Source organism: Coffea eugenioides, chromosome 11 (genome assembly GCF_003713205.1).
Source record: "Coffea eugenioides isolate CCC68of chromosome 11, Ceug_1.0, whole genome shotgun sequence".
NCBI lineage: Eukaryota > Viridiplantae > Streptophyta > Magnoliopsida > Gentianales > Rubiaceae > Coffea > Coffea eugenioides.
In genome coordinates this window covers 35,424,613-35,496,701 of record NC_040045.1, presented here as the reverse complement: position 1 = coordinate 35,496,701, position 72,089 = coordinate 35,424,613, and the positions used below count along the sequence as shown (strand labels likewise).

The window sequence follows — 72,089 nt, the reverse complement described above, 5'->3', positions numbered from 1 at the left end:
ATATTTATCAGAATTGGATCTATCCAACAATCTTCTGTCCGAAAGAGTTCCTCTGTGTCTAGGAAACTTGCGAGACCTGGAGTTCCTAAACTTGGCAAATAACAGTTTATCCGGTCAAATTCCGAGTTCACTGGGTAACTTGTGGGGACTTTCTAAGCTACTTTTGAATGGAAACAAATTGGTTGGGAAGCTCCCTGCCTCAATGCAGCATCTGAGAAATTTGAAAATTCTTGATCTCGGAGACAATGAACTGAAGGATATTATACCAGCTTGGATTGGGGAAAGGTTATCAAATTTAATGTGTCTAAGATTTCAGTCAAATAACTTCCATGGACCTATTTCTGATACACTCTGCCAACTCTCACAACTTCAACTGCTAAACTTAGCACATAATAACTTGAGTGGATTTATTCCTCACTGCTTTAACAACATTAGTGCCATGGTACTAGGGATAGATGGAGGTTACAAAATTTTTTCAGACGAAATCTTTCAAGACATTAAGGGAGGAAGAGAAGTTGAGTATTCACCAGAAAGGCTTCGGTTTGTTAAATCCGTAAGCCTCTCAGCAAATAATTTAGTTGGTGAGATCCCTGATGAGATAATGGAGCTGGTTCAATTGCAAGTTTTGAATCTTTCACAAAATCATTTGACTGGAAGGATCCCCGAGAAGATTGGCAACTTGAAGCAACTTGAAACACTTGATCTATCAATGAATGCACTCTTCGGTGCAATCCCCGAAAGCTTATCTGATTTGTACTCATTGAACTCTCTGAATTTGTCACACAATAAACTTTCAGGGCCAATACCATCAGGAAATCAACTTCAGACCTTGACCGATCCATCCATCTATGAAGGAAACAGTGGACTTTGTGGCAAACCGCTCCCAAACAACTGCTGGGAACACAAATCGCCTACCAAAAATGGGCCCATTCATGATGATAAAGGCCACAGCGAGTTTGATTGGTCTTGGTTTTATGCTGGAATAGGACCGGGTTTTGCTGCCGGGCTGTCGGGAGTTTTGGGAATCCTTCTCTTCAAGAAGTCATGGCGCTATGCATACTTCAAGTTTATAGAAAGTGCCTGTGACAAAATATGGGTAAAGACTACTCGCCTGAGGAGGAATTTCCGTTGAGTAAGTTCCTATAAAAGCACTTATACTCTGTTTCTCACATCTAACACTTAACTCGCACACTTAACTTTTTTCACTTTTATACACCGATTGTGATTTGTGACTTGTTTTTCCAAAGATTTCTAAAGATTTTTTTTCCCAAACAAAGAAGCTTAATAAATTATATTAATAAAAGAATAACGTAGCAATTGTAACGTAAAGTAGTAGATGCCTGTTACCAATTAACTAAAACAAGGCGATTCTAACATCAAATCAATATCTTTCGAAGGAATTTTTTCCCAATAAACTATCTTGTGATTGGAAACCAAATATTTCCTTTCCTTACCTTTTGAAAATTTTGATCCCAAAACCTCTCTCTTTCTACTAGCAATTGTTTCAACTCTCTAAAAAGTTTGAAATCTAATAATTCTGTTATATTATTCATACTTACATTACATTTTCTTATGTTTCATTAAAATCGATATTACAAGAATCTCATTGATTTTTTTATTTATGACTTTACTGTTAGCATTTGAACGGATAAATATTCGATGTCGAACAATTTAGATTGTTTATCTTGTTCACTAATCTAATTTTCTGTCAACGGTTTTATGCTTTAGAAGAATTCTATAGTAATTTATGCTAATAGTTGATGTGGTTATTTAATTTCTAATTGGTTTACAATCTAGCTTTTCTCCCAGAAACTCTTACAAACTACTAATTAATGTTTTTTAGCTACTTTTGAATCAGTGATTATTCTAGATGAATAAATTTTTATATTCATGCAATGCTGATATATATTTTGCCCTTCCTAGATTAGTTTTCTACCTCCTCCACCACTGCAAGGAATAAAGATTTGGCAATTTTTATATTTTAGACCAGACAATGTTGACTTTTCATAGATATATATCTCTTTTTTTTGGTTGGTTATGAATGAAATTGGCACAGAGAAAATTTACTAATATTAGTACTTTGTTATCTTCCAATCTGATAGGCCCACAATCATTCAAGTGCTTGCTGCAGCTGTTGTTTGGCTCTCAGAATGACCAATTTCTTCTATGTGATTTGAGAAGCAGTTGTAGTTTCACTGTATTTTGTATGATTATATTTTGAGTGCTTGCTGTTTTTCAGTTTTGATTGGCATCCGCTGATATAATATGAAAATTAGACCTCCTTTTATTTGCTATGGATTGTATGCCTAAAAAATTTTAGTATTTTGTTTTGCCTGACAAGAGACTTCCATAAACAAAAAAACTTATGCAGAATAATTGCTTGACTCCATTTATGCTTATGATAAGGTACTTGCTATGATATCGCTGTTGGCTTTGCAATTACTGCTTCTGTAGCGAAGTTGTTCGGTGGGTAAATTCCTTAGAAATGCTGAATTCTTGATGGTTTGGTTAATAATGGAAAATAGTAAGGTAAGAAAAGTGATTTCCAGAAAGATAGTTCTTATATTTTGGATTATCGATTTGTCTAGGTAAATAAGTAGCAATACAGAATTCACTTTATTTGTTTTCATTTCTCAAATTTCACAATTCAGTAGAACATAATTTGACTCCCAATCTTTAACCAAATTTGTCTTCACAATTTCACTGCCATCTTCAACCCACTTGTTCAGCTCATAAACGCATTTAAAAGAAAAAAGGGGTTGGCCAATATATTGTATAAATTGCAGAGTTTACCTCAAAATTTACTATTAACAATTCTCAACTTCAACATCGCCGGTGTTTGTGGCGTTGAGTAAGAATAGCTTTGATCAAGGCTAAGGAAAGAATTGGACAGAACCCTGATAGATGACATCAACAATTTAAACTCTTTGTTTCAAAATTGTTCATTTTGTTTAGATATAGCAAATGACAATATAAATAAATTTGTTAGTACTTATGCAATTGGCATTTGTGGTGATGAGGAATGGAACAATCCTCAAAGTGTCTAACACTTTTGAATGGTCTCTTGGAGCCGTTGCTCTACAAGTATAAAGTTATGAATTTATCAATACAATTCCTATCGCTTCAAAAAAAAAAGGGTAAATTATATTTTACCTCCCGTGGTTTACCCTTTTTATATAACCCCCTATAGTTTCAAAAACTATACATAACCCCCTTATGGTTCGACATTTTTAGAAGTTCCATTACGAGTGACTATTTCCGTCACTTTGACACTTTAATCCAAAATATAAGAGAGTTATGTATAGCTTTTGAAACCATAGAGGGGTTATGTAAAAAAAAAATTTTTGGCGCCGTTGCCGGGGACTGGCGTTATTATTTGTTTCTTTTTAAATTCAATTTTGTCCTAATTTTCTGGTCTTCTTCTAGTGTATGCCTCGATCTTCTCGTACAGGTGATTTGATTTTTGACCACGAGATAGAGAAGACCGCGCGTAGAACGAGAAAGGAAACCAGACAACTCAGAGAAGAGCACTCCAGGGCTACATCTCAAAGACCCGAGTCAGAAGTTGAACCAACAGATTCGTTTGATGACACTTCAAGTGACTCTGACCAGGAGGAAGGAACCATGGCTAATGCACAAACATTAAGGGAGTTGGCTGCTCCTGATTTAACTCAGCAGCCTTTGTGCATTACTTTCCCCGCTTTAAATGACAACATTCCATTTGAACTAAAATCTGGTCTGATTCAGCTTTTACCCTCTTTTCATGGTTTACCAGGTGAAGAGCCGTATAAGCATCTGCAGGAGTTTGATGTTGTTTGCAACAGTATGAAACCCCCGGGAATCACAGAAGAGCAGATAAAAATGAGGGCATTCCCCTTCTCCTTGAAAGATTCTGCGAAGGACTGGCTGTACTACCTGTCACCAGGTAGCATCACCACGTGGGGCCAATTGATGAAAAAAATTTTGGATAAATATTTTCCTGCATCCAGGGCTGCAAGTCTAAGGAAAGAAATTTGTGGGATCAAACAGCATCCAGGGGAGTCACTTTACGAGTATTGGGAACGGTATAAGAACTTGTTGCGCAGGTGCCCCCAACACCAAATAAGTGAGCAGTTGATCATACAATATTTTTATGAGGGACTCATTTTTAGAGACAGGAGCATCATTGATGCTGCAAGTGGAGGGGCACTGGTGAACAAAACCCCTCAGGAAGCACGGGAGTTAATAGAGGGGATGGCAGAGAACTCACAGCAATTCAGTACAAGAGAGGATGTTCCAATACGTAGGGTGAATGAGATAGAGACACCCTCTGTGCAGCAGCAGCTAAATGAGTTGACTGCTTTTGTTAGGCAACAGGCTGTGAGAAATGCATCACAAGCCAGGGTATGCGGGATTTGCACCGGTATAGGCCACTCTGCAGACATGTGCCCAATGATTCAGGAAGAAACTGCAGAACAGGTGAACATGGCTGACCACGCGCCCGCGCCAAGGAAGCAGTACGACCCTTACTCAAGCACCTACAACCCCGGGTGGAGAGATCATCCCAACCTCAGTTATGGAGGGAATAGGCAACCCAACTTTACACCGAACAGGCAGTCTAGCTTTGTGCCAAATAAGCCACCAGGGTACCAGCAGCAATACCAACCCCGACCACCTCCGCCCCCTCAATCCGGTTCATCTATGGAGGAGATGATGAAACAAATGATGACAACCATGGCACAAAATCAGCAAAGGACAGAGGCAACTATTATGCAAAATCAGCAAAGGACGGAGGCAACCATTATGCAACATCAGCAAAGGACGGATTCCGAAATGCAGGACATAAGGAATCAGATAAGTCAACTGGCCACAACAATCAACCGCTTGGATGCCCAAAATCAAGGTAAATTGCCATCTCAACCTGAGTTGAACCCGAAGAATGTGAGCGCCATGACCTTGAGGAGTGGCAAGGAAGTTCAAGGGCCTGAGCCTGTGATCCCCAAGGACAAGGATGAAGAGAAGATCGAAAGTGAGCTCGAAAGGGAGGACAGCAATGGTGCAGATCCACAGGTACTTCCTGACCCAACAATTACAGTTAGGACTAACCCGCCTCCTTTTCCTAGCAGGTTGGAAAAATCAAAGAAGCAGGATAAGGAGAGGGAAATCTTGGAGGTTTTTCGCAAGGTTGAGATAAATATCCCCCTCTTAGACGCCATCAAACAAGTACCAAAATATGCCAAGTTCCTAAGGGACTTGTGTGTCAACCAAAGGCGATTGAGAGGGGATGAACGGGTTATTGTTGGGGAGAATGTGTCAGCGGTCCTGCAGAGAAAGCTCCCACCGAAGTGCGGGGACCCAGGTATGTTTACTATTCCCTGTAGGATAGGTAATACTGTGATCAGAAGGGCCATGTTGGATCTGGGAGCATCAATTAATGTCATGCCTAAGTCTATCTATGCTTCTCTAAAATTAGGTCCATTAAAAGAAACTGGAATTATCATTCAATTAGCTGACCGAACTAATGCATATCCTGATGGGTTGGTTGAAGATGTATTGGTAAAAGTTAATGATTTGGTGTTTCCAGCTGATTTTTATGTACTGGATATGGATGATGATCACTCCCCTGATCCCTCACCTTTGTTATTGGGTAGACCTTTTATGAGCACTGCACAGACGAAAATTGATGTTAATAAGGGTACCTTGTCCATGGAGTTTGATGGGGAAATTGTGCATTTTAATATTTTTGATACTATGAAATACCCCTCGAACTCCAACTTTAGCTCAGTTTTCTCTGTGAGTGCTATTGATCCTGTAGTGCAGGAAGTGTTTGAAACTGATGGCAGGGATGAGCTGGAGGTGGCTTTAACCAAGCACCTCGAGTTGGAGACAACTCCTCAGGTGGAGTGGAGTGAGGATTTAAAATGCACAATAGGTGCATTACACTCATTGCAGACCACCACGAAAAGGTATGAAGTCTTACCTATTTTTACTCCCGAGCCTCATCAGAGGGTATTGCCATCTGTGGTGCAGGCGCCTGTACTGGAGTTGAAACCTCTACCAGAGCACCTGAGATATGCATATTTGGGTGATAATGAGACACTCCCGGTGATTATCTCGTCGGCACTGTCAAAAATCCAGGAAGAGAAATTGATCCGGGTCCTTCGGGAGCATAAAGAGGCGATAGGCTGGACAATCGCAGACATTAAGGGGATAAGCCCGACCATCTGTATGCACCGGATTAGGCTAGAAGACGATGCCAAACCTGTTAGGCAGGCTCAAAGAAGGCTCAACCCCCTCATGATGGAAGTTGTAAAGAAAGAGATTCTAAAACTGCTAGATGTGGGGATCATCTTTGCAATATCTGATAGCCCTTGGGTGAGTCCGGTCCAGGTAGTCCCGAAGAAGGCAGGAGTAACGGTAGAAGCCAACCAAACGGGTGAGCTCGTGCCAGTGCGCAAACCCACTGGATGGAGGCAGTGTATAGACTACCGTAGGCTGAACGCCGTCACTAAAAAGGACCACTTCCCTCTCCCTTTCATTGACCAAATGGTTGAACGTTTAGCTGGTAGAGCTTATTATTGCTTTTTGGATGGATTTTCAGGATACTTTCAGATAGCAATTGCCCCGGAGGATCAAGAGAAGACAACTTTCACGTGCCCGTTCGGGACCTTTGCCTACAGACGAATGCCATTTGGGTTGTGCAATGCACCTGCGACTTTCCAAAGGTGTATGGTGAGTATTTTTTCTGAATACGTGGAGAAAATTATTGAAGTTTTCATGGATGATTTCAGTGTGTATGGTGATAGTTTTGATACGTGTTTAGATAACCTGAAATTGATCCTGATAAGGTGTATAGAGACTAATCTTGTGCTAAATTGGGAAAAATGTCATTTTATGGTTGAGCACGGAATAGTCCTAGGTCATATTGTATCGTCTAAGGGCATAGAAGTTGACAAGGCTAAAATAGACATTATTTCTGCATTACCTTACCCCGCGAGTGTGCGGGAGGTGCGTTCTTTTCTTGGACATGCAAGTTTTTATCGAAGGTTCATCAAGGATTTTTCAAAAATTGGAGCCCCGTTGTTCCAACTTCTACAAAAGGATGTGACCTTCGAATTCAATGACAAATGTGAGAAGGCCTTTAACAAGCTGAAGGAATTGCTGACTTCACCCCCAATCATCCAACCCCCCGATTGGAATTTGCCATTTGAGATCATGTGCGATGCCAGTGATCATGCTATTGGGGCTGTATTGGGGCAAAGAGTAGGGAAGGCAGCTCATGTCATCTATTACGCATCCCGGGCCTTGAATGGAGCCCAGTTGAATTATTCCACCACTGAGAAGGAGCTTCTTGCAGTTATTTTTGCTTTGGAAAAATTTAGGTCATATTTGCTAGGTGCTAAAGTAATTGTATTTTCTGACCATGCAGCATTAAGGTACCTAATGACCAAGAAAGATGCAAAGCCGAGACTCATCAGGTGGATATTGCTACTACAGGAATTTGACCTGGAGATAAAGGACAAGAAAGGCTCAGAAAATCTAGTAGCAGACCATTTAAGTCGCATACCAATTGGGGAGGATAAGGAGCCATTGAAAGATGCATTCCCTGAAGAGCATTTATTTTCCTTAAATTCTCAATTGCCTTGGTATGCTGATTTAGTCAATTATCTAGTAACGGGTGATTTTCCTGCAGGTTGGCCAAAATCGAAGAAGGATAAATTGAAGAGTGACGCCAAGTACTTCATCTGGGACGACCCGTACCTATGGAAAAGGTGTGCAGACCAAATAATGAGGAGATGTGTAAGTGAAGTGGAATTTCAATCAATTTTAGCTTTTTGTCATGCTTTTGCCTGTGGAGGTCATTTTGGACCTAAGAGAACTGCTCATAAGGTTTTGGAAAGTGGATTTTATTGGCCTTCATTATTTAAGGATGCCTATGTGTTTTGTAAGTCATGTGATCGCTGTCAAAGGGTAGGTAATATAGCCCGTAGAGATCAAATGCCCCAGGTCCCGTTGATTTTTGTTGAAATTTTTGATGTCTGGGGTATAGATTTCATGGGGCCTTTTCCTACTTCATTTGGTTTTTTATATATTTTGCTGGCGGTTGATTATGTGTCTAAATGGGTGGAGGCTAAGGCCACTCGAACTAATGATTCGAGAGTAGTTGCAGATTTTATCAGGTCTAATATCTTTGTGCGGTTTGGAATGCCTAGAGCTATTGTCAGTGATAGGGGAACGCACTTTTGCAACAGAACCATAGCTGCGTTGTTTCGCAAGTATGGTGTACTCCACAGGGTCTCAACGTCATACCACCCTCAGACCAATGGTCAGGCGGAGGTGACAAATCGGGAGATTAAGTCCATTTTAGAGAAAATGGTGCGCCCTGATAGGAAAGACTGGAGCCAAAGGTTGGAAGATGCACTTTGGGCCTATAGGACGGCGTACAAGACTCCTATAGGGATGTCACCGTACCGGTTGGTATTTGGGAAGCCGTGTCATCTTCCAGTGGAATTCGAGCATAAGGCTTTTTGGGCGATAAAGCAATGCAATATGAATTTAGAGGAGGCCGGTGCTCAACGGAAGTTGGATTTGCAAGAATTGGAGGAGATCCGGAACGAAGCATACGAAAACGCCTTGATTTATAAAGAGAAAAGCCGGGCATTTCATGACCAACAAATTTCAAGAAAAACATTTGAGGTTGGTCAGAAGGTCCTCCTGTACCAATCCAGGCTCAAGCTATTCCCAAGTAAGCTACGTTCCCGTTGGATTGGACCTTTCATTGTTACTCGTGTTTTTCCCTATGGTGCAGTTGAGATCCGGAGTGCTAAGACAGACAACAAATTTGTGGTGAATGGACACCGTCTCAAATATTATTACGAAGGATTTTCAGGTAGAGAGGTGGAGACAATAAGGCTTGACGCACCACCGTGTCCTAATCAGTGACACTTTACCATGTCTAGCCAAAGACATTAAAGAAAGGCGCTCATTGGGAGGCAACCTAATTATTTCTTTTAATTGTTTGTTGGTTTTGTAGCATAGTTTAAATCTGCTTTCCCTGAATTTGACTGATTTTGGGTGTTAGTTTTCGTTTTTGCTGATTTGTAGGTGACCTTCAGTCATGACGCGCCCGCGTGATGACGGGCAGGAATCAGAAACTTCAAACTTCTGGGAGCTCTCCTGTCCTCATGACGTGCCCGCGTGGTGACGTGCAGGGCGCTCACGATCAGGAAATTCTGAAACTTCTGGGAGCTCTCCTGTCCTCATGACGTGCCGCGTGTGACGTGCAGGACGATCAGGAAATTCTGAAACTTCTGGGAGCCCTCTTGACGCCCGCGTCACGTTCGGGGAAAGGTAGGATTTAAAAAAAAAAAATGAAAAATATAGAAAAACTATTATTATCATTTCATTTATTCAAGTAAAAAAAAAACATTTTTTTTTTCTTTCCTCAATTAAATATGATAATAATAATACTAAATTAAAAACTAAAAAAAAAAATAAAAAAGAAGAAAACAAGAAGAAGAAAAATTTGTCCTCTAAACCGTAGCCTAAAGTAAAAAAAAAAAAAGAAAAATTCCTTTTTCTTTTCCTTCTTTTCTTTTCTTTCTTTCCTTTCTTTTTCTTTCTTTCTTTCTTTCTCTTTTCTTTCTTTCTCCCCTGCTGCTCTCCTGCTCTCTTCGCCCGCCGCACGCTCGACCAGCCCAAGCCGCCGCCGCCCTTCGCCGCTGCTCTCCACCGCCAGATCACCAGCCGCGAGCAGCCGCACGCAGCCCCCATCCTCGCACAGCCAGCCGCCGAGCAGCACAGCCACTACAAGATCTCCATCGACGCCGCCGCTGTTGAAATTCCAGCCGCGCGCCGCCAGTCGCCGCCTCCTGCTCGCCCTGCCGCAGCGAAGCCCTAGCGCGCGCCGCGTCTTCAGCCCAAGCCCGCACGCAACCTCCCCACGAAACTCCATCCTCGCGCGCCGTCGCCGCTGCGCACGCCGACGCGAGCGCCGCCCCGCTCGACCACCAGCTTCAACGCCGCTTCTCTGTCTGCCGCCTGGGGTAGTCCCTGTGGAGGTATTTGACACTTGCCCTCAATTTTTCAGTGTTAGCCGGTGATATTTGGTAGCAAATTGTGCATATTTGAAAGATTTTTCGCCAGTGGTACTGGTTTGACTATTTTTGTGTGGAATTGCTATTTCTCCTGAGTTGGGTGACATTGTGAAATTAATTGGCCAACTGGAGCCATTTCTTGGAATTTTGGGGTGCGCTAGAATAATGCACTTGTTTGATTGGGAGGTAGCAATTTTTCTTGGCCAACTGGAGCCGTTTATTGAGATTTTCAATGTGTTGCAATGCTCTGATTATTTGTTCAATTTGGAGATGACATTTTGACCATCACATTGCTTGGGGATATTGCTTGAATTGCTGGATAACTCGCTGGGGTTTCTCTTGAGATTTTAGTTGAGATATTTCTGAATTGCTTGTTGATTACTTGCTGGAACTCTTTTGTTTGCTATTGGCTGGGTTACTACTGGGAGATTTTTGCTTTGTCAATTGCTGGTTTCTATACTTGTCGGATTTTCTGTTGCCTTGAACTTACTTTGGGGGGAATGGTGAGACCGAAATCCTCCTCTAGGTCTAGGACCTCTCAGTCTCAACCCCCTCCACAAGCCTCTATTCCGGTCAACTCCCCTACCAACCTACCCTCCTCTTCTAGTGTTCGAACTCGTTTGGGTAGGGGTAGGGGTGCTCAGGTAGATACACCTGCTCACTTTGGGGGGCACTTAACATTTACCAGACCCGCCGATCGGCAGAGATACGCTAAGGTCTGTGAGAGGCGTATTATACCCTGCAAATCTTGTCACAAAATCACTATGACTGCCCTGCGTATACGTGAGGAGGTCAATCAGATGTTTACCGCCATTGGGTGGTGCCCGTATCTTGATATCTCCTGCCCTGCTTTTGTTGAGCTGATTCGGGAGTTTTACTCCACCTTTGAGTTCGAGTTGCCTACGAGATACACCGTTGAAACACCAAATGTCATTCATTTCCGTCTAATGGGTAGGGAGTTCAACTTTTCCATTACCCAGTTCAATCTGGCATTTGGATTTATCACGAGAGAGTATGCTGAAACTAGGGAGTATGCGGAGAGTGCCTGTGATTACATAGAGCCATTTCTCTCCCAATACCATGATGTGTGGGAGGAAATGTCAGTCGATCGACACCGCTACGACCCTTCTAGGTCTAGGAGCTCCTTTCTTAAGGATCCTAGTGCCCGCTATGTTCAGCGATTCTTAGCCTACAGCTACTCAGGGCGCAAGGACAGCTCCGGTATACTCTCTCGACCTGAGTTTTTCTTCCTCTGGAGTATGAAGAACAATATCAAGGTCAACTTGGGGTGTTGGTTGGCTGCACAGTTCAAGACTGTTTTGACCAAGAAGAACAAACCTCTGATTCTTGGGTCCTACATTACCCACTTGGCGACGCAGTTGGGAGTTCTTAGTCTGGAGGACCACGACTTACATTTGGCTTTCGAGATGGAGCTCCTGGACGTGAACTGCTTAGAGAAAATGGGAGTCGTCGAGCGCCTGCCCAATGGTTTCCACCAGTTTACCCCTCCAGGCCCAGTTCGAGCTCCGGGTGCACGGCCTTCAACGCAGGCGGGGCACTCTTCATTCCCTGGGTCGGCCGAGGACACCGCTGGGCCGTCATCTTCTGCGCCACCTCCACCATATGGGTCAACTGAATGGCAACAACTCCGGAGCGGGTTCAGAATTTGGAGGCTCGAATGCTCAACGTCGACCTCAATGTAGCGGGCATAGCACAGAATTTGGCGCAATTTCTGCATCATACGGGCTTTCCTCCTCCAGCTCCACCTCGCCCACCTCTTTGACCGGATTTCAGGGAAGTGTTGCTGTCCTCTCACCCACTTTTGTTGGTTATTTGTCACATTGAGGACAATGTGTCCTATAGGTGTGGGGGGGTCTAATGGGTGCTAGTGTTTTTAGTTTTCTTTAGTTTTTAGTTTTATTTCTAGTTGCTCATTTTCTTTCTTTCTTCTTGGTGCTTATCTCTCCTGAAAAAAAAAAACAGAAAAAAAAAGAGAAAAAAAAATTGATTGGATGTTGGCTCATTGACTCTAATTCTACTTTTGCCAAGTTTTTAAAATAAGTATGTATCGGGTTGATGTGGTTGGATCCAAGATATCTCCTTGGTGAATATCGGATTGCTTGGCTCTTTTGATTTCTTTGTTAACTTTTCTAGGCGTTGGGAATGACTGTTGGCATTTTAAGGTGAACTGGTCCAATATTGACTCCAGTTCTCCATGTTTGGCAATAATGAGGCGAGCTGCCCCTATGCTTAGTTGCTAGTGTTGGTATTTCGTGTTTTTGGCTTTGTTTGGCTGTGAATAATCTGGACTGTACTCCGCTATTAGTCACTACTGAGTAACCGGGGATCTGCACCTAAAAGTGTCGATTCTCGCGTCAAAAGGTGGTACTTTCTATGAGTACGTGGTCGTATAGCGGTAGGAGCTGAGTAACCGGGCTCCTTCATCTAAAAATGTTGGAGTTCGCGTCAAAAGGCCCCGGCGGCTAGAGACTAAGTCTTTTTGTGTTAATTATTATTGCTTTAAAAAAAACAAAACAAAAAAAGAAAAAAACAAAAAAAACAAAAAGAAAAAAAAAAAAAAAAGAGAGAATAAATAATAGGGAAGGCTTGCTGGTTTATGGACTTAATATGGGGACTTGTGTGAATATTTGGACCATTAGCTGATAAATGTTGCGTGCCATTCCTTTTTCTTAGAATAGTTAACCTGGAAATTGAAGGAATTTGCAGTTTAGGGGCTAACCGGGGGGAGGCTTCTTGGATTTTAATCACCAATGCTCGATATATGTCTTTCTCTTGAATATCTTGGCAATATAGGAGATTGGGCAATGGCCATCATCGAATTTTGGTGATTCGTTTACTTTTCTTATGCTTGAGGACAAGCATGGTTTAGGTGTGGGGGGAATTGATAGGTTGCAATTTATTCATTTATTTTATTATTAATTCCTCCTATTACCTGACTTGATGTGGATTTATTTGCTGGATTCTACTCACTTTTAGTATTTGACGTTTATTTCAGGGAGTAGAATATGAATATGATAACAGGTGCCAAATTGGAAAAAAAGATTTCAGATGATAAAGCTTGTCCCAGGGGCACTTTTGGAAGAGGAGATGTCATGCCCATTTTGGTAAATTTCCGGAAGAAAGGACGGACGGAGGGCTCTCCTCTCCTGGTGAGCCGCCGCAATAAGAAGGGGGAAAAAGGGATCAAAAAGAGAGCTGGCTTTTGTGATGGATTTTCCGTCTTTAGCTTAGGAAGAATTGTTGACTTTTCTTTGAAGCTTTACTTTTTACTTTTGGGATTCCTGCGCATGGCAGGGGAGCTTAGCTCCAATTCTTGACTTTTCCTTGTTAGTTTATTGTAGTCTTGCATTGGCTTGTCTCCACGCATGTCAGGAGCAAGGAATTGAAGCCCACTTTCTTTGACTTTTCCTCACTGTACTTCTGGAGTGAATTTGCTTTACGAATACTAGGAACAATTAGAAAGCTTCAATTGTTACCCGTGCCTTACATTCGCTTTCCAAGTGTTTGACGAATTGCGGCTCTTGAAATGCATACAACGGCCGTGACTTTTGCTGGAATTTCCCGCGGGCTTAGTTCATCCAATATGAGCTAATCCCCTCGTTCTAGTCAAGAAACGACGGATGCTTTGGGACACCTGTAAATTGTGAGATCGATTTAATTTAATCTTTCCCTTTTATTTATTGGTATTCGTGTATTCCCTAATTACTATGCTTATGATTATTTAATTAGTTGATTGTCTTGGATCCGGATAATTAATTGGTTTGGTAATCTATTGTCAATTGGGGTATTAAATCCGTAATTGTTTAATTACCTCAAAATAGTGACAACTGGCACGATTAGATTCGTGTCAGGGGGATACGCGGGCTAATCTAAAATAACCCTGGTAGTGTGTTATTTGGTTAGAATAGGGCTCCTCTAATACGTAAGGCAGTTGGGGAATTAAATTCTACGGGCGTACCTAGGATTATTTCTCAATTAGAGCAGTGATTAACGGGCGTACCTTGATCACCGACACAGTAAGGAGGGGTTGACTGCCATCGCTTGTTTGGTAGTTATAACCTATTTATTATAAAATAATTGGGATTGCTTTGCATCAATGATCGATTAGGTGAACCATTGCTGAAGTTATTTCTTGGCTAGATCTTTAGTTAATATTTCCTTGATTGTAGTGGATTGCCATTTGACTTTTAATTACCTACTTTATTTTATTTTTGATTGTTTCCTTATTTTAATTAATTGAGGCCTTTAACTATTGTTATCCTGAGTTCAGTAAATTGTGGTTTAATTTCTAGTTAATTATTTATTTTTACTTTCTCATTTGAATTTATTTAATTATCGTCGTTCCTACAAAATCACCCCCTGTGTTACTTTGGATTTCTTAAGAAACAAATATACCCAGTCTCTGTGGATACGACCCTACTTGCCCTGTCTACAAATTCCTAATCATTTGTGAAAAGGAATAACCATTCCATTCGGGTATATCGGATCAAGCAAACTCTTCGGGAACAGGGTGAATCAAGTAACCCATTGCACACCTAGAGTCCCTGCTCCAGTACTTGGAATTGGGTTTTGGTCATTTTAACTGGCAATTAGGTTTAATTTTATTATTGCACAGGTTGACGACCTGTCATGACGAAGCTACAAGCATTTGAAGTTGGTTACAATTCATTAACTGGTGTCCTATCTGAAGACCATTTTGCAAAACTCCGAGAGCTAGAGTCACTGGACCTAGCCGGAAACTCACTCGCTCTGAACGTGAGCTCCTCGTGGGTTCCTCCATTTCAACTCCATGAAATTCGGATGCAATCCATCATGGTGGGACCCAGGTTTCCAGCTTGGCTTCGGCTGCAGAAGGAGCTTGAGGTGTTAGACTTGCAGAACGCGAGCATTTCAGATGCCATACCCAGCTGGTTTCGAGTGCTTTGTTATAATATTCCGATTTTAGAACTCTCCAGCAACAGCCTAACTGGAAATCCTTTGGAGTTCAAACAGTTGAAGCATAGTCAAATAGCTTCCGTTGACTATTTATTACGTTATCGATATATATCTCTAAGCTCCAACAAATTGGACGGATCTCTGAAACCGTTTCCGTTGGATATTTCAGTTTTAGATCTTTCACACAATTTTCTTACTGGACATATTCCGCAGCTTGAAGTTGGTCAAACTTCGGTTGTACGGTCTCTCTTCCTAAACGATAACCGTTTCACAGGTACTATCCCTGAAGACTTGTGCAAGATGGAATATTTATCAGAATTGGATCTATCCAACAATCTTCTGTCCGAAAGAGTTCCTCTGTGTCTAGGAAACTTGCGAGACCTGGAGTTCCTAAACTTGGCAAATAACAGTTTATCCGGTCAAATTCCGAGTTCACTGGGTAACTTGTGGGGACTTTCTAAGCTACTTTTGAATGGAAACAAATTGGTTGGGAAGCTCCCTGCCTCAATGCAGCATCTGAGAAATTTGAAAATTCTTGATCTCGGAGACAATGAACTGAAGGATATTATACCAGCTTGGATTGGGGAAAGGTTATCAAATTTAATGTGTCTAAGATTTCAGTCAAATAACTTCCATGGACCTATTTCTGATACACTCTGCCAACTCTCACAACTTCAACTGCTAAACTTAGCACATAATAACTTGAGTGGATTTATTCCTCACTGCTTTAACAACATTAGTGCCATGGTACTAGGGATAGATGGAGGTTACAAAATTTTTTCAGACGAAATCTTTCAAGACATTAAGGGAGGAAGAGAAGTTGAGTATTCACCAGAAAGGCTTCGGTTTGTTAAATCCGTAAGCCTCTCAGCAAATAATTTAGTTGGTGAGATCCCTGATGAGATAATGGAGCTGGTTCAATTGCAAGTTTTGAATCTTTCACAAAATCATTTGACTGGAAGGATCCCCGAGAAGATTGGCAACTTGAAGCAACTTGAAACACTTGATCTATCAATGAATGCACTCTTCGGTGCAATCCCCGAAAGCTTATCTGATTTGTACTCATTGAACTCTCTGAATTTGTCACACAATAAACTTTCAGGGCCAATACCATCAGGAAATCAACTTCAGACCTTGACCGATCCATCCATCTATGAAGGAAACAGTGGACTTTGTGGCAAACCGCTCCCAAACAACTGCTGGGAACACAAATCGCCTACCAAAAATGGGCCCATTCATGATGATAAAGGCCACAGCGAGTTTGATTGGTCTTGGTTTTATGCTGGAATAGGACCGGGTTTTGCTGCCGGGCTGTCGGGAGTTTTGGGAATCCTTCTCTTCAAGAAGTCATGGCGCTATGCATACTTCAAGTTTATAGAAAGTGCCTGTGACAAAATATGGGTAAAGACTACTCGCCTGAGGAGGAATTTCCGTTGAGTAAGTTCCTATAAAAGCACTTATACTCTGTTTCTCACATCTAACACTTAACTCGCACACTTAACTTTTTTCACTTTTATACACCGATTGTGATTTGTGACTTGTTTTTCCAAAGATTTCTAAAGATTTTTTTTCCCAAACAAAGAAGCTTAATAAATTATATTAATAAAAGAATAACGTAGCAATTGTAACGTAAAGTAGTAGATGCCTGTTACCAATTAACTAAAACAAGGCGATTCTAACATCAAATCAATATCTTTCGAAGGAATTTTTTCCCAATAAACTATCTTGTGATTGGAAACCAAATATTTCCTTTCCTTACCTTTTGAAAATTTTGATCCCAAAACCTCTCTCTTTCTACTAGCAATTGTTTCAACTCTCTAAAAAGTTTGAAATCTAATAATTCTGTTATATTATTCATACTTACATTACATTTTCTTATGTTTCATTAAAATCGATATTACAAGAATCTCATTGATTTTTTTATTTATGACTTTACTGTTAGCATTTGAACGGATAAATATTCGATGTCGAACAATTTAGATTGTTTATCTTGTTCACTAATCTAATTTTCTGTCAACGGTTTTATGCTTTAGAAGAATTCTATAGTAATTTATGCTAATAGTTGATGTGGTTATTTAATTTCTAATTGGTTTACAATCTAGCTTTTCTCCCAGAAACTCTTACAAACTACTAATTAATGTTTTTTAGCTACTTTTGAATCAGTGATTATTCTAGATGAATAAATTTTTATATTCATGCAATGCTGATATATATTTTGCCCTTCCTAGATTAGTTTTCTACCTCCTCCACCACTGCAAGGAATAAAGATTTGGCAATTTTTATATTTTAGACCAGACAATGTTGACTTTTCATAGATATATATCTCTTTTTTTTGGTTGGTTATGAATGAAATTGGCACAGAGAAAATTTACTAATATTAGTACTTTGTTATCTTCCAATCTGATAGGCCCACAATCATTCAAGTGCTTGCTGCAGCTGTTGTTTGGCTCTCAGAATGACCAATTTCTTCTATGTGATTTGAGAAGCAGTTGTAGTTTCACTGTATTTTGTATGATTATATTTTGAGTGCTTGCTGTTTTTCAGTTTTGATTGGCATCCGCTGATATAATATGAAAATTAGACCTCCTTTTATTTGCTATGGATTGTATGCCTAAAAAATTTTAGTATTTTGTTTTGCCTGACAAGAGACTTCCATAAACAAAAAAACTTATGCAGAATAATTGCTTGACTCCATTTATGCTTATGATAAGGTACTTGCTATGATATCGCTGTTGGCTTTGCAATTACTGCTTCTGTAGCGAAGTTGTTCGGTGGGTAAATTCCTTAGAAATGCTGAATTCTTGATGGTTTGGTTAATAATGGAAAATAGTAAGGTAAGAAAAGTGATTTCCAGAAAGATAGTTCTTATATTTTGGATTATCGATTTGTCTAGGTAAATAAGTAGCAATACAGAATTCACTTTATTTGTTTTCATTTCTCAAATTTCACAATTCAGTAGAACATAATTTGACTCCCAATCTTTAACCAAATTTGTCTTCACAATTTCACTGCCATCTTCAACCCACTTGTTCAGCTCATAAACGCATTTAAAAGAAAAAAGGGGTTGGCCAATATATTGTATAAATTGCAGAGTTTACCTCAAAATTTACTATTAACAATTCTCAACTTCAACATCGCCGGTGTTTGTGGCGTTGAGTAAGAATAGCTTTGATCAAGGCTAAGGAAAGAATTGGACAGAACCCTGATAGATGACATCAACAATTTAAACTCTTTGTTTCAAAATTGTTCATTTTGTTTAGATATAGCAAATGACAATATAAATAAATTTGTTAGTACTTATGCAATTGGCATTTGTGGTGATGAGGAATGGAACAATCCTCAAAGTGTCTAACACTTTTGAATGGTCTCTTGGAGCCGTTGCTCTACAAGTATAAAGTTATGAATTTATCAATACAATTCCTATCGCTTCAAAAAAAAAAGGGTAAATTATATTTTACCTCCCGTGGTTTACCCTTTTTATATAACCCCCTATAGTTTCAAAAACTATACATAACCCCCTTATGGTTCGACATTTTTAGAAGTTCCATTACGAGTGACTATTTCCGTCACTTTGACACTTTAATCCAAAATATAAGAGAGTTATGTATAGCTTTTGAAACCATAGAGGGGTTATGTAAAAAAAAGAGGTAAACCACAGGAGGTAAAATGTAATTTATCCAAAAAAATGCTCAAGAACTACTTTTGAAGTGACTTTCTCACATTTTTCTGCAAATCAATTAAACTGAATAGGTGCAAAGATCCATCGAATTTTACACGAAAGTATTATTCTGTCAAATTAATTTCACATTATAACCCCTTTGAGGTATAACACAATTGCAAAAGTTAGCAATAGGCATCGAGAATTACTCTTGGCTCTCATATTTTAATGCTTACATAAACAAACCCAAATAAGATTAGCAAAATGTTGCTTTGATTTTCCCAAAATATGCTTTTCTATCTACAAATGCAGAGACGAAAAAAATCAACCGTCATCTTCTTTAAAACTTTCCATCGTAAACAATTGCGCTGTTGCGCCATTGTAACATTGTTTGATCAAACATAGTAACTAGAGATTTTCTCACTTTGTTTTATTTTAGTGTATTTTTTTATTTTAGTGTAAGTAGAAGGTTTTCAATCCAAAATCTCTTACTTGTACTCTCTTCTCCTTACCACCGAATCCATCTGATAGTTGTTAGGTCTGTGCAATAATAAAATCTTGCTCTCAAAGATGTAAACAAGTACAATGGCAAATAGCGTCGTCTTCATAGGGATTAGGAGGAAAATTTGTTTCTTTCCAAATGAGAAGTAATTGGGGGAGTCTGGACAATTGAAAATGAAAATAAACAATCAATGCAAGTTAATAATAATTAAACTAAACTTAATTCAAGGAAAAACGAGCTCCAGCGAAGGAAATAATTTTGGGAGTATTTTCAAGAGTTTTTTGACAAATAGTTGTAATTTGTGTTAAAAAATTCTATCATTATTTGTTATTCCAATTTTCTCCTTGCATAATGAAGTATTACATTGCCATCTCATACTCTGTACCATCCATGTTAACACAACTGCTACTTCTAAGTTCCGTACCATCCATATCCAAGTCTTCCCGCTGACTTCAATTAAAAAAATCCCAATACTCTATAATTAATTCTTTTGCTCTAACTAGTTTGTTATTTTATATCTTTTTCATTATTTACTTTTTCCTAAAATATACGCAGACATAGAGTGTGCGTCTCACCCAGTGATTCTAATAATTACACAAACTAGTATGAACTAGACGAATTTTCTACTTGTGAGGCCCGTTATCCAACATGCGTTAACATTTTATCTATTTATCTACACTAATTAGTAAAAAAGAAGGACAAAATGATTGCTTGAGTAGTATTCGACACGGAGCTTAGGGCCCGTGAAGTTGAGTTTAGTAGAGTAGGATTATGTAGAGCCTTGCTCAGGTTGGGCCAAGTGACAGATTTCGGTGAAATGGAGCCAAAATAATAGGCCTGGGAGTCCAGAATATTTTCCCCATCATTTGTTGGTGGTTTATCTGCAAATCATGTAAGTCCATTGCTGCCATTCTCTAATGAGCAATGACTTCCAACCCAATTGAGGATTTTTTTTTCGATCCATGTTCAATTGGGAGGTAAAAGGTAATTTTAATAGAGTCCACATATAAAAAGCGGGTTTAAATCACAACATTTCTAAGTGATAGACACAAATGTGAGAATTTGTAAAATTAAGGAGATGGGCTATTCATTAATTTATTTTTGTTGTTTAAGTCGTATGTCAACATTATGCAGTTCTTTAATTTGGAACACAACCTGACCTTTTTTTTTTATTTTATGCAACACATATCGTGAACTTAATTATTCTCTCACATTAAATACTCATTCTCCATTTCCTCAAAATTGCCACAAAATTTGTACATTATTGATTCAAAATTTTTTATAGAAATAAAATAAACTAACTTAAAAGAGACATACACGCGCGCGCACACACACACATATATATATATATATATATATATGTAGTAAATTAGCTTATAGTAAGATAGAGATTGATCGCATGTGACAAGAAGCCCTTGCTAGGTACACCATTGAGAAGAGAGGCAGAGGGATGAGATTGAAGAGGATTGCATCTGGCATTGGTGCAACTGTTAGAATCCATTGGCGATGAGTACTAGTCAAAGTATCATACAATTGTTGTTCACTGCAAAATTATTATCCATATTAAAGTTTAAGAAAACAATTTGTTTTGGTCTTTACTTTTAACAGCACAACTTAAGGACATTGATTTCTATTTGTTACTAGCTTACAAGTTCCTCAGGGAAACTGCAATGTTGGCCTCTCAGCTTTTCAAATAGGCTAACATATATATAATGCCAGATTTCTACTCTAGAATGTTGATTTTGCCTTTCAATTGTCACCTTTTGCACTGAATTTCCAGTTATGAGGACAAATACAAACAACATAATTAAAGCAGAGGGAGACTGTTGGAAAAATGAGAAGTTCGAGGGGAAATATTAAAACAATATCACAAGGATAAAGTGAATAAAAAAGGGAAAATTTTTTGAAACCTCTTCTAAGATTTCAACAATTACGCGGACCACTCTTGTATTTATGGTTTTGGTAACAAAATCTTTGAAAAGATACACATTTCACATAAAAATTTTAAATTACCATTCTTTTTTAACAAAAAAAGAGTTGTCATATATTATTCTCTCTGCCACCAAAATTCACGAACACTACCATTTTTCTACCTCCACAACCACCACCAAGGTTGCCTCTATTACCACTGTCACAGGGCAACACCCAGAGCCCAGAGGGAAAATAAAAGTAATAGAAAACTCTCTATTACTCTTTTTCTTTCTACCACTGGGGCCATCGCGAACAATTCCATCCGTATTATTACTATCATCATAATACAAAGGCACAAAAAACATAAAGAGATGCTCCGGGAATCAAAAACCTGTACGCTATCAGCCCAAACATGCACTTCTATATTAATTACCTTCGATAAAATTCATATCCAAATCAAATATTAAAACATGTTTTTCTATTTTGGCAATTGTTTTGAGATATCAAGGAAATTTTTCCAATAAGTTTTTCTAATTTTTTTCTTTTCTTTCCCTCTTTTAAGAATAGTTAGTAAATACTCATATTACACCCCATATAATAGACATTCATATGTATAATTCAAAAACTTTCATATTTTGTACACTTCAAAAATATTTTAAAATATACTCATACTATTCAATTAATTGTATAAAACACGTAATTAAATTTTGACATATTATATTTCACAAATTATAGGGCAAATTACACTTTATCCCCTATGATTTAGTGTTTTTGTACATAACCTCCTATGATTTCGAAATCTATACAAAACTTCCTCATCGTTTGGATTAAAGTGTCAAAGTGATGAAATTTGCAATCCATAATGGAGTTAATTAAAATATCAAAAATATCCCTATATAAATTCGAAAATTATTTATTAGTCACAGGAGGATTATGTATATATATAGTGAAAATCATAAGGGAGTTACATGGTAAAACATTAAACCATAAGAGGGTTTATGGTAAAATATAAAATCATACAGGATTAGAGTATTATGCATATCATGTTTATATATTTTGGTCACTTCATCCATTTGAGTTTATAAACAAGGGTAATTTCAACATTTTCATAGGTTCCATTACGGATGATCATTTCTGTCACTTTTATACTTTAATCAACATTTTCATAGATTCCATTTTCATATTTTTGTGCCAAACTTTTAATTGTATTTTTGACAAAAATTTTTCATAATATGTGCATTTATAATATCTCATATTATATTTGTCCCGTATTTTATAAACTATGCTTTGAACAGCTACCTTAGAAATGCACAATGATTAAACCTTAAGGAACCACCACTGTGGGTGCCATATGGAGTTTTGAAGAATTCAAACACCAGAATATTCACTAAAGATTCGAAGGATTCCCTTATCTCTAGTAAAACTTTGAGTGATCGTTAAGAAAAACAGCTATAGGAGCATTAGCTGCATTTAGAAACTTTATTAGTATTTATTAATAATGTAATTTTTGTTACATTGTTGAATTGAAATCATTTATTTTACTCCCACCATTGCGGGTTACTTGTAATTTTATAAGGAAATCAAAAGCTTAAAATATTTGAAAAATATTCAATTGATTTGCTGATTTCTTGTAGGAAACTCCCATGTTAATTTAACTGCAAAAGAGAGGATCAAAATTTGTTTATCTAGCAAACATAAATCAGCAAATCAATTTTAAAACCATGTGGGGATTAAACCACAATATTCAGAAAAGCGCCAAGTGGGAATCTTTTTCCTTAAAACCAAAATTGTTTAATAAAAATAATTTCCGATGCTGAGTCATGACTCACGACCAGACCCTCCAAGCACGTGAAGAACACAAAGGATAGGCAATTATATTATATTAGGAATTAGCCCCTTGAGGTTGTTTAATCATAATTTACCCCTGTTCTTTTGCATCTCAAGTAGATTGCTTTTACTATGTTGTCATTAGGTAAATACTTAATCGTTTACGTGCACCCAAAAAAAAACGTTTATTTGCATGACTGACCAGGGAAACAAAAAAGCTATAAATTATAATCCACTAAACAAAAATCTTGCATTTATATAAATAAATAAATTTATTGGTGCATACTATTCGCTGTAATTCTTCAATTATCTAAGCTCAAGAATTAATATGAATAAGGAGAAGGAGGGTATGTTGGCACGAAGAATCCTCGTGCACACAGTGGAAGCAATTCTAATACATATAAAAAAATATGTGGGAAGAGGAGGAGAACAAACAATCAATAATTTATTTAACTCAAAACAAATATTAAGTAGTAGAACTCACAAATCTCAACTATAAGATTTTTCTCAAGTCTAATCTTTAGACTCAACTCAACTCTCCACTTCACTTCTCTTCACCTACTAACTTATTAGACTAGCAGTATTTATAGACTCTAAAACTTCCTAAAACAATTATAATTGTAAACCAAAACTTATTTGGAAACTGACTTGAGAATTCCTAATCTTATATGGAAACTAAACAAATAAGATACCAAATAGGATTAGGAAACTAAATACTAAAATAGTTTGATTTAATTTCCTTCAGAGTATAAGGCTAGAGGTAACGAAACCTTTTTGATGATATTTAATTTGGTAATCCAATCCGTAGTGGAAGGAATTGTTGATGAATGTGAAAAGAAAAAGAAAAAAAAAGAAAAAGAAAAAGAAGGAGAGACATATTTAAAAATGAAAACAAATGGGAAGAAAGTAAAGATTGCTTTTTTTTTTTTCCAAGAGACCAGTTGAAATTTTGGTCACGCCCTTTAGCACCGCTGGATTTGATGGTGGAAGAAGCTAAAATTATTAATAAAGACTACTTTGTGTTCCAGAAAAAGGAAAAGGACTAAATGAGAAAAAAATGTGAGATGGGCGATTAAAGATACTTTAGATAAGGTGTAATTTTTAATGTACTGTCAATATATACATCAGTTGCATTGGATATTTGCCACATAATTTAATTTTAAATTTGAAATTCAGTTTTTTCAAAGGTAGTATACATCTACAACTGCTAGTGCAAAAAATATTTACACTGACAGTATACAAAACTTAATTCATTATTCGACAAACTTTTTTTTGGTGCTAAATTATTTTTATTTTCCACTTAGGGAGTGTCCCAACCTTTTTTTGGCTAGACTAATCCCCCTAAGGCCAGTAGAGCCCTACCCAAGAATGCCAGTAATTTTACCACAGCGGGGGTCGAACACGGGATCTTACCGTAAAGACAGACTTATCAATACCGGCCGAGCTAAATTATTTGATTTGTCATCAATATACAGAACTGGTGAAAATTTGGAAATTGCTAGGACTAAATATGCCTTCAGGGAAACTTTAAAGACGAAAATTGTCCAAACCCCAAAACATTTGCTATTCCCACTTGACAAATTTTCAATTGGTTTGGTGATTTTCTATCAAACATTTTATATTAATTTAAATTGAAAAAAAGAGGGTGGAAGTTCTATGGTAGCGTAAATCAGCTAATCAACCAACTGATAGGGAGTGAACATTTCCATTAATTGAATCTAGAATATGTCTCGAAGGATTTTTTGTCCTCATAACATACAGATTTTCCACGGCGTATCGGGACTTTCATTGACGACCTAATTTATTATTCAATATGTTAACAAAAATCGTTCAAGACGGTTAACTTACCAACTATCCCTATCCCAAGTAGTCAATGGACCGGTTCATGCTGATAATTCTAATGAAAAACAAAATATATACATTGCTCGAGAGCAAGCGGACAATTTTCCATGAAGACTTTTAGGTAGTCGTCTTTATCAGCAATTTGTACTAGCACTTAAATGAGCCACTTGTCTGAGCTAGCCTTATCAAATATCCGGTGCCAAAAAACATCCAATTCATCTTTACTACTGCTGTCCTTATTCAGTTCTATTCAAGTCTCCTGCCAATTCCCATTTGGCAGTAGTAATCAATCTTATAATTATTTAGATCTTTCCTGGTATATTGTACATGAAAAAATGTTAAAATTTATTAGCAAAGTCATAAATTTTGTTTGAAAAAGTAGCAAGTTTTGTGAAAAAAAAGGGAAGTTTTGTTCGAAAAATAGAAAGGTTTTTGTTAATGATTTAGGAAATTTTACTAAAAGAGTGGTAAGATTTGTTAATGAACTCATAAGTTTTTCTTGAGAAATCATATGTTTTATATATAAAAAATGCTAAGTTTTGGGAAAAAATGGTAATTTTTTCCTAAAAAATCTAGTAAGATTTAATATTTAAATAGCAAGTTACAATAACTAATAAAAGTTATTTGTTTTGTGCAAAAACTTACTATTAGTTATGCCAAATTTACTATCACAAATTTGTCCCTATTGAAACCTATATGTCGCATCATATTGGCCACTCGTTTATTATTAGGATGACTTCACTCATTTATAATTATGTATCCATCAAAACAACATGTGTCCATTTAGCTTCCATGAATTAGATGAATTGCAGAGAATCTTTACCCAATTGGAGACTCTTCCCATATGATTGGAGACATGAACAGATCATATAATTTGGTTGAGGCCCTTACAATAAGTGAAAGTATTGGACCACCAAACCTACTATTCTAACCCCTTATATGTGGACGTCTTGATCTTGAATGCTATGCATTTAGGAATTTTTGTCTGTTTTTTTCTTGGTTTGATATTTGCATTTTAGGTTGTTGGTCTATTCATTTTCTTTTTGTGTGCTTCATCTTCTTTATAATTTAAAAGCCACTAAAATGTTTTACTTATGAAAAAGTTTATGATGCCACATTAATATCAAAGAATGTCTTCCTTGGAGAAAGAAATAGAGATTAGCTCAAAAAAAAAACTAAAAAAGGAGTTCCAAACTTGCATGTCCTTCAGGAGAAATTAATAGAAGTCATCCAATTAAGCTGTTTGTCGCACTAGATATAATTCACTTTACATATAAATGCTTTTTTGAATGCTCAAACCTCTTATTCAAGTACATAAACTTCTCAAGGATCAAATTTTGATAACGAACAAGTACATAAATATAAACAAAACTTTTTTTATAAATGTGCACCTTTTTTTTTTTTTTTTTGTAACTATCCAACATGCAATGCAGACTACCGTCCTTCATGCTTCTTTAACATAGACCTATTAAATTGAGGATTTGTGACAAATTTTCAATAGGTTTGGAGATTTTAAGTCAAACATTTTAAAATTAATTTAGATTGCAAACAACTGATAGAGAATCAAAATTTCCATTAAGTCGGTACAAAAATATTCTCTAAGGATTTTGTCCACAAGAAAAAAAAATTTCGACGGTGCGTCACGACTTCCATTGACGAGTGGACTTATACCCAGCACATCCGCCAATTTTGTACCCAACTTGGAGCGTTATATGTTGCCCATCAAGATCTTGAACGTTGTTTTTTTTAAGGTTTTCTGTGCTTCTTGTAATTTTAAATATGCATTTGAAATTCTCAAAAACTACTTTTTCTCGTTTTATGTGGAATTTTTAGTTGTATTGCTAATGCTTACAATTAATGATAACTAACAAAAATAACTGCTCATGTATATTGTTTTTCACACAAAAGTTCATAAAACATGAATTTTCAAAATATAAAACTAATTTCCAGAAAACTAATTTTTACAATTAAATATAACTTGAATTATTTATGTATACATATAGTGTAGCTTACTATAGAAATTTTTTAAAAAATTTTTGAAATGTATAGATTTTTGAATATTTTGAAGTGTATAGTTTAAAAACTTTAAAAAAAATTTTGAGATTACTGTAGCTAAAGTTTTTAAAAAATTTGTAGCAGACAAACTTGACAAAAAACTTGGGTTCCAAACAAGGCCACATAGGATTGATTTTTTATGGTAATGCAGGTATCCCAATCAAATTAAAATCCAAATATAAAATGAATTAATATTTCCATTTGTATGTCACCAAGGATTTTCCCCATAAGCACGCAAGGATTTTCCACGCTGTCTTTCCCCTCCACCACATTAACAAATTTTTTTCCATGAGCACTTGAAGTCGTCGTCCATTATCATCTTTGTATGGTTCCATCCTACTTCCCACAAACACAAAATGGTGAAGTGATGCTTTTTGTAAGTGTATAAATGAGGCCACTCATCTGAGCTTACTATATCAAATAAACCAATAACACCAAAGAAATCCAATGGAGCATCATCTTCTTTATACTTTTTCATTTTTACTACTACTCTTCTTATTCAATTCTATTCCTGCCATGATCCAATTCCCATTTAGCAGTAGCAAACAAGCTTATAATTATTCAAATGGCCGCTGTATTGAGAATGAAGGATAAGCTCTTCTTCAATTCAAGCATGAATTGACAGATGAATCAAATCGTTTATTATTTTGGATTGGAGAAAACCGTTTTTCATGGGAAGGCATTATACAAATATTATAAAATATGTTTTTATTCACATGCATCACACACACGGTACTAATATGTATGTATATTATGCACATATGTTTTTATTCCCATGAAATTTGCAAATTCTTGATCTCGGTGGCAATGGACTAAAGGATATTATACCAGCTTGGATTGGGGAAAGGTTATCAAGTTTAATGTGTCTAAGATTTCAGTCAAATAACTTGCATGGAGCTATTTCTGATACGCTCTACCAACTCTCCCATCTTCGAGTGCTGAACTTAGCACATAATAACTCGAGTAGATTTATTCCTCACTGCTTTAATAACATCAGTACCATGGTATCAGGCCGAGGAGGAGATTATAGCGTTGGCGAGATCCCTGATGAGATAATGGAACTCGCTCAATTGAAATTTTTGAATCTTTCACAGAATCATTTCACTGGAAGGATCACCTAGAAGATCGGCAACTTGAAGCGCTTGATCTATCAATGAATGTACTCTTCGGTGCAATCCCCGAAAGCTTATCTGATTTGTACTCATTGAACTCCCTGAATTTGTCACACAATAAACTTTCAGGGCCAATACCTTCAGGAAATCAACTTCAGACCTTGACCGAACCATCTATCTATGAAGGAAATAGTGGACTTTTTGGCAAACCGCTCCAAAACAACTGCTTGGAACACAAATTGTCTACAAAAAATGGGCCTAGTCATGATCATAAAGGCCACAGCAAGTCTGATTGGTCTTGGTTTTATGCTGGTGTAGGACCGGGTTTTGCTGTCGGGCGCTTGGGAGTTTTGGGAATCCTTCTCTTCAAGAAATTATGGTGCTATGGATACTTCAAGTTTATAGAAAGTGGCTATGAGAAAATCTGGGTAATGATTGCATTGAAGACTACTCACCTGAGGAGAAAGAGAAGAAAAGTAAACCAGAAAACAGAAATCAAGAGCCACACCATAGCCTGTGGCGGTTTCATCTTGATCGGTGCTTGGGAATCGTTCGTATCTTCCTTTTAATGTATCCAAAATACGCCACTATCTCCGCCCCTTACCAGCCCTCGCGCCATTTCAGCTATTAACAACAGCAGCACTCAAACGAAAAAGGCCCCTCTTTCTTCATCATCGGTAACATGCTTATCAATCTCCGTCCTGTCTTTCTTCTTCATTCTAAAATCTCATCTCCATCTCCTACGCCCTCAACTCCAAAGACTCTGTCGGTTTTGCCTTCCAGTTAGAGGTAATCGCAATTGCTTTCCTTTTTGTCCTCTACTCAACTCTGGGTCTCTTCGCGCATGTCAAGATATCGTTTCAATTTCCTTCAGCGATCCTCAATATGCTGCTTCTTTTCGCTTTGGGCGAAGAGTTTTTGTTCTTTTACATTAGAAGAAAGGACCCCAGTGCGGTAGAAAACCAATACTACGATCTCTTCCTCGTGCCAATAGGCATTTGTCTGTTTTGTACTATTCTAGAACTGAAAAGTCCTAAATCGAATTATGCAAGATTGGGACGCGGGGTTGGACTGGTTTTACAGGGTATGTGGATAGTCCATATGGGTTTCTCTCATATTTTAGTGCTTACATAAACAAAACCCAAATGAACTTAGCAAAATATTTCTTCGATTTTCCTAAAATACGCTTTTCTATCTACAAAAGTAGAGAAGGGAGAAAATCTACCATCAACTTCTTCAAAACTTTCCATCCTAAACATATTACGCTATTGTGCCATTGTAACGTTGTTTGAGCAAACATAGTAACGAGAGATTTTCTTATTTTGTTTTATTTTTAGTGTTTTTTTAGTATAAATAGGAGATTTTGAATCCAAGATTTCTTATTTACATTCCCTTCTCCCTTACCCATATCTCCCCCCTTCTAGTAACGAGAGATTGTATCACTTTTGATCAATTGTAACTACTCTAAAATTATGTTGCGAATTACGTGCAATTTAATATCAGAGGTTTTGCAAGTATTTTCAAGAGTTTTTTGCCAAATAGTTATAATTTGTGTTTAAAAAATTGTCATTTTTTTTGTTATTCCAATTGTCTCCTTGCATGATGAAGTATTATATTGTCATCTCATACTCCATACGGTCCATGTTGACATAACTGCTACTTCTGAGTTCCGTACTTGTCGAAACTTATCCACTACTACGGTATATATATATATCCAAATCTTCCCGCTAACTTCAATTTAAAAAATCCCAAAACTGTATTATTAATTCTTTTGCTCTAACTAGTTTCTTATTTTATATCTTTTTCATTATTTACTTTTTCCTAAAATATACATGCACATAAAGTGTGTCTCACCCAATGATCCTAATAATTACAGAAACTAGTATGAACTAGACAAATTTTCTATTTGTGAGGCCTGTTATCAAACATTTACATGGTTTCCATTTTATCTATCTTACCTACAGAAACTACCAAAAGAAACGGACAAAATGATTACCTGAGCAGTATTGACGCAGAGCTTAGGGCCCATGAACTTGAATGTAGAGTAGCATTGTGGGGAGCCTTGTTCAGGTTGGGCCAAACAACAGATTCTGGTGAAATGGAGCAGAAATTTTTGGGCCGAGAAGTCCAGGAAATATTCTAAATCACTTGTTGGTGGTTTATCTGCAAATCATCTAAAGTCTGTTGCTGCCATTCCCTAATGAGCAGTGACTTCAAACCGAATTGACGGATTTTTTTTTTTTTTTTGTATTTTGGGGTCCATGTTCAATTGGGTGGTAAAAGGTAATTTTAGTAGAGTTTATATCTATAAAAAGTGACTTTAGGACATTGATGTTTTGGTCTTTACTTTAACACCACAACTTAAGGACATTGATGTTTATGTCCCCAGCGACTTTGTCCACAAGAAAATAAGGATTTCTGTGGTGGGCCGTGACCTTAATTGACGGGTGGACTTCTTGTTGCCAGACTCAGCACGTCGGCGAGATTTCTACCCAAATTGGAATGCTGCACGTCAAGATCATGAAAGCAATTTATTTAGGAATTTTTTGCTTCTCCTAAATTTGAAATTCTTGATGCATCATTTTTCTTCTTTTAGCTTCAAGCTTTTTACAGATTCAAAAGCACCAAAATGTTTTGCTTATAAAAAAGGCAAGTGAAAAAAGAGTTTATCAAGTCTCGTTTAATGTATTAAACGAGGTTTTCACCAATGAAAGAACTATAGATTCCATGAGGACTTTAAGTCACGTGTTATCGTCTTATCAGCAATTTTTAACCAACATTTATAACCATAGTTGTTGGAAATTCCATTGAATTTACTGAAAAAGTAGTATTATATATTGAAGTGTTATTTGTACTGAAAGTGAATGATAAGCTCTTTTTCAATTGAGAGAAAGTTTGATAAATAAATCAAATCACCAATCATGGTGGATTGTTGCTCGTGATACATGAAATGAGTTGGCTGTCACAAAAATTCTAGCCTTGCTATAAAACAAATTAGAAAAATTACCTTATATATTCCTTAGAAAAATAAACTAAATACCTTTTGTTAGCACGCCACAAGAATAGCAATTGAATCTATTTTTCTTGACTGATTCTCGGATTGCTTATTCCAACTAAACTTGCAATTATTTCTTGTTGAATAACGGTATCATATAATACTAAACAACCAACTAATCTATACTACCGCTTAAAGGATTTAGATTCTATGTAATCATACGTAATAGTGATCGCATATTACAGCGAATATATGGTGGGTGATATATTTTAATTGGGTGATAAAATTTATTATGTTTTCTCATGTTATTATCGTACTATCTACATTTTCTGTTTTAATATTTATATCTATCATATATGATTTTACATCGTTCGGTGCTTCAACTACCAATACCAGTTTAGATGGTGATGGATGTATCATTTAGGGTCACTGAAGCCATCGTGCTCCACACAGACTTCCTCCCAAAATGTCAACCGCCTTATCAGGACCGCTCATGTATACATATATGTATATGGATGATAAATTTTATATACATTGATAGTGTATATATTATTATCGTTAAATTTATAATATATATATAAATTAAATTTTAAATTTTAAATTTATATAATTATCAATTATTCAAAACTAATAATTTATATACTGTTAGTATAAAAAGATTAATATATATATATATATATATATTGCTTTTTAAAATTTTTTTATAAATAAAAAATTTTAAATCCAAAACCTATTTACAATCTTTTTGAGTTTACTATCCAATCCAATCCTTCTCCAATAGTTACTGCATCTTATATCACTTACAGTAAGGTATAAACAATTCCAGTAATATTTAATATTATCTCCTTAAAGGAGTTGGTTTCACCCATCCAATATTTTTGAGACAGGTGACAGGCTACCAATGGGATATTTTTTAGTATTACTCCACTAATGTTTCTAGCTAATTACATTTCTTTAGTTTTTTACTCCACTAATATTACATTATTAAAACGGAATAAATGGGGCAACTCCCATACATGTTGTTGTAGACTTCGGAATTCAGATATTACCAAATGCTGTATTTTCTCTTTCTCCATTGGTATATATTCCCCAATCATCTAATTCAAATGGACACAAACTCAGGGAGGTGTGAAAATAATTTAGAAACTAAACCATATAAGCGAAATTATTGACTTTATTTATTAAGGGATAATTGTCATTCGGTCATCCATACAGCTGTGACTAATTCCCAAAAGACTAATTCTGTCCGTCATGTCTGGATGGTTGTAATTGTCATAAAAGAAAATGGTTCAGTTCCTTGTCTTATAGATTTGGATATTGCTTGCCCAAAAAAAAAAAAAAAAAAGAAGAAGAAAGTCGAACACTAAATGTTTTTTGTTTATTAGATGATATTATGGTAACGTATGTATCCAAATCAAATTACAATCCAAATAAAAGTCAATCAATATTTCCATTTGTATGTCACCAATGATTTTTCCCACAATCACGCAAGATTTTCAACGCTGTCTTTCCCCTCACCCGCGTCCGCAAATTTTTTCTTTTCCCACGAAGACTTGAAGTCGTTGTCATTTTATCACCTTTGTATAGTTCCATCCTACTTCCTACAAACACAGAACATTGAAGCGCTGGTTTTTGTAAGTGTATAAATAAGGCCACCCGGCCATCTGAGCTTCCCATATCAAACAAACCAATAATACCAAAGAAATCCAATGGAGCACCATCTTTTTTGTACTTCTTCATCTTTCCTACTACTCTTCTTATTCAGTTCTATTCCTATCACTAGCCAGTTCCCATTTAGTAGCAGCAAGCAAGCTTCCGATCATTCAAATGTCACCTGTATTGAAAGTGAACGACGTGCCCAGGGACGGAGCCAGAAATTTATTTTTGGGGGGGCTGAAGTGTATTAAAAATTTTACAGGCATGTGTTTGAATTAGGGGTGTGCATCGAATTCGAAATCGGTAATTCAGAAGTTTGAATTCGGAATTTTTCGAAATTTTGGTATCTGATAATTCGACCGAATTCGATTTCGAATTCACCAATTCCGAATTCGAATTCGTACCGAATTCAATTTGGAATTCGGTAAATTCCGATTTCACCGAATTCGGAAAGATTTATATATTATTATATAATATAAAATTTATAATATTATATAGTATAAATTTTATATTACATGTATAAAAAATATATTTATATATTAAAAACGAATTTGAAATCGAATTCGGAATTTGAATTCTGATTTCGAAATCGGAAATTCCGATTTGAAAAACTCCATTACCGAATTCGAACCAAATTCGAAATATATGAATTCGGAAAACCCGAATTCGATTCCGATTTTCGATTTACCGATTTCAAAAATTCCGAATTCAATTCGAATTCGGTCGGTAAATCGAAATTTTTCGATTTTGCACGCCCCTAGTTTGAATAAAGCTTGGTTTCTAGCCTTCCAGATTTTTTAAGCTTGTTAGATGCAACAGTTTGGGTCCTAGTTTAGGTTTGGACTTTTGAGGGTTTACAAGCCTCATAACAGTTGCTAAGGCAGTGGATCCACGACTAGAGATGACACACCTAAACAACAAATAAATAAATGAAGGCCTAAAAATCATTTCAAGACTTGAAGGCTGGTAACTGGTAGAGGTGCTCTAAATATAGGTCAATAAGTTACAGAATAAAAGTACAATCTATCAATCCTTTAAATATGTATTATACAGTTCCTTCTAAATTTACTACTGTCATGTAAACATTTCCGTTGAATGCGACTATTAGTTTCTTGTATTCCATAAAAAATGTGGAGTAACTCAGCCAACTGGATGGTTGAATTGTACTGCTAAAATTTTTTGGTTAAAATTAAAAGTTCGACCAAAAATTGGGTTGGACTACACCTCTTTATGATGCCCAATTGAACCATATAATTTTTTGTTAACTGGTTAACACTAAAAACCTACATAAATTTCCAAAAAATCTGAAAACTGGTCATAATCACCGCTAACAAACACAGTATAGATAGTAAAAAGATAATACACAGTAAACAAGCAGCCAAGGGAGCAATCCATGATGAGGAGTTTATAGTTTATTGGCAAGATTTTCAACCTATAGCAATCCAAAACTCAAAACATGCTCGATGCAGATAAAAGAGATCACATGGCATAGTATGCATAGCATTAAGAACCAAATCACCGTGACCAGTTAAAGACTCACAGTGATCAAACCAAGAGGGGAAGCAACTATTATGTCTGAGGAATAAAAATCAGCATATAACTTGATCTTCCTCCTGCCAATAAACAACTATATATAGGGGGTTTTCCGGCGGCTTGGGGGGGGCTTAAGCCCCCACCAGCCCCCCCTTAAATCCGTGGCTGGACGTGCCCTTCTTCAACTCAAACATGGGTTGAAAGATGAATCAAATCGTCTGTCATCTTGGATTGGAGAAGGTTGTTGTTCATGGGAAGGCGTTAGTTGCCACAAAATCACTGGTAGTGTTTTGAAACTTGATCTGCGCAATACGGTGCCACTCTATCCTGATGATGATTATTACTGCACAAATTGCTTAGGAGGCCAATTAAATCCATGTTTGGTCAATTTGACCAATTTGCAATACTTGGACTTGAGCGTGAATAATTTTTCAGGAATCCAAGTTCCAGCATTCTTTGGATTGTTGAAAAACTTGAGATACCTCAATCTCTCAAGTGCAGGATTTGATGGTGAAATTCCCCACCATTTAAGAAACCTCTCACATTTACGGTATTTAGATCTTGGAGATTCAGGTTTCTCCCAAATAGGGAATTCGTTGAGCACTAAGGATCTCAGGTGGATTGCTGGGCTCTCTTCTCTAGAAGACCTAGTCCTATCCAATGTGAACCTTACGGCCGCTCAAGATGGGTTACAATCAGTTAACATGCTTCCTTCACTAACAACACTAGACTTGCATGGCTGTGATCTCTTCATCTATCCTCATCTTTCACATGTCAATTTCACATCTCTTGCTTTCCTTGATCTTGATTTTAATAATTTCAACAACTACATGGCCCCTCCTTGGCTCCGTAATCTTACTGGCCTCCATGATCTTCGTCTTGGTGGTAATAATCTTTTTGATCCAATTCATGGTCTGTTTGACCAAATGACCTCTCTAGTTCATCTCGATCTATCTTCAAACCACTTTGATGCTTTAACGTTGACATCATTTTGTAATGCAAGCAGTCTTACTTATTTGGATTTGAGTTTTAATAATTTGCAAGGGTCAATATCAAGTGAAATAGGCCAACTTATAAATCTTACTTATTTGGATCTGAGTGAGAATAATGTGCAAGGATCAATACCAAGTGAAATAGGGGAGCTTCAAAAACTAACTAATCTATTATTGTCCCATAACAGCTTAAATGGTTCTATACCGACCAATCTTGGGGAGCTAACGAAGCTACAAGCATTTGATGTTGGTGCAAATTCATTAACTGGTGTCCTATCTGAAGACCATTTTGCGAAACTCCGAGAGCTGAAGTCACTGTACCTAACCAGAAACTCACTCGCTCTGAACGTGAGCTCCTCATGGGTTCCTCCTTTTCAACTCCAAGAAATTCGGATGGGATCCATCATTGTGGGACCCAGGTTTCCAGCTTGGCTTCGGACGCAGAATGAAGTTGAGACGTTAGACATGCGGAATGCGAGCATCTCAGATGCCATACCCAGCTGGTTTCGAGTGCTTTGTTATAATATTACGTCATTAGATCTTTCACACAATTTTCTTACTGGACATATTCCGCAGCTGGTTGTACATGCGCTGGGGTCTCTCTCTCTGAATGATAACCGTTTCACAGGTACTATCCCTGAAGACTTGTGCAAGTTGGAAAATTTAACTGATCTAGATCTATCCAACAATCTTCTGTCTGGAAGAGTTCCTCTGTGTCTAGGAAACTTGCGAGACCTGCGGATCCTAAACTTGGCAAATAACAGTCTATCCGGTCAAATTCCGAGTTCACTGGGTAACTTGTGGCAACTTTATACTCTGCATTTGAATGGAAATAAATTCGTTGGGAAGCTCCCTACCTCAATGCAGCATCTGAGAAATTTGGAAATTCTTGATCTCGGTGACAATGGACTAAGGGATATTATACCAGCTTGGATTGGGGAAAGGACATCAAATTTAAGGTTTCTAAGATTCCAGTCAAATAACTTCCATGGACCTATTTCTGATACACTCTGCCAACTCTCACATCTTCGAGTGCTGAACTTAGCACATAATAACTTGAGTGGATTTATTCCTCACTGCTTTAACAACATTACTGCCATGGCATCAGGGCTAGATGGAGGTTACGGCATTGATTCACAAGAAAGCCTTCAAGACATTAAGGGAGGAAGAGAAGTTGAGTATTACTCATGGGCCCTTCTGCTTGTTAAATCCGTAAGCCTCTCAGCAAATAATTTAGTTGGCGAGATACCTGATGGGATAATGGAACTGGTTCAATTGCAATTTTTGAATCTTTCACAAAATCATTTGACTGGAAAGATCCCGGATAAGATTGGCAACTTGAAGCAACTTGAAACACTTGATCTATCAATGAATGCGCTCTTCGGTGCAATCCCTGAAAGCTTATCTGATTTGTACTCGTTGAACTCTCTGAATATGTCACACAATAAACTTTCAGGGCCAATACCATCAGGAAATCAGCTTCAGACCTTGACCGATCCATCCATCTATGAAGGAAACAGTGGACTTTGTGGCAAACCGCTCCCAAACAACTGCTCGGAACACAAATTGCCTACCAAAAATGGGCCAATTGATGATGATGAAGGCCACAGCGAATCTGATTGGTCTTGGTTTTATGCTGGTATGGGACCGGGTTTTGCTGTCGGGCTGTTGGGAGTTTTGGGAATCCTTCTCTTCAAGAAGTCATGGCGCTATACATACTTCAAGTTCATAGAAAGTGCCTGTGACAAAATCTGGGTAATGATTGCATTGAAGACTGCACGCCTGAGGAGGAATTTCCGTTGAGTAAGTTCCTATAAAAGCACTTATAATCTGTTTTTCATTTTGCTCTTTGAAAAATTTCACATTTTTGTAGGCCTTCCTTCATCTAACTTATTCTTTTTACTTTTATATGTTGATTGCAGCGGACCAATTAGAACTTGACATTGATAATTTGAAAAATTGTTGTGATTTGTAATTTGTTTTTTCCAAATATTTCTAAGGATTTATTTTATGCATCCCAACTTGACCAATTCTATCCAATAAGAAAATGATAGAGCTTAATAAGGTTTTTTTTTTTTTTCAAACAAAGAATAACGTAGCAATTGTAACGTAAAGTAGTAGATGCCTGTTACCAATTAACTAAACCAAGATGATTCTAACATCAAATCAATAGCTTTCGAAGGAATTTTTTCCCAATAAACTACTATGTGATTGGAAACCAAAAATTTTGATCCAAAATTAGATAGCAAAACCTTTCTCTCTTTCTACTAGCAATTGTTTCAACTCTCTCAAAAGTTTGAAATGTAATAATTCTCTTATATTATTCATACTTACATTACATTTTCTTATGTTTCATTAAAATCGATATTACAAGAATCTCATTGATTTTTTTATTTATGACCGATTATAAAGATAATTATTTTACTGTTAGCATTTGAACGGAATAAATATTCGATGTCGAAAAACTTAGATTGTTTATCTTGTTCACTGATCTAATTTTCTGTCAACGGTTTTATGCTTTAAAGAATTCTATAGTAATTTATGCTAATAGTTGATGTGGTTATTTAATTTCTAATTGGTTTACAATCTAGCTTTTCTCCCAGAAACTCTTAGAAACTACTAATCAATGTTTTTTAGGTACTTTTGAACCATTGATTATTCTAGATGAATAAATTTTTATATTCATGTAATGCTGATATATATTTTGCGCTTCCTAGATTAGTTTTCTACCTCCTCCACCACAGCAAGGAATAAAGATTTGGCAATTTTTATATTTTAGACTAGACAATGTTGACTTTTCATATATCTCTTTTTTTTTTTGTTGGTTATAAATGAAATTGGCACTTGGCTAGAGAAAATTTACTAATATTAATACTTTGTTATCTTCCAATCTGATAGGCCCACAATCATTCGAGTGCTTGCTGCTGCTGTTTGGCTCTCAGGATGAGCAATTTCTTCTATGTGATTTGAGAACCAGTTGTAGTTTTACTGTATTTTTGTATGATTATATTTTGAGCGCTTGCTGTTTTTTAGTTTTGATTGGCATCTGCTGATGTAATATGGAAATTAGACCTCCTTTTATTTGCTATGAATTGTATGTCTATAAAAGTCATAATAGTTTGCCTAAAAAATTTTTGACCTCATCGATGAAGTCCGTACAATATGTGACAGTCTTGATTGACCTCATCGATGGAGTTTATACTCACACCGAGTCCCCTCCCCTATATTAGGTTAAACGAACCGCCCATCTGGGGTGCGGTAGCTTTATCAAATATCCGGTACCAAAAAACATCCAATGGGGCATCTTCTTGGTATTTATTCGTCTTTACTGCTACTGTTCTTATTCAGTTCTTGTTCAAGTCTCCAGCCAACTCCCATTTAGCAGCACTAACCAAGCTCATCATTATTTAGATCTTTACTGGTACACTATACATGAAAAAGTGTTAAAATTTATTGACAAAATCATAAATTTTGTTTGAAAAAATTCAAAGTTTTGAACAAAAAAATAGGAAGTTTCTTTTGAAAAATAGAAAAGTCTTGTTAATTATATAGTAAATTTTACTAAAAAAGTGGTAAGATTTGTTAATGAAGTCATAAGTTTTTCTTAAAAAATCGTATGTTTTATGTAAAAAAAAATGCCGAGTTTTGCAAAAAATGGTAATTTTAGCTAGAAAAAATCCATTAAGATTTGATATTTAAATAGCAAGTTACATAAATTATAAAAGCAATTTCTTAAATATCACACCAAATTTACTATCACAATTTTGTCTGCAGTGAATTGCAGATTAACTGCAATCAACTTGATTTTATCATAATTTATCAATAAAATAGTGTAATAATCACATTAGAAATTATGTGATCAAAACTTATGCATTTTACCAGGTACTAGCACTTGATCTAGAAGCATAACCAATTGAGAATGGAGTGGTGGAAGACAATATTCATTTGAGTCAGAATAAACCCAAAAAAAAAAGGTGAGAGATGCTCAAAAGTGAAGGAAAAGAAATATTCAAGAGTAATGAACAGATGGAAAAAATGGTAGTGGGATAAAGTTAGAAAGCACAGAGGTTAGAAAACAAGGTAGTAAAATAGAAAAAGGCTGAGGAATGTGGTGTCAACATCTCCTTGTAATTACAAACTTTTGCAATATAATTTATATTTTTGTTCACCTGCTGCAGGTCTACAACTCACAAGGAGTATCAAATCGAGGAATAGCTTTGAAAAAGTATTACATTGGGAAATAATTTTTGTAATTATATTATTTTGGAATTAAACTCAAAAAAGATATATATAGTTACCATGGATTCCCATTTTCTCCATTTAAACGTGATATCAATCAGTCTACTGACTACCTAATAATATAATTATGTTGTCGAAGATCAGACTCTTGATCGAATTAAGCCATCAAGTAAATTTTTTTAAGTAAAAATTTTTTAAATTGATTTAGATTGCAAAAGAGAGGGTCGTAAATCAAAAATTCAATTTCACAACCAATTGATAGAGAATCAAAATTTCCATTAATTCAGTACAAATATGTCTCTAAGGATTTTGTCTACAAGAAAATAAGAATTTTCCGTGGTGGGTCACGACATTCATTGACGAGCGGATTTAGACCCAACACATTGGCCAATTTTCTACCCAACTCGCAACGTTACATACATGTGCCCGCCAAAGATCTTGATGGCTGTTTATTTAGGAATCCTTTGCTTCTTCTAATTTCAAACGCGCATTTGAAATTCTTGATCTATTTATTCTTCTTTTAGCCTCAAACCTTTTATAGTTTAAAACCCACCAAAATGTTTTGCTTATTAACAAGTGCATCAAGTTAAAAAAAAAAAAAAAAAGCTCATCAAGTCCCATGTTCTGCGTTAAACTAGGTTTTCACTAGAGAAAGAGACATAGATCCATACAGATCCATACAGATCTGTATGGATCCATACAGATCCATACATAGACATAGATCCCATGTTCTTGAGATAAAGTCTAAATCTTTTTTACGTGTGTAAATCGTCCACTTTAATGAAGAACATGGCAGGATCATCTGCTTAGCCAAGTATGTGGATCCTACTTTGTAAATTTTGGTTGGTTTATTCTTGGAGATGGACTAATTCAGCCAGCCATTAATTAAGTGGTCCATGCCATTAATTTTGATACCAATTGATAAAGGAAAAGATCACTCTACAGAGACGTCCAGTCGTACTCATTTTATCTACAATTTTCTACAAACATTTATTACCGCAAATGATGTTTTATTTAAGCTTACTTTATAGATGACCAATACCGAATCAATTTGCTTGATAAGTAAATCAATTCATTAGTCATAAAGACTTTCAGTCGTACTCGCTTTATCCACAATTTTCTACAAACATTGATTACCGTAACTGATACTTTATCTGAGCTTACTTTATAGATGACCAATGCCAATGCAATTTTGTTAATAAATAATTCAAGTCGTTAGGCATAAAGACTTTCAGCCATACTCATTTTATCCACAATTTTCTACAAACATTTATTACTATACCTTTATCGAAGCGTACTTTCTAGATGACCAATACCAAAGCAATTTCCTTGATAAATAAATCAAGTCGTTAGTCATGGTGGATTGTCGCTCATGGTTCATGATCGAAATTCGCTATGACAGAAATACTGACCTTATCGTAAAATAAATCAGAAAAATTACCTTGTATATTCCTTGGAACAACAAACTAAATACCATCTGTTAGCGAACCACAAGAATAACAATTGACTCAATTTCCTTGACTGATTCTTGGATTGCTTATTCCAACAAACTTGCAATTATTTCTTTTCAGATAATGCTATTATGTAATATTAAATACCCAACCACTTTATATTGCTACTTAAGGGATTTAGTTTCTATATAATCGTACGTAGTAGTGACTGCAAAGTACAGTTAGTGGAGGCTAACGAGTTGGATTGAAACTAGAAAGATATATTTTAAGAGAGCGATAAAATTTAGGGATAATTTCAGAAAGCTCCTGCGAGGTTTCTATTAATTACAAATAGCTCCCCCCAAATATTCAAAATTACACTTATTACCCTTACTTTTACTATTTAGGTAACCATGTAGGCCCAACAGCCTGGATTTTTTTTCAATAACCCTAAACTACCCTTCTATTAAAATTGCGAAAACAAAAAGGGAAAATAATTTAGTCACCACCTTCCATCTATACACTTTTGCAACTACTCAAGTATTTCCAACTCAATTCCTCCCTACAGGATGGCAAAGTCCTAAATTTACTCCAACTCAATCCCCAAAATTTGGATAGTCACAAAATCTCCAATCTCTAATCAAATGCTTTCAGTGCAAATCAATTACAACGGTCACCTCAAATACCCAAATGTTTCTAAAATTCATCTATTTCATTTTTTTTTGCCCAAAATTAACCAATCTCAAATTCCAAATTGTGATCTCATTGGCTGTCATCTTGCCAAACATAAAACAATATCCTAGCCTATGACCCCCAATACCAAAGAGCAATGCTTTTGCATAGTAAAACATATAATTTAGTAATACTCCATCAATATCTAGGGATCTAGACCAACTTCAATATCCATAGCAAACTACTATCAACTATTGCAAATCAATTAAAGAAACTCATATGCAGCTGTTAATATACAAGAAAATTTATCTTTATAGAAGGTAATATCGCATGCCCCTCATCTAGACCTCTTCCCCTTCCAACCATCAGTTTATTATTATTTTTTTAATCTATCACTAGTATTCTCTTCGTCTCTATCTATTTCAACAGTAAAATCTACTCACCTCAATATATTATTTGACAATTTCAAATCATTAGCATTAGCAAAGTATAAGAAAAGTTGGAAAATCAAAAGGCTCTAATTACTGTGAATGAGAGAGGCGGACATTGTTCTGTTGTCATTATGGTTAGTAAGAACAGGTTATAGGAAGAAGAAAAGAGATAGGACTCAAGAGGGATGAGAGAAACATAGAACTATAAATAGTTGGTGAATCTATGGCAAGATGGTTAGTAGTGACAAAATTTTTTTTTTTTTTCATTTCGCCATTTTGTTTCATCGCATGGTATAAATTATCTATTTAATGAAGGACATTGTTGTTATTTCACTGCATCAATGGAGGTTGGTGTAATTTTCTAAACCCGAGGGGAGCTGTGTGAAAATGTCACTAATCAGTAAGCTCAAGGGAGGTTTCTGAAATTATCCCTAAAATTTATTATATTTTCACATGTTATTATTATATTATCTCTGTTTGAGCAGAGGCATCATTTAGTGGTCAGTGCTTGACTTCCCCGAAACTTCAAGTCGTCGTGCATTTTCTACTTCACAATCGCAAATGAAAAAATCCAGTGGGGCATTTCTTTAGTGCTACTCCACTAATGTTTCTAGCCAAATTGGATTAGATCAGATGCTGACTCGAAGTTTAATAAAAACTGAATCATTTGTATAAATTTCTAAATACCATAGGACACAGTTCTCATGCTTTAGGAGCTTATGCTTCTATGTATAGCTTTCTTTTCTGATGCTCAATAAAATGAGGTGATTTTGTCAAACAAAAGAAAATTTACAATGACAAGAATTCCTCTTTTATTTTATTAGGAGAATATTATAATGGGATAAAGTGTGCAACTCTCATCTTTTCAGTAATTTTTGTTGGGGACCTGTTTATACACGTTGTAGATGTCAGAATTCAGATATTAAAAAGTATTATATTTTCAATTTTTTCCATTGGTAAATATTCCTAATCATCTAATCGAAATGGGCACAAACAGAGGTGTGATTATAATCTAGAAACTAAACCATATAACTTATAAGCGAAGTTATGTACTTGTTTGTTCAAGGGAGAATTGCCATTTAGTCATGCATACAGCTGTGACTAATATAACTATCAGTTTATACGATTCATCACTCCTCCACTATTCCTTCTCTATTGCTAAAACTCTCTAACTGAAAATACCTTCTACTCTCCCATGCGAGAAAGATAAGATTTTTCTAATTTTTCCCTGTGGGATGTGTTTTCTCTATAGTTTCTTTTCATTTGTATAACTAAAATCTCTTCTAAAATTTTCTAGTGAGAATTTCTTTTCTCCTAAGGATTGTCTAGGAAGAGTTTTCTTTTCTTCTAAATTTTTTAATAAGAGTTTTATTCTCTCCTAAGGATTTCTAGTGAGAGTTTTTGATAATTTTTTTTTCTTTTACTAGATATGAGTTTTCTCAAATTTTGATTATCAGATCTAGAATTTCTTAAATCTATTCGGCAGATTTTTCCATAATATCTGGACTTGAAATAGTTAATCAGCAGATCTGACAATTGAAGTATGCATAGATGCCCATGCGGCTATAATTATTTTATCTCATTTTTTAAATTTGGAGCTTTATAATGTAATTTGTATTATTCTTTAGATCTGGACGATCCTTTCTTCAAATATGTTCTTTGATATTTGTGTCTGTTTGATAATGTAATTTTTGCCATTAGTGCAGATTTTAATGAAATTATGATATTTTATCAAAAAAATATATAACTATCAATTTCCCCAAAAAACTAATTTTTTCCTCATGTCTGGATGGTTGTAAACGTCATAAAAGAAAATGGTTCAGTTTCTTGCAAACCATCAAGATTGGGATATTTCTTACCAAACAAATAAAAAGTCAAACGCTGAGTGTTTTTGTAATTATTTGATGATATTATATCAAACATTTTCTCATGTCCAACTACAAAAAAAAAAGCGTAAGGTGGAGTTGTAACGTTAAAATTTTTTTGTCTACCTTTTACTTTACCATATTCATTCTTACACTAAGGAATAAAATGGCATAACCATTTTCAAAAAATTACTTTTTCTCGTTTTATGCGGAATTTTTAGTTGTATTGCTAATGCTTACAATTAACAGTAACTAACAAAAATAACTGCCCATGTATATTGTTTTTCACACGAAAGTTCATAAAGCATGAATTTTCAAAATGTAAAACTAAATTCCAGGAAACTAATTTTCCACGCTGTCTTTCCCCTCCACCTCCTTAACAAATTTTTTTCCAGGAAGACTTGAAGTACTCGTCCTTTATTACCTTTGTATGGTTCCTTCCTTCCTACTTCCTACAAACATAGAATTGTGAAGTGATGCTTATGAAAAGGGCGATGAAGTCTCATTGAATGTGTTGAAGAATGTTTTTATGTTTCATCACTAGAGAAAGAAATATAGATGCACACAATTATTCTGAAGTATTCTCATGAACCAAGGAAAACTTATTATCTTTAATCCTCTGAAGAACAATCTAAAGATCATTTTGCTTAACAAAAAGTACTTACTGCTTATATATATATATGAATGTTATATATATTATCAGTTTATACATTTAACAGGTATGGATGCAGATCATGTATAGAAGAATTGAAGTTCAAATTCGAATCAAATTAGGTAGTATGCATCGATACTTGTTAATAGATAAATTATCAATTTATATAAGGTTAATCCTTAACTTATTATTCAATGTATTAAACAAAAGGTAGATTGATTGGATTTTGGTAGTCATCAATTTGGTTGATTGTTGGAGAGTGACTAATACAACCAGCCATGAATTGAGTGGTCAACTTTCCACAAAGACTTTTAGGTACTCATTATTATCAACAATTTCTGCTAGCATTTAGAATCGCAGTTGATGCTCGTCAACTAGTATAGATGAACCACTCAAATATCAGTACCCAAAAACGTCCAATGGGGCATCTTCTTGGTATTTCTTCATCTTTACTACTACTGTTCTTATTCAGCTTTATTCAAGTCTCCAGCCAATTCCCATTTGGCAGCAGTAACCAATCTTATCACTATTTAGATCTTTACTGGTATATTGTACATGAAAAAATGTTAAAATTTATTAGCAAAGCCATAAATTTTGTTTGAAAAAGTATCTAGTTCTGTACAAAAAAATGGGAAGTTTTGTTTGAAAAATAAAAAGGTTTTGTTAATGATAGAGTAAAATTTACTAAAAAAAGGTAAGATTTGTTAATGAAGTCATAAGTTTTTCTTGAAGTTTTATATTAAAAGTGCTAAGTTTTGGTGAAAAATGGTAATTTTTGCTGAAAAATCTAGTAAGATTTGATAGTTAAATATCAAGTTACATTATAATAATAAATAAAAGTTATTTGTTTTGTGCAAAAACTTACTATTAGTTATAGCAAATTTCACTATCACAATTTTGTCCCTAGTGAAACCTGCGATAGCAGGATAAAACCTATATGTCGCATCATATTAGCCACTCATGTATAATTATGTACCCAAAAACTTTTCAAAGTCTTGTGGTTAACTTCCATGAATTAAGATGAATTGCATGATGCAATTGCAGAGAATCTTCACCCAATTGGAGACTTTTCCCTAACTACATGTATACAATTGATACGTCATTGGGAATTTTTGCTGTCAACCAGACACGGATAGACTTTTTGGATAGAATTTTGCCCAAAAATTGTCATAATTGCCCAAGAATTTGGTGGCTTGATGCTAGGAGTTGCTTTCCTTCTAAAATGACCCATATAATTGCCGACATGAACAGATCATATAATTTGGTTGAGGCCCCTACAATAAGTGCAAGTATTGGACCAACAAACCTACTACTATTCTAACCCCTTTGAAACGCTTATATGAATTGGACGTCTTGATCTTGGAGGCTATGCATTTAGGAATTTTTTTTGGTTTGATATTTGCATTCTAGGTTGTTGGTCTATTCTTTATTTTTTTTTGAGCTTCGTCTTCTTTATAATTTAAAAGCAACTAAAATGTTTTACTTATGAAAAGCTTTATAATGCCACATTAATGTCAAAGAATATCTTCCTTGGAGAAAGAAATATAGATTTGCTCAAAAAAAGATTGAAAAAGGAATTGTATACTTACAATAAAAAAAGGAGAAACTAATAGAGGCCTTCCAATGAAGCTGTTTGTCGGACTATATATAATTCACTTTAGGTATAAATGCTTTTTCAGTGCTCAGACCTCTTATTCAACTATATAAACTTTTGACAAATCAAATTTTGATAATGAACAAGTACATAAAAAAAAATTTCAAAATCTATACGAAACTTTTTTGATAAATGTGCACCTTTTTTTTTTTTTGGGTAACTGTCCTTCGTACTTTAGATTTTGTTATTCTCATCTCATGGAAACCTTATTTACTTGCTTCTTTAACATATACCTATCAAATTTAGGATATGTGACAAATTTTCAATAGGTTTGGTGATTTTAAGTCAAACATTTTAAAATTAATTTAGATTGCAACGTGAGGGTCATAAATCAGAAAATCAATTCCACAACCAACTGATAAAGAATCAAAATTCCATTAAGTCAGTACAAAATATGCCTCCAAGGATTTTGTCCACAAGAAAATAAAAATTTTCCACTGTGGATCACGACTTCCATTGACGAGCGGACTTAGACCCAGCACATCCGCCAATTTTTTCTACCCAACTTGGAACGTTATATGCTGCCTGTCAAGATCTTGAACGTAAAACTAATTTCCAGAAAACTAATTTTTACAATTAAATATGACTTGAATTATTTACGCATACATATAAAATTCCCTAGGTTATATGAATAACAAAACATAGGTTAGGATTGAAGTTTTTGTGGTAACGAAGGTATCCAAATTAAATTAAAGTCTAAATATAAAATGAATTAATATTTCCATTTGTATGTCACCAAGGATTTGCCCCACAAGCACGGAAGGATTTTCCACACCGTCTTTCCCCTCCACCACGTTATCAAATTTTTTTCCACGAAGACTTCAAGTCGTCGTCCTTTATCACCTTTGTAAATTTGTATGGTTCCATCCTACTTCCTACAAGCACAGAACGGTGAAGTGATGCCTTTTAAAGCGTATAAATGAGGCCATCCATCTAGGCTTACTATCATAATTGCAGACTACTGTCATAATTGCCCAAGAATTTCATGGCTTGATGCTAGGAGTTGTTTTCCTTCTAAAATGACCCATATAATTGCCAACATGAACAGATCATATAAATTGGGTGACGCCCCTACAATAAGTGAAAGCATTGGACCACCAAACCTACTATTCTAACCCCTTTGAAACGCTATATGTGGACGTCTTGATCTTGGATGCTATGCATTTAGGAATTTCTGTTTGTTTTCTTCTTGGTTTGATATTTGCATTCTAGGTTGTTGGGTCTATTCATTTTTTTTTTTGAGCTTCATCTTCTTTATAATTTAAAAGCAACTAAAATGTTTTACTTATGAAAAACTTATAATGGCACATTAATGTCAAATAATGTCTTCCTAGGAGAAAGAAATATAGATTAGCTCAAAGATGACCAAAAAAAGGGGGGGGGGGGGGTTCCATGCATACATGCTCTTCAGGACAAATAAGCTGTTTGTCGCACTATATATAATTCACTTTAGGTATAAATGCTTTTTGAGTGCTCAGACCTCTTATTCAACTATACTAGGAGGCATGGACCGCGCGCTGCGCGGTTGCAATTTATCATGAATGCCCATAAAGCATCTGTAATATGTAATATAATTTGAAAATTAAAAAAGAAATTGACTTCGTTAGATAACACGAGCCAATTACTAATGCACATCAACAACATGACAAGCATTTCAAAAACTAATATACGGCCTCAAATCATCGCAAACTTGTCAAAGAAAGCTAGATACATATAGTATGAGAAAACTTGCACCCTTTTCACATAGGCATATACAGTTTGCCTTAGTAGCTAAAAAGAAGACTATTATGTTACATTTCTCTATTTTGACACTTGCTATAACGATTACATGCAACAGAAATTCACTTCATTAAGCATAAACAACTATGAGGTCACTCGTCAGTCGCCATCAGCAACGCAAACTGAGCCAAATTGCACTTGAGCCTAGGTTTTGAATGCCTTAGAAGTCCCATGATAAATCTACACCATAAGCTTTCTCCTTTTTAGATGCAAGTATCAGCCCATCCTATTAAAACAACAATAGGGAACAGTTAGTTATCATCCTATTTATACCAGTGAAGAACCAAAAACACAACAAATGAAATCAAGATTTTAAGAAAGTAAAAGTTAGCTTGGAATCTATGAAGCCTGACCATGTAATGCTCAATATAAATACCTTCAATATCATAGTTGAAGGCCCAACCAAGTTTTTTCCTTGTTGAGAGTGTAATTTGAGTTACAATCATGAACACCCAGTGCAATGGGATGGATGGCTTCAAAACAGAGAACCATATCAGCCATTTCATTAACGCTTACCATTTCATCCCTACCACTAATAAAATTGAAGAATATTAAGTTAAGATTAATTTTTAAGTTAATAGGGAGAATTATAGTGTGTATACTCAACCAAGCATAACTACACAGATACATAATCAGTATTCTTAAATAGAATTTCACTTTCAATTAAATAATATAGTGTATGCTCAACCAAACATAACTACACAGATATGAACCAAAGTTGGAACAGTAGAACTCCCTTTGGCTCTATGTCTTATATGTTGAAAGTCCAACTCAAAGAAAAAAAAATGGGAAAATAAATGGCCAGACCCTCTTTAGTGCTTGGAAAATATCGATATTACCTAAAGCACCTTCAATGCACGCAAAAATAATGTTATAAAATTGGTAGACTACAACAGGCATTGAATCAGATTCATTAAACTTCGTATTCATTAACAATTGCTTAATATCAAAATAAAGGCATGAGTTGAGGCATAGAAAAACCTAACATTCTTTGCTAGTATGTGCATTTAAATAAACCTAACAAATGGCATTTAACCAACAATCTATCACCTCAAGCATAGAAAATGATCTGTGTGTACCTCTATTTATTATAGTCCTTGTGTTCATCTCCTAATATGTATATGATAGCCATTGGCATAATAAAACTTCAGTAATCCGGCAACATTGTAGACCTGTGAATTAAAGATTCATTAGCTAAAATGAAACCTGTATTTTGGGCATACATGAGCAAATACCTTGGCCTTGCATTCAACAAACCAAAAAATTAGGTTGAGTGGCTATCTAGATTGAACCTAAAATTGGTTAGTAAAAAACCAAAACTTTAGAGCATGAACTAATTAAGTGAAAAAGTTGTACTGCTGCTACTTTGGTCTGAAAAGCTGGAACAACTTGTAATTAAAAACAAGCATGTTTTGTAATTAATCTTATAAGTAAATAACACCCACATGTGCTGTTATTCTCCTGCACATAGTGAACACTTAATAGGGAGGAAGTTAAAATATGTCTCTTGAAAAGCACTCTCTAAGACGATCATAGACTTATCTCACTGGATTTAAAAAAAAGGAAAAACAAAATCAAGGCACGATTCAAACATCAGTAAGAAAAAAGATTAAAGAAAGGGTCACAAGAAACTAACGCCAAATACCAAAATCTGCAAGCAAATTGGACACCATCTACCATAGTCTCAATACAGCTAGCCTACAAGGCACATTTATATCGCAATAAATCAAGAATTCTTGAATTTCAGAAACACAAAATTGGCATAAAACTTAAAACACACAAAACCATAATCATTCAGATCAAGTGAGAAAGGAAAAGCAAATGAACATAAAAAAATGAACTCAAAGAAAAAGAAAAAGAATTTAACACAGGGAACAAGCACCACAGGCCAACCGACACATTTGATTTGACTATCTATCTAATCTAATGTGATTCAATAGAAAATGAAATTAAACATATGCAAACTTAGTAAAAAGAAATTAAAGTACATTGCAAGTGCTTCAATCAATTCATGAAAATAACAGTCCATTTTGATTGACATCAAATAAAAAGCTTTTTAGAGAATTACTTCACCTGACATAAGTATTCTTTACCATCCAACTTTCTTGAAGTCAGGGTCCAAGCAAGTGAACTACGTATAGCATTATTGTCATGTCATAATAAATGCCTAATCTTAGATTCTTTTCAAGTAAAACCTAGCCAACGTCTCACAAGCACAATGTGTGCAGGAGGAAAAGAACAAAAAAACACCTGGGAAAATTAAGATACAGAATAAGGAATTGCAAACACAATATAATCTGTGCCAAATGGGGTCAAATAATTATAATAGCAAAACCAAACAAAGAAATTTGGTCACCTTCAAATCAAGGTGATGGATGTTAAACGAAGACTCCACAAAATCACAAACACCACTCAAATTACCAAATATCGAACAAGAAATAGAAAAGAGGTGAACTGTACATAAATAATAATTTTGAAATAATTGAGTACGCAGACTTTAATTTAATTTTTTCTTTGTGGGAAATCGTTCTCTCTAAAATATCAGCCTTTTTTTCTTGTCATACACAATAGTTGATTCAAGCGTCAAACAGAGCATTATCGGCAGTAACATTACTTTCAAAATTCCATCGAACAACCCATTTTTCTACTTCTTAAAATTATTACTCCGTAAGTGCATTGTTTCTATGCCGCTTAATGTCAGAAAAAAGGGAGAATTCGAGCATATCACCATAATATAAATTTTTTTCAAGAAAAAAGGAAGTAAGGAGGGATTACCGATGGTAGAGCATGTTGCTTGATATGGCTAGCTGCTGATTGTAGTCATGGGGCTTTAATCATCTTTAGTTGCAACACATTTTTCATTCTAAAGAAAGGTTTTAATCAGTTACAATAATTAAAAAAAAAAGGAAAAAACACAAGGAAGTAAAACCATAGAATTACCAATGTTGAGTATAGGAATAGCCAACTAAGATGGCGATGGAGCTTTATTCACCATTAATCTCTATATTAACTATTTCTAATGAAAAAAATGCAGATCTGCTTGAGATCATATTAAAGAAAAAGATAGAAGCAAATATGAATATCAATAAAAGGAAAGAGAAAGAGATAAGATAATGGAAAGGAAAGAAGGAAATAAAAGGAAAGAGAAAGAGATAAGATAATGAGAAGGAAAAGAGAGATCAGAAAATTTTTTTGAGAACAAAGAGGAGCAGCAGACCAACAGAGGGAGAGCACAAAAATCCTAGCAAAAACTATAGAAAAAGAGAAAGGATCGGTAAAGAATTGAGATAAGAGAAAAGTTTGGAGAGAGAATCCTTATACTATATCACGTGGGAGGCTCGTGAGGACGACCAAAAGCTTGTGAACAGTAACCCTCCTTCGGAGGGAAGCAGCAAAGGACAAAAATAGCAATTCTAGGCTTAAAATACAGAGAAAAGGCAAAACAAGGATGGTCCTCAGCGGAAAGGAAGGTGAAGACTTACTACGAACGAGGAGGAGATGAACCAAACGGCTGGCAAGAGCGAACCTCTCCCGAGAGCAAGACAGGAGCCACTCGAAAAGGGAAACAATGGAAAAAAGAACAAAAAACATCAGTCCCCAGGTTAAAAATTACAGAGGAAAACTCACAGCGAAGACCGCACCTCGCCTGAAAGGAAGAAGAAGAAAACTTATGATGGAGAAGGAGGAGGAGCACCCACCGGATGGCAGCTAATCTGGACAACTGAAACCAAGAGAACCCGAGCAACAGAGGACCAATACTCCTTGCGCGGCTCGAGAAGGGAAACAAAGAACAGAGGACAAAAACATCACCTTCAGGCAGAAAGCTCACAACGAAGATGTACTTCACCGGAAAGGAGAAAAACAAATGAAGAAGAAGAAAACTCACAACGGAGGAGAAAAGGAGGAGAACCAAACGTCCGGACCACTGCAACCCAGAGAACGCGAGAGAACGAGGCTCGAGACTCCCTGCTTGGTAAGAAGAGGACCGGCTATCTCAACACGCTCATGTACAAGGGGTAAGAACAGAGCAACATTGTCCAAAAAAGAAGGAGAGAGAGAATGCATTGGGAAGAAGGGGCATGTGATACTGCCAGATAGAGAAACAAGTCTATCAACGCGACAGACGACGCAGCAGGATACGCAGCAGGTTGAGAAACAGGTTTTTAATGCGAAACAGCAGGAGGCACATGGGTACCGGCAGAGGAGAAGAAGCGCGCGATGCGCGAAGAAAACAACGCTCTCAATCACATGCGCGGCACGTGAGAGGACGACGAAAACCTCCAGGTCATCGTACCTCTTCGCATGTTATCTACTTATGTTGATAAACTTTTGACAGATCAAATTTTGATAATGAACAATTACATTAAAAGAAAAATTCAAAATCTATAAAATTTTTTTTTTTTTTTTGTAACTATCCACATGAAATGCAGACTACTGTCCTTCATGCTTTAGATTTTGTTGTTCTCATCTCATGGAAACCTTATTCCCTTGCTTCTTTAACACAGACCTATCAAATTTAGGATATGTGGCAAATTTTCAATAGGTTTGGTGATTTTAAGTCAAACATTTTAAAATTAATTTAGATTGCAAATGTGAGGGTCGTAAATCAGAAAATCAATTCCATAACCAACTGATAGCTAGAGAATCAAAATCTGTACAAAATATGGCTTTAAGGATTTTGTCTACAAGAAAATAAAAATTTTCCACAGTGAATCACGACTTCCATTGACGAGTGGACTTAGACCCAGCACATCCACCAATTTTCTACCCAACTTGGAACGTTATATGCTGCCTGTCAAGATCTTGAACGTTCTTTATTTAGGATTTCTTTGCTTCTTATAATTATAGATGCGCATTTGAAATTCTTGATCTATTTATTCTCCTTTTAGCTTCAACCTTTTTTATAGTTTAAAAGACACCGAAATGTTTTGCTTATTAAAATGTTCATCAAGTCCAAAAAAAAAAAAAAGAATGAAAGTTTTGCTTATATAATGCATTATATAAGGTTTTCACCGGAGAAAGAGACGTATAGATCCATGCATATATTGCAAAGAGTATTCCTGACATAAGGTTTAAATCTTTTTTACGTGTGTAAATCGTCCACTTTAACGCAGAACATCGCTGGATCAGTTTGCTTAGCAAAGCATGTGGATCCTACTTTATAAATTTTGGTTGGTTTATTCTCGGAGATGGACTAATTCAACCAGCCATTAATTAAGTGGTCCATGCCATTAATTTTGATACCAATTGATAAAAGAAAACATCACTCTACAGACCACCTAGTAATACAATTATGTTGTTGAAGATGAGACTCTTGATGGCTTATCTATGTGGGATATAAAGGTCAAGTTTTAATTGATCCAATTAAATTCCCATTAAACGCGTTGGTTTTACTGGATTTTTCTTTGTTTAATTTTCACCACAAATAAACTTGAGATGCAGATTGGATGATAATATTAATATATCATCAGCTTAAGTCAATTTTTGAAGCTAATTATGTATCCATCAAAGCGGCGTCCATTTATAACATCTGCTAGCAACCACAAGAATAGCAATTGAATCAATTTGCTTGACTGATTCTTGGATTGCCTATTCCAACAAACTTGCAATTATTTCTTTTCAGATAATGGTCTTTTGTAATATGAAATACCCAACTACTTTATATTGCTACTTAAGGGATTTAGTTTCTATTTAATCGTATGTAGTAGTGAATACAAAGTACACTTAGATTGAAAATATGATACATATTTTAACAGAGTGATAAATTTATTATGTTTTCTCATGTTATTATTATATGGATTAATTTTCTATACACTGATGGCATATACATTTTCACCATTAGATGCATGACACATAAGGCGAATTTAAATTTGAAACTCAAATTTTGCATGTGTATCGTATATCCAATCGTGATAGTGTATATATCGTTAGTTAGTGTATATAAGATTTACTCATATTATATTATCTACATATTTTGTGTTAATATTTACCTCTACGATAATGATGGAGGGCCAGGGAGGCATCATTTAGTGGTCAGAGCATGACTTCCATGAAAACTTCCAAGTCATCGTGCATTTTCTACGTCACAATCGCAAATGAAGCTACTGGCTACCATATCAGACAAGCCCATATATGTACCAAGAAAAAATCCAATGGGGGCATTTCTTTAATTAGTACTACTCCACTAAGGTTTCTAGCCAATTACTTTCTTTACATCAGCCAAATTCGATTAGATCAGATGCTGACTCGAAGTTTAATAAAAACTGAGCAATAGTAGGAATAAAAATTTTCACAATGTTAGATATTAATCATTTGTATAAATATTCTAAATACCATAGGACACAGTTCTCATGTATTAGGAGCTTATGCTTCTATGTGTAGCTTTCTTTTCTGATGATCAATAAAATGAGGTGATTTTGCCCAACCAAAAAAAAAAATTACAATTACAAGAATTCCTTTTTTTTTTCCCTGGGATATGACTGTTTGTCATTTGTGCTACTAGATTGGAGTTATACCATACAAAAGCATTTTGATTAGGGGAATATTATAATGGAATAAAGTGTGCAACTCTCATCTTTTCAGTAATTTTTTTGGGGACCTGCTTATACATGTTGCCGATGTTAGAATACAGATATTAAAAAATATTGTATTTTCGCTTTTTCCACTGGTAAATATTAAAATGGACACAAACTGAGAGAGGTGTGATTATAGTCTAGAAACTAAACCATATAACATATAAACGAAGTTGTGAACTTGTTTGTTTGAGGGATAATAGCCACTTAGTCATGCATAGAGTTGTGACTAATATAACTGTCAATTCTTCCCAAAAAAACTAATTCTGTCCCCAATGTCCTGATAGTTGTATTTGTCACAAAAGAAAATGGTTCAGTTCCTTATCTTATAGATTGCATAAACCATCAAGATCTGGATATTACTTACCAAATAAATAAATAAATAAAAAATCGAACGCTGAATTTTTTTTTATTTTTTATTTTTGATGATACAAAAATATCACAGTCTCTCATGTCCAACTATAAAACAATTACCATTTTCTGTCATCGTTTACATTACCATTTTCATTCTTGCACTAAGGGATAAAATGGCATGGATTTCGTTTTATGCAGAACTTTTAGTTGTATTGCTAATGCATACAATTAACGGTAACTAACAAAAATAACTGATCGTGTATATTGTTTTTCACACAAACGTTCACGAAACTTGAAATTTCAAAATTTAAAACTAATTTCCAGGAAACTAATTTTTACAACTAAATATAACTTGAATTATTTTCCAAATAAAAATGAATTAATATTTCCATTTGTGTGTCACGGTGTCACCAAGGATTTTCCCCACAAGCACGCAAAATGATTTTCCATGCTCTCTTTCTCCTCCACCGCGTCAGCAAATTTTTTCCACGAATTTGTGGTCATTTTATCACCTTTGTATAGATCCATCCTACTTCCTACAAACACAGAACGGTGAAGTGATGCCTTTAAAGAGCGTATATAAATGAGGCACCCATCTGGGGTTACTATATCGAATAAACCAACGATACCAAAGAAACCCAATGGGGCATCATCTTCTTTGTACTTTTTCATCTTTACTGCTACTCTTCTTATTCAGTTCTCTTCCTGTCACCAGCCAATTCCTGTTTGGCGGCAGCAAACAAGCTCATAATTATTCAAATGTCTCTTGTATTGAGAATGAACGACAAGCTCTTCTTCTTTTTAAACATGGGTTGATAGATGAATCAAATCGTCTGTCATCTTGGGTTGGAGAAGGATGTTGTTCATGGGAAGGCATTAGTTGCCACAAAACCACCGGTAGTGTTTTGAAACTTGATCTACGCTATACTACGGCGGATGATGATGATTACAACACAAATTGTTTGGGAGGCCAATTAAGTCCATCTTTGGTCAATTTGACCAATTTGCAATACTTGGACCTGAGCTCGAATATTTTTTTAGGAGTCCAAGTTCCCGCATTCTTTGGATTGTTGAAAAACTTGAGATACCTCAGTCTCTCAGGTGCAGGATTTGATGGTGAAATTCCCCACCATTTAGGAAACCTCTCACATTTACGGTATTTAGATCTTGGGTGGAATGGGTTGAGGACTAAGGATCTCAGGTGGGTTGCTGGGCTCTCTTCTCTAAAACAACTAGTCCTGTCCAAAGTGAACCTTACAGCCGCTCAAGATGGGTTACAGTCAATTAACATGCTTCCTTCACTAAGAACACTAGATTTGTATAGTTGTGATCTTTTCATCCATCCTCATCTTTCATATGTCAATTTCACGTCTCTTGCTTTTCTTGATCTCGGTGAAAATAATTTCAACAACTACATGGTCCCACCTTGGCTCCGTAATCTTACTGGCCTCCATGGTCTTCATCTTGGTTATAATAATCTTTCTGATCCAATTTATGGCCTGCTTGATCAAATGACCTCTCTAGTTCATCTCGATCTATCTTCAAACCGCTTTGATGCTTTAACGTTAAAATCACTTTGTAATGCAAGCAATCTTACTTATTTGGATCTGAGTTACAATAATTTGCAAGGGTCAATACCAAGTGAAATAGGCCATCTTTCAAAACTAACTAATCTATTATTGTATAATAATAAATTAAATGGTACCATATCGACCAATCTTGGGCAGCTGACAAAGCTACAAGCATTTGAAGTTGGTTACAATTCATTAACTGGTGTCCTATCTGAAGACCATTTTGCGAAACTTCGAGAGCTAGAGTCACTGGACCTAGCCAGAAACTCACTCGCTCTGAACGTGAGCTCCTCGTGGGTTCCTCCATTTCAACTCCATGAAATCCGGATGCAATCCATCATTGTGGGGCCTAGGTTTCCAGCTTGGCTTCGGACGCAGAATGAAGTTGAGATATTAGACATGTCAAACGCGAGCATTTCAGATGCCATACCCAGCTGGTTTCTCTCTAAAAACAAATCGTCTCTATGGTATTTAGATCTTTCACACAATTTTCTTACTGGACATATTCGGCAGCTGGTTGTACATGAGCTGTCGTCTCTCTTTCTGAATGATAACCGTTTCACAGGTACTATCCCTGAAGACTTGTGCAAGTTGGAAAATTTATCAGAATTGGATCTATCCAACAATCTTCTGTCCAGAAGAGTTCCTCTGTGTCTAGGAAACTTGCAAGACCTGCTGTTCCTAAACTTGGCAAATAACAATCTATCCGGTCAAATTCCGAGTTCACTGGGTAACTTGTGGGGACTTTCTAAGCTGCATTTGAATGGAAATAAATTCGTTGGGAAGCTCCCTGCCTCAATGCAGCATCTCAGCAATTTGGAAGATCTTGATCTCGGTGACAATAGACTGAAGGATGTTATACCAGCTTGGATTGGAGAAAGGTTATCAAATTTAAGATTTCTAAGATTTCAGTCAAATAACTTCTATGGACCTATTTCTGATACACTCTGTCAACTCTCACATCTTCGAGTGCTGAACTTAGCACATAATAACTTGAGTGCATTTATTCCTCACTGCTTTAACAACATTAGTGCCATGGTATCAGCATTTGACTTTAGTTCTAGCATTAATTCACAAGAAAGCCTTCAAGACATTAAGGGAGGAAGAGAAGTTGAGTATAACACATGGAGCCTTGAGCTTGTTAAATCCGTAAGCCTCTCAACAAATAATTTAGTTGGCGAGATCCCTGATGAGATAATGGAGCTGGTTCAATTGCAAGTTTTGAATCTTTCACAAAATCATTTGACTGGAAGGATCCCCAAGAAGATTGGCAACTTGAAGCAACTTGAAACACTTGATCTATCAATGAATGCACTCTCCGGTGCAATCCCCGAAAGCTTATCTGATTTGTACTCATTGAACTCTCTGAATATGTCACACAATAAACTTTCAGGGCCAATACCATCAGGAAATCAGCTGCAAACCTTGACCGATCCATCCATCTATGAAGGAAACAGTGGACTCTGTGGCAAACCGCTCCCAAACAGCTGCTGGGAACACAAATTGCCTACCAAAAATGGGCCTAGTGATGATGATGAAGGCCACAGCGAATCTGATTGGTCTTGGTTTTATGCTGGTATAGGACCGGGTTTTGCTGTCGGGCTCTTGGGAGTTTTGGGAATCCTTCTCCTCAAGAAGTCATGGCGCTATGTGACAGGTCGTCAGCCTGTGCAATAATAATAATAAATATAGAACCTAGATACCACTAAAAGCAGTCAATAATTAATCCTAGGTACTGGAGCAGGGACTCTAGGTGTGCAATGGGTTACTTGATTCACCCTGTTCCCGAAGAGTTTGCTTAACCCGATATACCAGAATTAATTAATAGACAAAAATTACTAGATAGTAGACAGTGGCAAGTAGGGTCGTCTCCTCAGGGACTGGATATCTTTGTCTCTTTTAAAGTCCAATTGGTAAGGGGGGATTTTATCGGAATGAAACTAAAAACAATTAAATAATTTAACTAAAAAAAATGAATAAATAACTAGCACAAGCAAAACAGGAATTAAATCAAGAATAAATAAATTCTAGCCAAGAATACAACTACTCAGGCACAGTCCAATCATCCGATCATTGATGCAAGAGAGGTTCACTTAATGTATTAATAGGCCAGTTATAGTCTGACAACCAATTTTTCCTTAAATTATAGATGACCAAGGTACGACCATTAATCACCTCTAACCAGAAAAGTACTCTTAGGTACGACCGTAGGAATTAATTTTCCAATTGCATTAATAACCAGAAAAACCTAGCCCTAATCAATAACACGCTACGAGGGTTATTTAAATTAGATTGCACGTTCTCCTAATGTGTAAACACACCAGTTGCCACTAACATTAATCAATCAAACAATTACGGATTTAATTGACTAAATTGGCACGAGATTAATAAATCACATTGAACATCGGGCCCTTGACATCCAATTAATAAAATAATCCCATGAAAATTCAAGCAGATAACGTGCAAATATTAATAAATAAAGGAACACGTGAAAACTAATTAGATCTCACAGATTTTCGGGACTGCGCCGTCGAGTTGACCCTTGACTAGATGGAAGATTTAGCCACGCCGCATAATTAAATCATCACATGAATTAATGGATTGCAAAGGCATAGCGTTTTCTATTAAGAAGCAAGGAATAAAAGGTGTTTTTCCCGTTGGGGAATTTTGTCGAACACCTGGCGTGTGTCAGAGGCCAGTCTAAGGAAAGAAAGAAAAGAAACTAAAACTAAACTAAAAAACTAGAGATGTAAAATAAAAGCCAGCCGTCTTCTGTCCTCTGTACGTTTTCTCTTTATAGCCAAACAAAAGAAAGTGGACCCAAGCTATTATGTCTGCGGTCCCCTCACACTTAGGGAGCAAGTCAAAGATTACAAGAAAACTTCTCTTCGTGTGTTTCTCTCAAAGCCCAATTGAAGAAAAGCCTTCTCTTTTCTCGTGGTCCCCGCTGATGTCCCTTTTTGATAGATCACTAATGCTCTCTCCCGTAGGACTTGAGCCAATGAAGTACACAAGGTGGGCCCTTAGCCCAATTGTCCATTGCTCCCTCTCTTTTTGGTAGTTTTCTGCTCCATCCCTGGAATTAGACCCAAGTACTAAATATAAGTATATATTGGCAATTAACGCAATATTTGATAGGTATAACAGGGAAAATTAATAATCAAATTACTAACAAATTATGCCCCATCAATTCCCCCCATACCTGAATCATGCTTGCCCTCAAGCATGGGGAAAAAAAAAATTTCAACTCGACAATGGCGAGCTTTCACATTATCATAGCCAGCTGTGCTTATACCCAAAATCAAGATCTAGTAACTAAGTGTCAAGACATGTCTCTCCCGGTTAGCTCCTAGGTTCATAGACTTGTCCAATTCATGGCTAATTCGCTTAGGAAATCCAAATACTAACTAGCAACAGTTAATAATTAAGTCAACTGGCAACCAAAATCTCAACAATACGAACCAAGGATCGGCAGGCTAACATGATCATAAACTCACATATTCTCCACACTTTTTTCTTCTTCTGTTTTGTTTTTGTTTTGGTTTTTTTTTTTTTTTTTTTTTTTTTGGATTGATAATGCTTAGTCCCGAGCTATTCAAGTCTTTTGACGTGAACTCTGACATTTTTAGATGAAAGAGCCCAATTACTCAACTTTTCACAGCTCCAGGACCACTTACTCATAGATATCGCCACTTTTTGACGCGAGGGCCGACACGTGTGGTGAAGACCCCCGGTTACTGGGTGGCGACCCTAGCGGAGTAAAGCCATACGTTATTCACCAATAACACCAAAATACCAAGTAATTACAGATCATAGCCCGCGTCATGTCCTAAATATGGAGAACTAAGGTCGACAAGAGACCAAACTACACAACAATGCCGGCAAAATATTTATATTGCCTAAACAAGTTAGCCATAAATTGCACCAAGTCGTTAAACTCAAAATATTCACCAAGAAAGCATGCTCTTACATGCCACTAAAATCCAATTCATAGTATAAACCACCACTAGCAATGAAAAAGTGAGCTGCCAACATAATCACCAAGACAAAAGCAAGGGATAATCACCCAAAAGGGACTAAAGGGACAACACCTCAACAGAAAAACAACACTTAAACAAAAAAAAACACAGGAAAAACACCCCAAAAATGAAAAATTGAAAATATCTAGCACCCAAACCGACCCCCCCACACCTGAAGGACACATTGCCCTCAATGTGATAATATAATAGCAGAGAAAACGGAAGGGGCAACGGTACTTCCCTGACGTCGTCAAGATAGGGGGGGTTTGGGCGGAAACTGCGGAGGGTTTGACCCGGCCTGCTGCATAAATGCCGCTAGATTCTGCGCCATATTGTGAATGTTAACGTCCATGTGTTTCTGCCGAATCTCAAGCCGCTCGACTGTGTTGCGGAGCTGGTTCCATTCCTCATCCGTATGGCCGGAAGGGGGAGGAGCGGAAGTCGAAGGACCGGGGCCACCACCGGAAGTGGAAGGGCGTGCAAACGAGGATTTCAGAGGGGCATGTACCGGTCCCGGGGGAACAATCTCCCACCCGTTATCACCCTCCCGGACCAAACCCATTCGCTCCAAGCACGGGATGTCCAAGGGCTCCATTTGACACGCAACATGCAAATCATGGTTAGAGAGATCAAGCAACTGCAGGTTAATAGCCAAATGGGTGATATAGGACCCAAGAATCAAGGGACGCTTCTTTTTTGTCAAAACAGACTTAAATTGAGAAGCGAGCCAGCACCCCAAATTAACCTTAATATCAGTATGCATGCACCATATGAAAAAGAACTCCGGCTTGGACAATATACCCGAACTATCCCGCCTACCCGAGAAACTATACGCTAGGAAACGCTGGATGTAGCGAGAAGCTGGGTCCTTGATGTACGAGCTCTTGGTCTGGCGAGGATCATAAGAGGCAGGGTCGACAGACAACGCCTCCCATATACTCCGATAACGAGAGAAGAAAGGCTCTATGTAGTCGCACGCACTCTCGGCATACTCCCGAGAGGCGGCATAGGCCGGGTCAATAAAGCCAAACGCTAAGTTAAACTCAGTAATCGACTGGTGGAACTCCTGACCCATCAACCGGAAGTGAATAACATTGGGGGTAGACGCAGAATAACCGGTAGTAATGGTGAACTCAAAGGTGGCATAGAACTCCCTAACCAACTCAACAAAGGCCGGGAGATTGACAATACGGGAATATGGGCGCCACCCAATGCCATTTATCAAATGGTGGAAGGGTTCGCTAATATTTAGAAGGCCCATGGTGGCGGCGTCCAGATAACGGCAGGGAGTGATCTGCCGCTCACAACAAACAGCATATCGCTGCTTGTCGGCGGCCTTAGTGAAGTGTAGGTTACCCCCAAAATGTGCAGGGTCAGAAATATGGACGCCCCTCTGTCTCCCAAGGCGAGCTCTCCTCCCAGAGGAGGAAGGTTCGTGCGAGGGGTCAGAGGCGGGAATAGAGGGTGGAGGTGTTGGAGGTTGTGATTTCCTGGGTGTCCTAGACTTAGCAGAAGGTCGGGGCTTCACCATGGTGACCAACAGGCAACCCAAAACAATGGAGTAACCAGCAAATGCAAGCGTCACGGGCGCCCCCAATAAGCAAATATAAGCGTCACGGGCGCCCCCAAATTCAAATATAAGCGTCACGGGCGCCCCCAAATTCAACCAGCAATCTCAGCAATAAATGGTGAGAATTGAGAGACAGTTCAGCATAGAGAATGACGAAATGGAAAGCAATACTGCCACCAGTACCACTGGTGCACAGACAGGAAAGCAATGCAAGCACCCTCAGGCTATAACAACCCTCAACAAGACATCAAATGCAATTAATAAAGAGCAACAATCCTAATAGAATCCAATATAAGAACAAAACAGCCCAAACGTGCAGTACTACCCCAAATAACCCAAGTAGGTTAATTAGGCACAATCAATCAGCAATGAGCAAAGGAAGGGACACAGTAGCCCTCCAATGCAACAAACAGACGCAGAAAAATGCCCAGCCAATGTCACTTCAAGGGCCACAAGTTTAAAAATTAACAGATCAACACACGAGTGATACCAACAGGGACCCCAAAAAGATCTCACCCAGTACCACTGGTGAGTCACAGGGAAGAATTAAAGCAAATGGCCAGCAATTCAATAATTATCAGAGAATATCCCCACATATGGGAGCAAATATCCCCAAATTTGTCCAAAATGAACCCCAAAAATTTCCTAATTCATCCCCCAAATAGCGCAGCAAATGCCCCAAAATTAGCCCCAGCAATTATCTAAATATACTGCCCGCCAAAATCCAACAAAGGCCCACGGAACAACCCAAAAATAAAATAAAATAAAAACAACAAAACAAATTCCAGCAATTGAAGGACCAGAGAACCACTAATGAAGGTAGAAATTGAAATACCTCCACCTGCCAAAATTGGGCAGGTGGTGACGCGCGGCACGGTGGCGAGAGAGGGCGGCTAGCGGCGCGCGAGGGCGAAGGGCAGCTTGGGCCGAGTGGAGGAGAGCCGCGTGTGCGTGGTGGTCAAATCTGGAGCAGAGCTGTGGCGGTCAGTGGCGGGCCTGGAGCTGCTCGCGTGGTGGAGCAGATCTGGAGGGGAGTTGTGGCGTGGAGAGGTGCGGCGATGGGTGGCGCTTGGCCGCGACCTGGCGGCGGCGGCGTGCGGCAGCGGCAGCGCGAGGCAGCGGCGAGCGGCGTGCGAGGGAGCTCCTTGTCGCGTGCGGCGTGCGCTGACTGCGGTGGAGAGAGAGGGCGGCTGGCGGCGGCGCGCGGCAGCGGCAGCGGCGGTGGCTCCAGCTGGCGTGCGACAGCGGCAGCGCGAGGCAGCGGCGTGCGGGGGACCAAGCGAAAGAAAAGAAGGAAAAGGGAAGGCAGGGCAGCGGGGAAGAAGAGAAAGAAAGAAAGAAGAAAGAAAGAAAGAAAAGAAGAAAAAGAAAGAAGAAAAAGAAAGAAGAAAAAGAAAAGAGAAAAAGAAAAAAAAATAGTTTTTGTGAATTTTTTTTTTTTTTCAAATTCAAATTTCGAAAATTGCTGGAGTACCGTATCCCCCCCTCTCTTTTTCCTTGTAATTAAAAAAAAAATATTTTTATTTATTTATTTATTCATTTTTTTTTTTTTTTAGATTGCAAAACATGGCATGGGCACGCCAAGATTCGCCAGTATCCACTGCATCGGAGAATTCCTTAAGCATCGTAACGCGTGCCCTCCTCGCGTGGGCACGCCAAGATTCCCTGTCCTACCAGTGTCGCGAGATGTTGAGAATTAACCAACACGGCGCGGGCACGCCAAGATTGGAGAGCATCCACTGCCTTCGAGAATTCCTTAAGCACCGTAACACGTGCCCTCCTTGCGTGGGCACGCCAAGATTTGCTTTCCTGATCAGAGTTAGAAAACACCAAGAGTGACAAACGCCCACGTGAGGAACGACATGATTTGATAATTTAAGCAATAAAATAACAAAATTAACACTTGGGTTGCCTCCCAAAAGCGCCTTTCTTTAACGTCTTTGGCTAGACGTCGTCCAAAACTTTGCTCAAACTAAGCAAAACGAGTCCTCTAAGTGCATCATCTCTACCCGCTCAATTGGAAAACCTTCATAATATGGCTTGAGACGATGACCATTCACTACAAATTTCTTCTCAGTCTTCAAACTTTGGATCTCTACTGCACCATAATGAAAGACATTAGTCACAACAAAAGGACCAATCCAACGGGAACGTAATTTACCTGGAAATAACTTCAATTTGGAGTGGTACAGTAGAACTTTTTGCCCACACTCGAATGTCTTCCTAGAGACCTGCTGGTCATGAAAAATCTTGTTTTTCTCCTTATAAATCACAGCATTCTCGTAGGCTTCATTGCGAATCTCCTCCAATTCTTGTAACTGAAACTTCCTTTGAATTCCGCCCTCGTCGATATCCATGTTGCATTGCTTGACCGCCCAAAATGCTCTATGCTCGAACTCGACAGGGAGGTGGCATGGCTTCCCAAATACCAAACGGTAAGGGGACATGCCGATTGGTGTCTTGTACGCCGTCCTATATGCCCACAAGGCATCTTCAAGTCTCACACTCCAGTCCTTCCTATCAGGTCTAACCATTTTTTCCAAAATCGACTTGATCTCCCGGTTCGATGCTTCCGCCTGACCGTTTGTCTGCGGATGGTAAGAAGTGGACACTTTGTGCAAGACACCGTACCTCCTAAAAAGTGCAGCAATTGTCTTGTTGCAGAAATGGGTACCCCGATCACTTACAATTGCTCGCGGCATCCCAAAGCGGATAAAGATATTAGACTTGATGAATTCTGCAACTACTTTGGAATCATTAGTACGGGTGGCCTTTGCTTCCACCCATTTCGAGACATAGTCTACAGCAAGCAATATATATAGAAAACCATACGACGAGGGAAAAGGGCCCATAAAATCAATACCCCAAACGTCAAAAATCTCAACAAAAATCATTGGGATTTGGGTCATTTGATCCCTACGAGAAATATTACCTACTCTTTGACACTTATCACACGACTTACAAAATGAGTAGGCATCCCTAAAGAGGGTTGGCCAATAGAATCCACTCTCTAGAACCTTACGAGCAGTCCTCTTTGGTCCAAAGTGACCCCCACATGCAAAAGAGTGACAATAAGCTAAAATAGACTGGAATTCATTTTCACCTACACATCTGCGAATGATTTGGTCGGCACCACGCTTCCAGAGGTAAGGGTCGTCCCAGATGTAAGATTTTGCGTCACTCCTTAACTTATCCCTTTTTGCCTTAGGCCATCCTGCAGGAAACTTGTCAGTAACTAGAAAATTAACAATATCTGCATACCAGGGCAAAGTTAAATTAGCAGAAAATAAGTGCTCGTCGGGGAAAGTTTCTCTCAATGGGATATCGTCCTTGGTGACTTTTACCCGACTCAAGTGATCTGCAACCAAATTCTCTGCCCCTTTCTTATCTCTGATCTCCAAGTCAAACTCCTGTAGCAACAGTATCCACCTTATCAGTCGCGGTTTGGCCTCTTTCTTGGTCAACAGATACCGCAGGGCTGCATGATCAGAGAAAACAATAACTTTAGCACCAAGCAAATAGGACCGAAATTTTTCTAAAGCAAAAATTACAGCTAAAAGCTCTTTCTCAGTGGTCGAATAGTTCAATTGGGCTCCGTTCAAGGCTCGAGAGGCGTAGTATATAGCATGGGCTGCCTTCCCCACTCTTTGACCCAGCACCGCACCCACTGCGTAATCGCTGGCGTCACACATGATCTCAAATGGGAGATTCCAGTCAGGGGGTTGGATGACAGGTGGAGAAGTGAGTAATTTTTTTAACTTCTCGAACGCTTCTTCGCACTCTCCGTTGAATTCAAAACTGACATCCTTTTGTAAAAGCCTGAAAAGTGGTGCCCCGATCTTTGAGAAATCCTTGATAAATCTGCGATAGAAACCTGCATGTCCTAGAAAAGAACGAACTTCCCGTACAGTTACGGGGTAAGGTAAAGCAGATATCACATCTATTTTAGCTTTATCAACCTCAATTCCTCTAGACGACACTACGTGTCCTAGAACTATCCCGTGCTCAACCATGAAGTGACATTTTTCCCAATTTAGCACCAGGTTAGTCTCAATGCATCTTTTTAAAATCAATGTCAGGTTATCTAAACAATCGTCAAAACTATCACCATAGACACTGAAGTCATCCATGAATACCTCAATTATTCTCTCTATATATTCAGAAAAAATGCTAATCATGCACCTCTGGAATGTTGCAGGGGCATTACACAATCCAAACGGCATCCTTCGATAGGCAAAAGTGCCAAAGGGGCAAGTGAAAGTTGTTTTCTCTTGATCCTCTGGTGCAATTGCTATCTGAAAATAACCAGAGAAACCATCTAGAAAACAATAGTAGGCACGACAAGCTAACCTTTCAACCATTTGATCGATAAATGGAAGAGGAAAATGATCCTTCTTGGTCACTGCGTTCAATTTGCGGTAATCGATGCATTGGCGCCAACCCGTAGGCTTTCGAATTGGAACAAGGTCCCCTTCATGATTTTCTTCCGCAGTCACCCCTGCTTTCTTTGGCACCACTTGGACCGGACTTACCCATGGGCTGTCTGAGATAGAAAAAATAATTCCCACGTCCAGAAGCTTGATTACCTCTTTCTTGACCACTTCCATCATGATGGGGTTCAATCTCCTTTGTGGTTGTCTTATCGGCCTTGCATTCTCTTCCAGGTGAATTCGATGCATGCATACAGACGGGCTTATACCCTTGATGTCTGCAATTGTCCACCCTATAGCTTCCTTATGCTCCCTTAAAACCCGCAGCAGCTTGTCCTCCTCCGTGGGTGATAATTTGGATGAGATTATCACTGGTAACGTCTCTTTTTCACCTAGGAAGGCATACTTTAAATGCTCGGGCAGGGGTTTCAACTCCACTTCAGGTGCCTGCACGATAGAAGGTAATAGCTTGAGGTGTGGTTCAGGCACAAATATAGGAGCAACATCATACCTTAGAGGACTTTGGCCTAGTGAATGCAAGGCTCCAACCATTCTTTGCAAATTGATGTCTAACTCCATTTCGCAGGCTGCTTCCAGATCCAAATGTCTGGTGATTGCTACCTCCAATTCATCCCTGCCATTAATCTCAAATACTTCTTGCACCAAAGGGTCAATTATACTCACAGCAAAAACAGCATTAGAGTGACACGGATATTTCATGGCCTCAAATATACTGAAATGAACTATTTCTCCATCAAATTCCATCGTTAGGGTGCCCTTACTAACATCAATTTTTGTACGAGCCGTGCTCAAGAAGGGCCTCCCCAACAAAATTGGTGATGGATTTGGAGAATGTTCATCACCCATATCAAGAATATAAAAATCAGCAGGGAACACTAAATTGTTCACTTGTACTAACACATCTTCTATCACCCCATCAGGATAAGCATTAGTCCTATCAGCCAATTGAATTATAATGCCAGTTTCCTTTAAGGGCCCCAAATTCAAAGAAGTATAAATAGCCTTGGGCATCACATTTATAGAGGCTCCTAAATCTAACATGGCATTCCTAATGCTAGTGTTCCCTATTTTACAAGGAATGGTGAACATACCTGGGTCTCCACACTTGGGTGGAAGTTTTCTTTGAAGCACTGCAGATACGTTCTCTCCCACAATTATCCTTTCATCTCCCCTCAATTTCTTCCTATTGATGCATAGGTCCTTCAAAAATTTGGCATACCGGGGTACTTGCTTAATTGCGTCAAGTAGGGGGATATTTATTTCCACCTTCCTAAACATCTCCAAAATTTCCTTTTCCTTGTCTTGCTTTTTAGGCCTTTCCAACCTGCTAGGAAAAGGTGGTGGGTTAGGCTTAACAGGAATCACTGGGTTACGTATTACCTCCTTATTCGTGCCAGACGTTCCTTCTTCTTCAAGCTCCTTCTCAATGCGGTCCTCATTCTTGTCCTTCGGAGCCACTGGTGCTGGTCCTTCAATCTCTTTCCCACTCCTGAGGGTCATTGCACTTACATTCTTGGGATTCACCTCAGGTTGGGATGGAAGTTTTCCTTTTCCCTGGGAGTCCAGTCGGTTGACAATTGAGGCTAATTGACTCATCTGATTTTCCAAGTTTTGCATACGTGCTTTCATCTCTTGATTGCTGGCCTCAGTGTCCTGTTGAAATTTCATAGTATTAGAGGCTATGGTTTTAACCATGTCTTCTAGGGACATACCTGAGGCAGAGGAGGGTTGATTCCTCGTTTGATATTGTTGCTGGAAACCTTGTTGTCTATTGGGGATGAAATTTTGTTGCTTATTTCCCCCATAGCTCAGATTTGGATGATCCCTCCAACCCGGATTGTATGAGTTGGAATAGGGGTCATACTGTCTACGTGGCATGGGCATGTTACCAGCCATGTTTGCTTGCTCAATTCCCTCCTCTTGTAACTGTGGGCACGAGTCAGTGGTATGACCAATATTCGTGCAAATCCCACACACTTTGGCCTGCTGTGCATTTCCTACAGCTATTTGTCGAACAAATGAGGTTAATTCAGATAACTGCTGTTCAATGGAAGATGAACTTACCTCGTTAACCTTTCTCGTAGGAACATCTGCTCTCGTACCAAACTGCTGGCAATTCTCTGCCATTCGCTCAATTAAGTCCCATGCCTCCTGGGTAGTCTTATTTACCAGTGCACCACCACTTGCTGCATCAATGATATTTCTATCGTTCATCAGTAGCCCCTCGTAGAAGTACTGAATCAGCAGTTGATCACTTATTTGGTGATGCGGGCATCGGGTACGCAGCCTGGTGAACCTCTCCCAGTATTCATACAAGGATTCCCCGTGAAATTGCTTGATGCCACATATTTCCTTCCGCAAACTAGCAGCTCTAGATGCAGGGAAATATTTTTCAAAAAATTTTTTCTGCATCTCTGGCCACGTGGTGATAATGCCTGCAGGTAGACAGTATAACCAGTCCTTTGCCGAATCCTTGAGAGAAAAAGGGAAGGCCCTTAATTTAATTTGTTCATCAGTTACTCCCGAAGGCTTCATACTCGAACACACCACATCAAATTCCTGCATGTGTTTGTGGGGTTCCTCTCCTGGCAGACCATGAAAAACAGGCAACAAATGTATTAAACCAGGTTTTAATTCAAAAGCTGCATTCTCACTAAGGCGAGGAAAAGTTATGCAAAGAGGTTGTTGGGTCAAGTTTGGAGCAGCCAACTCCCTTAATGTCTGTGTGTTAGCCATGGGGATTTCTTCTTGCTCTGAGTCACTCGAAGTGTCCCCAAATGAATCTGTTGGTTCAACTTCTGGCTCAGGTCTCTGAGATGTAGCACTGGAGTGCTCCTCTCGGAGTTGTCTGGTCTCTTTTCTTGTCCTACGCGCAGTCTTCTCTACCTCAGGGTCAAAAACCAAATTACCTGTACGAGACGATCGCGGCATACACTAGAAAAATACCAGAAAATTAGAGCGAAAATGAACTTAATAAAGAAACAAATAATAACGTCGTTCCCCGGCAGCGGCGCCAAAAATTGACAGGTCGTCAGCCTGTGCAATAATAATAATAAATATAGAACCTAGATACCACTAAAAGCAGTCAATAATTAATCCTAGGTACTGGAGCAGGGACTCTAGGTGTGCAATGGGTTACTTGATTCACCCTGTTCCCGAAGAGTTTGCTTAACCCGATATACCAGAATTAATTAATAGACAAAAATTACTAGATAGTAGACAGTGGCAAGTAGGGTCGTCTCCTCAGGGACTGGATATCTTTGTCTCTTTTAAAGTCCAATTGGTAAGGGGGGATTTTATCGGAATGAAACTAAAAACAATTAAATAATTTAACTAAAAAAAATGAATAAATAACTAGCACAAGCAAAACAGGAATTAAATCAAGAATAAATAAATTCTAGCCAAGAATACAACTACTCAGGCACAGTCCAATCATCCGATCATTGATGCAAGAGAGGTTCACTTAATGTATTAATAGGCCAGTTATAGTCTGACAACCAATTTTTCCTTAAATTATAGATGACCAAGGTACGACCATTAATCACCTCTAACCAGAAAAGTACTCTTAGGTACGACCGTAGGAATTAATTTTCCAATTGCATTAATAACCAGAAAAACCTAGCCCTAATCAATAACACGCTACGAGGGTTATTTAAATTAGATTGCACGTTCTCCTAATGTGTAAACACACCAGTTGCCACTAACATTAATCAATCAAACAATTACGGATTTAATTGACTAAATTGGCACGAGATTAATAAATCACATTGAACATCGGGCCCTTGACATCCAATTAATAAAATAATCCCATGAAAATTCAAGCAGATAACGTGCAAATATTAATAAATAAAGGAACACGTGAAAACTAATTAGATCTCACAGATTTTCGGGACTGCGCCGTCGAGTTGACCCTTGACTAGATGGAAGATTTAGCCACGCCGCATAATTAAATCATCACATGAATTAATGGATTGCAAAGGCATAGCGTTTTCTATTAAGAAGCAAGGAATAAAAGGTGTTTTTCCCGTTGGGGAATTTTGTCGAACACCTGGCGTGTGTCAGAGGCCAGTCTAAGGAAAGAAAGAAAAGAAACTAAAACTAAACTAAAAAACTAGAGATGTAAAATAAAAGCCAGCCGTCTTCTGTCCTCTGTACGTTTTCTCTTTATAGCCAAACAAAAGAAAGTGGACCCAAGCTATTATGTCTGCGGTCCCCTCACACTTAGGGAGCAAGTCAAAGATTACAAGAAAACTTCTCTTCGTGTGTTTCTCTCAAAGCCCAATTGAAGAAAAGCCTTCTCTTTTCTCGTGGTCCCCGCTGATGTCCCTTTTTGATAGATCACTAATGCTCTCTCCCGTAGGACTTGAGCCAATGAAGTACACAAGGTGGGCCCTTAGCCCAATTGTCCATTGCTCCCTCTCTTTTTGGTAGTTTTCTGCTCCATCCCTGGAATTAGACCCAAGTACTAAATATAAGTATATATTGGCAATTAACGCAATATTTGATAGGTATAACAGGGAAAATTAATAATCAAATTACTAACAAATTATGCCCCATCACTATGCATACTTCAAGTTTGTAGAAAGTGCCTGTGACAAAATCTGGGTAAAGACTACTCGCCTGAGGAGGAATTTTCGTTGAGTAAGTTCCTATAAAAGCACTTATACTCTGTTTTTCATATCACACACTAAGGAGCCACAATATCCGTAGCATACTATCTTTGATAATTTGCTCTTCGAAAATTTCACATTTTTGTAGACATTCCTTCATCTAACTTATTCTTTTTACTTTTTATATGCTGATCGTAGAGAACTAATTAGAACTTAACATTCATAATTTGCAACCTATTGTGATTTGTAATTTGTTTTTTTTCCAAATATTTCTAAGGATTTATTTTATGCGTTTGTCCAATACAAGAAAATTATAGCTCAATAAGTTTTTTTTTTCAAACAAAGAATCTTAATAAGTTATATCAACAAAAGAATAACATACCAATTTTAATAGATAGGAGTATAAAGTAGTAGATGCCTGATACCGAATAGCTTACCAACAAGATTCTAACATCAAATTCGTAGCTTTCAAAGAAAATTTTTTTCCCAATAAGTACTATACTAGTTTATGCTAATAGTTAATTTAGTTATGTAATTTCTAATTGGTATACAGTCTAGCTTTTCTGCCAATAACTTTTACAAACTACTAATTAATGATTGTTAGGTATTTTTTAACCTTTGATTACAGAAGATGAATAAATTCTTATGGTCATGTAATGCTTATGTATATGTTGCCCCTCCTAGACTAGTTTTCTACCTCCTCCACCACTGCAAGGAGTAAAGATTTGACAATTTGTGTATTTCAGACTAGACGGTCTTAACTTTTCATTTATCTTTTTCTTGTAATAAATCTTGAACTTTAACGTTTTTTTTTTTTTAAATTGGCACTTCTCTAGAGAAAATTTATTAACGTTGCTACTTTGCTATCTTTCAGACTATCAGAGTGGCTGCTGCTGTTGTTGTCCAGAGTGCCTCGAGAAGCAATAGTAGTTTTGTTGTGTTTTCGTGTATTTAAGCTTCGAGTGTTCAGTGTTTTTCTGTTTTGTTTTGCATCTCAAGATGTAATCTGAGGATTAGTCCTCTTTCTACAGCTGTGAATTCTATGTCATACCAAAGTTTCAATTGTTTGCTTAAACAAATTTTGGAATTTTGTTTTACCTTCTCT

The 72,089-nt window shown here is 37.2% G+C and overlaps 4 protein-coding genes and 3 long non-coding RNA genes across 7 annotated transcripts in view; 5 read left to right on the top strand and 2 right to left on the bottom strand.

The window, feature by feature from the left end:
- Window positions 1-2,419, top strand: part of LOC113752418 (receptor-like protein EIX2) — a 3,030-nt gene extending 611 nt beyond the window's left edge. The window contains exons 1-2 of the mRNA XM_027296529.1: window positions 1-1,132; window positions 2,103-2,419. The exon at window positions 1-1,132 is cut by the window's left edge and continues 611 nt beyond it. Coding sequence (XP_027152330.1) covers window positions 1-1,132 — 1,132 coding nt within the window. The 3' untranslated portion in view covers window positions 2,103-2,419. The remainder of the gene's footprint in view (window positions 1,133-2,102) is intronic.
- Window positions 2,420-14,726: 12,307 nt separating this feature from the next.
- On the top strand, window positions 14,727-17,756 carry LOC113752417 (receptor-like protein EIX2). Its single transcript, XM_027296528.1, has 2 exons — window positions 14,727-16,469; window positions 17,440-17,756. The coding sequence occupies exon 1, from the start codon at window positions 14,727-14,729 to the stop codon at window positions 16,467-16,469; it is 1,743 nt and encodes a 580-aa protein (XP_027152329.1). The 3' UTR covers window positions 17,440-17,756.
- A 16,559-nt stretch (window positions 17,757-34,315) lies between these two features.
- LOC113752416 (receptor-like protein EIX1) lies at window positions 34,316-36,918 on the top strand. The gene is made up of 2 exons (XM_027296527.1): window positions 34,316-34,319; window positions 34,559-36,918. The coding sequence occupies exons 1-2, from the start codon at window positions 34,316-34,318 to the stop codon at window positions 36,916-36,918; spliced, it is 2,364 nt and encodes a 787-aa protein (XP_027152328.1).
- A 10,797-nt stretch (window positions 36,919-47,715) lies between these two features.
- LOC113754497 lies at window positions 47,716-48,297 on the bottom strand. Its single transcript, XR_003465211.1, has 2 exons — window positions 48,214-48,297; window positions 47,716-48,063 (listed from the first exon to the last, which is right to left on the bottom strand). It is a non-coding gene; the product is annotated as an uncharacterized LOC113754497 (long non-coding RNA).
- Window positions 48,298-48,893: 596 nt separating this feature from the next.
- On the bottom strand, window positions 48,894-50,924 carry LOC113754525. The gene is made up of 3 exons (XR_003465218.1): window positions 50,778-50,924; window positions 50,613-50,700; window positions 48,894-49,009 (listed from the first exon to the last, which is right to left on the bottom strand). It is a non-coding gene; the product is annotated as an uncharacterized LOC113754525 (long non-coding RNA).
- Window positions 50,925-55,404: 4,480 nt separating this feature from the next.
- Window positions 55,405-58,011, top strand: LOC113752415 (receptor-like protein EIX2). The gene has a single exon (XM_027296526.1). It carries the CDS (start codon window positions 55,405-55,407, stop codon window positions 58,009-58,011), a length of 2,607 nt encoding a protein of 868 aa, XP_027152327.1.
- A 12,937-nt stretch (window positions 58,012-70,948) lies between these two features.
- Window positions 70,949-72,046, top strand: LOC113754198. Its single transcript, XR_003465147.1, has 2 exons — window positions 70,949-71,015; window positions 71,859-72,046. It is a non-coding gene; the product is annotated as an uncharacterized LOC113754198 (long non-coding RNA).
- Window positions 72,047-72,089: the final 43 nt, after the last annotated feature.

What these genes read in the sequence shown, in the direction of transcription:
- LOC113752417 (XM_027296528.1), top strand. Translation starts at nt 14,727, where the DNA reads ATGACGAAGCTACAAGCATTTGAAGTTGGTTACAATTCATTAACTGGT.
- LOC113752415 (XM_027296526.1), top strand. Translation starts at nt 55,405, where the DNA reads ATGGGGCATCATCTTCTTTGTACTTTTTCATCTTTACTGCTACTCTTC.